The 72,089-nt window shown below is 46.0% G+C and overlaps 4 protein-coding genes across 5 annotated transcripts; 1 reads left to right on the top strand and 3 right to left on the bottom strand.

Annotated features, from left to right (window-relative positions):
• Positions 1–466: 466 nt before the first annotated feature.
• Positions 467–933, top strand: LOC138653665 (histone H3). The gene has a single exon (XM_069743269.1). The coding sequence runs from the start codon at positions 474–476 to the stop codon at positions 882–884; it is 411 nt and encodes a 136-aa protein (XP_069599370.1). The 5' UTR covers positions 467–473; the 3' UTR covers positions 885–933.
• A 19,341-nt stretch (positions 934–20,274) lies between these two features.
• Positions 20,275–20,667, bottom strand: LOC138653719 (histone H2A type 1). Its single transcript, XM_069743335.1, has one exon. It carries the CDS (start codon positions 20,665–20,667, stop codon positions 20,275–20,277), a length of 393 nt encoding a protein of 130 aa, XP_069599436.1.
• Positions 20,668–24,027: 3,360 nt separating this feature from the next.
• LOC138653705 (histone H2B 1.1-like) lies at positions 24,028–24,408 on the bottom strand. Its single transcript, XM_069743314.1, has one exon. It carries the CDS (start codon positions 24,406–24,408, stop codon positions 24,028–24,030), a length of 381 nt encoding a protein of 126 aa, XP_069599415.1.
• Positions 24,409–30,955: 6,547 nt separating this feature from the next.
• On the bottom strand, positions 30,956–51,844 carry LOC138653711 (lysine-specific demethylase 8-like). 2 transcript variants are annotated; one of them, XM_069743321.1, is made up of 10 exons: positions 51,734–51,844; positions 50,748–50,840; positions 49,408–49,937; positions 43,106–43,188; positions 42,713–42,873; positions 38,272–38,404; positions 36,733–36,780; positions 31,557–31,706; positions 31,334–31,426; positions 30,956–31,241 (listed from the first exon to the last, which is right to left on the bottom strand). In XM_069743321.1, exons 3-10 carry the CDS (start codon positions 49,844–49,846, stop codon positions 31,077–31,079), a joined length of 1,272 nt encoding a protein of 423 aa, XP_069599422.1. In that variant the 5' UTR covers positions 49,847–49,937; positions 50,748–50,840; positions 51,734–51,844; the 3' UTR covers positions 30,956–31,076. The 2 variants fall into 2 exon arrangements, with proteins under 2 accessions (XP_069599422.1, XP_069599420.1); XM_069743319.1 differs by lacking the exon at positions 50,748–50,840 and having other exon boundaries at positions 51,734–51,837.
• Between the last annotated feature and the right edge of the window lie 20,245 nt (positions 51,845–72,089).

The raw sequence follows: 72,089 nt of genomic DNA, 5'->3' as shown, positions 1-72,089 counted from the left end.
CACCTTCTCCCCCGCAGAGCTGTATGATCAGTGCCACCACCTCCTCCCCGCAGAGCTGTATGATCGGTTTTCCTACTTGTAATGTTTTTAATATAACTGATGCTGGGCGCAGTCTCAGGATGGGGGGTTTGTGTGATCTGACGATAATGTGGGAGCTGCACTGTACAGCGCTATACACGGGGACATTTCAACGCAGATACATCAGCTGCTCCAGCAGCGGCAAATGAGTGATCTGAGGACAGACGCATCACGAAAGAGGCGGGGACTTCAGGGGGCGGGGATACTGGGCGGGAATAATAACAATGACTGGTCAAACAAATCAACCCTTATTGGCCTCTTTTTTTCATGAAAGAACCAGTGGAGCGCAGGGGGCGTGTTTCCCGGAGACCAATGAGGACGCGCACCGGAGCATAAATACCCTGCTCCCGCCGCTCCTCTTATCACATCTGTGCCCGCCACGTCTATACGGAGCCATGGCCAGAACTAAGCAGACCGCTCGTAAATCCACCGGAGGGAAAGCTCCCCGCAAGCAGCTGGCCACAAAGGCCGCCAGGAAGAGCGCTCCCGCCACTGGTGGAGTGAAGAAGCCGCATCGTTACCGGCCAGGAACAGTCGCTCTCCGTGAGATCCGCCGCTATCAGAAATCCACCGAGCTGCTGATCCGTAAGCTTCCCTTCCAGCGCCTGGTGAGGGAGATCGCCCAGGACTTCAAGACCGATCTGCGTTTCCAGAGTTCGGCCGTCATGGCCCTGCAGGAGGCCAGCGAGGCTTATCTGGTGGGGTTGTTCGAGGACACCAACCTGTGCGCCATCCACGCCAAGAGGGTCACCATCATGCCCAAAGACATCCAGCTGGCCCGCCGGATCCGTGGGGAGAGAGCTTAGATCTGCCCCGGCTGCGACCACAACACAAAGGCTCTTTTCAGAGCCACCAAATCCTCCCACAAATGAGCCGAGTCCTGAACGGTCTCTCTTCTGCGCGTATTCTCCATATACGGAGCGCGGTCAGGAAAGGTAATAGCCGGCTGCTGTGTCCGATATTGTAGGTGATCCGCGATATTCCAGTTACCGCTCCGCGCATCCTTTATTCTCACCAAGTCCAAAAGTGCGACATCAATTACATGACTGACGTTTTATAAGGACAGGGTAAAGTGTGCGCTGTGCACAGCCCGGGTCTTTGGTGGTGGAGGCGCGGTTTCTGTACAGCGCAGACGTAAATGGGGTCCTAGTGCCGCCTCTGCAGTCTTGCGGCTTTAGGTTGTAATTATCATATATTTGAGTTTTCTCATCTTATCTGTGGCTGGTGCCGCCGGGGGTCTGGTTACATACAGCTCCCTGCTCTGCAGTGACCGGTAATGGCCACCAGTCGGGCACCACGTGTAATGATGAGTGACTGCCGGGGATCAGATGAGTTATCTGTAGATCAGTGTCCTTAAAATGTATTTTTTATTCTACTTTATAACAAGCTGGAAAATAACAACCGGAACTACAATGGAAGTAAAAATCTAAATAACCAACAGATCTAAGCGACGCTGAGATGAGAAGAATAGAGAAGCGGGAAAAGAAGAGCACAATAAGTGGAAAATTCAAAATCTCCAACCGTTCTGTGCTCAACCAATCAGACGAAAGGGACGAGCTAGGAGCTAATTGCTAAATTATTACTAGCAAGCTCGCCCCGGGTACGCGTCGGAACAGGTGAATATGCATGGCTCACCCTCCCCCGTCATACTCACCCTCCTGGCAGCGTCTCTGCAAGTCCCTGCTTCTCCGATGGTCTCTGGTGCCGGCAACTTGTTCCTGTGTTCATCATGGTACCGCTCATTAAAGTAATGAATATGCGCTCCACGCCTGTGGGAGTGGAGCCACGTATGTATTCATTACTTTGTTTAGTGGTCACGTGGTACCACTCATTACAGGAAGAGATGCAGGCGCCAGAGACTATCTGAGAAGCAGAGACCGCGCCAGTATGAGGTGAGTATGATGTGCCAGCCGCCGACCCCCTGGTACAATGACTCCAGTATAAGACGAGAGGGGCACTTTCAGCCTAAAAAAAATGGCTGCAAATCTCAGATTATACTCGAATGTATAAGGTAAATGCCTCTGGCACTATAGAGGGCGATGTAGTAAGGATTATTTTTCAGTTACACTGGTGTTTAACCCTCTTGCTGCCTGTACAGTTTTTACATTAAAGCAAAGAATTAAAAAAAAAACACCAACAAACTAATTTGTACTTTACAATTATGAGCAGGTTCCTGTAATTTTGCATTAAAGCATGATATTTTATATAAAAAAAAAATGCATAAAAATGTCTTTCTGGGTTGTAATTGGTACATGAGGTAACGGCATAAATGAAGTACCATCATCTGGTGATTAAATGATGGGAAATCTCTTCTAATTTCACTTGCTTCTTTCGTCCTTCCAAATTTCCATTTATGGAAGTTCTTCATCAGAAAATGAACAAATGTCTATCATTGCATTACGCTGAGGTTGGGACGCTCTGGGGGTATCACATCCACAGGAAGGATATAATGGAACTAGAGAGAGTACAAAGGAGGCCAACAAAATTAATAAAGGGAATGGGAGAACTACAATACCCAGATAGGTTAGCGAAATTAGGATTATTTAGTCTAGAAAAAAGACGGGGCGATCTAATAACCATGTATAAGTATATAAGGGGACAATACAAATATCTCGCTGAGGATCTGTTTATACCAAGGAAGGTGACGGGCACAAGGGGGCATTCTTTGGGTCTGGAAGAGAGAAGGTTTTTCCACCAACATAGAAGAGGATTCTTTACTGTTAGGGCAGTGAGAATCTGGAATTGCTTGCCTGAGGAGGTGGTGATGGCGAACTCAGTCGAGGGGTTCAAGAGAGGCCTGGATGTCTTCCTGGAGCAGAACAATATTGTATCCTACAATTATTAGGTTCTGTAGAAGGACGTAGATCTGGGGATTTAATTTATGATGGAATATAGGCTGAACTGGAAGGACAAATGTATTTTTTCGGCCTTACTAACTATGTTACTATGTTACATTGTATAGGGGATAACTGTGGGTGCATCAAAGTGTGTGTGTGTGTGTGTGTGGGGGGGACTTAGGGCATCATACTGTTTTGGGAGTTACTGGGGGTATTATACCCCCACACAGTAACTGTGGGGACATCCTGCTGTGTGGGTATCTTACTGTGTAGGAGGCATCATACTGTGTGGAGGGTAACTGGGGGCATCATCTGTTGTGGAGGATATGATCCACCATGATCTGGAACAGTAATGACAATATTTAGGATACCCTCAATCATAAGGGAAGGAAATTAGACATACTAGAAGCTGGAAAGATAATTGCAGAAACTGAGCAATGAGCTGGAAAATCAAACTTCCCTACCGTTTAGTATTTAGCCAAACAGCAGAGAAAGGGAGGAGCTAATGATTCTGTAAGCCCCGCCCCGGATAGCGTCATCTCTGCAGTTCTCTCTCTGGTCCATTCTTCCTCCATATAAAGGTGCAGTCCCTGAGGCTCAGGAATCAGTTTTTGCTCATTAACTGCAGAAAATGTCTGGTCGCGGCAAAGGAGGAAAAGGTCTCGGGAAGGGCGGCGCCAAGCGGCACAGGAAGGTGCTCCGTGATAACATCCAGGGCATCACCAAGCCTGCCATCCGCCCTCTAGCTCGCAGAGTAGTGATGGGAAATCTAGTTCGTTTTGGTGATTAGTTCACCATGAACTAGTTCACTGAAAAGATTAGTTCAAAAGATTAGTTCATTTAGTTCAGTATTTCTCTGGATTCTGCTGAGAAGAGATGGATCAGTTCTAGTTCGTTACACAGACGCTGTGGCTCCTAGGATGAGTTATAGTTTTGTTAAAATGATCAGAAATAGTTAATACATCTGATCATTACATAACAAACTCTTGTTAAAGGGGTACTCAGTCTGGAGAAAAAAAAATCAAAAGTTATTTATTCAAGTTAATAATTTCTTTTTTTTCTTTGTGAAATATTTATTATTATTAATATTATTTAAATGGCGTGACAGATTACCCACAGAACCGCAAGCTACACTTATCACCTTTGAGCAGTAGGAACATTTTGCTTTCTTCTCCACTAAGGCTATGTGCACACGTTCAGGATTTCTCGCAGAAAATTCCTGAGAAAAACCGGACATTTTCTGCAAGAAATCCACAAAAAACCGCACGCGTTTTGCCGCGGTTTTGACACGTTTTTGCTGCGTTTTTTTCCGGACACTTCCCAATGCATTTTGTAGTGGGAAATCCGCAAAAAAAAAGCAAAATTAATGAACATGCTGCGTTTTTTACCACAATCCCTTTTTTTTAGCGGAAAAAAACGCATCATGTGCACAAAACACATGCATTTTTTTGGTGGTTTTATAGCGTTTTTATCGTGAGAAAAAAACGCAATGTGTGCACACAGCCTAGGTGTGAAATGATTCCATTCCTGGCTTCTTTCTCTTCAGTGCATTATCTGCACACATTACGGTCACTTGCAGTCTCTGGTATTGAGCACTGAGCATTCAGACAGGATTCATTTCCTGTCCTGGGAGGAGTTGATAGGGAATGCATCATGTCATGTGACATGTGAACTAAATGAACTAGATGAACTGCTGAACTAGATGTTCTGTATTGAGGCTGATCCTCTGCAGGAGGCGGATCTTATCACAAAGACTGGTGAGGGGCATGAACCACCACAGAAACACTCTCTCTCACACTCACATGAGCTGTGTCTGTCTACTGTACAATTTCAGTTTGTATTATTACTATTATATTTGTGTTTCCTATTTGATGTGTGGTATAGTGTTTTACTAACTTCTTTTCCAGCATCAGGAGCTATAAAGAGCAAGTGTGAGACCAGGGATCTTCAGTGTGAGGAGCTGTGTGAGGGATCACTCTTTGTCTCCTCCCACTTGCTGTTTAGTTCACAATGAACTAATCTCTGTCAGGATGGTGAACTAGATGAACTAGTTCACTCTGAAGATTAGTTCATTTTGAACTACTCACTCACGAACTACCCATCACTATCGCAGAGGAGGCGTCAAGCGCATCTCCGGCCTAATCTATGAGGAGACTCGTGGTGTCCTGAAAGTCTTCCTGGAGAACGTGATCCGTGACGCCGTCACCTACACCGAGCACGCCAAGAGGAAGACCGTCACCGCCATGGACGTGGTGTACGCGCTCAAGCGCCAGGGCCGCACTCTCTACGGCTTTGGAGGTTAATTGTGTTCTCTTCTGTCCTCACAACTAGAGTTGAGCGACCTTGACCTTTTTAGAGTCGAGCCGGGTTTCGCGAAACCCGACTATCTCAAAAGTCGGGTCGAGTGAAATCGGCCGATTATGACGTAAAGTCGGGATCGACCGAAACACGAAACCCAATGCAAGTCAATGGGGCAGCATAGTCGGCAGTGAGTGGGGGCCAGGAAAACACCTAGAGTGCCCATTTTAATGTCAAAACCATCCATTCTTCTTAATGAAGCTTGTCAAGCGTAATTTACCTTATAATAATTGGAAGGCATTTGAAATTGGGGTTCATTTGGCTAAAGTTGTGGTGTGTAGGGCTGGTTCAAGTATTTAGTGGGCCCAGGAAATCTGGACCACGTCACGGCAGTGGAGCAGGGAGAGGTAAGTATTTCAACTTTGCAAGTGCTGTGAACCTGAGCAAGCAGGGGGGGCCCACTCGTTGGCACTGGCACAGGGCCACTCAAAGTACAGCGGTGTGTTTGCACGGCGGGGCGCCTCCCACCGGCAGCAACACTTTTGCGTACTATGAGAGGCCCTGTGCCAGTGACGTCGCCAACTAGTATTCCTCCCCCCACCTGATGAAGGAACCTGCACTTTCATCTGCACCTTCCTGTTTGTCCCCGTGTAAGGTGGTATGGTATGCGGGAAGGGGGACCTGACTTTCAGCAGGGTCACAATCTTGCAGTGTAGCGTGCACGGGAAATGTTGCGTTATGGGTCAATGTACCAGCAGACTCATCTATCACTGGCTGGGCAATGGGCAGGATGAGGAGGAAACACAGATATAGGCCCAAAGAATAAAGTGGGCTAAATGCAGTTCAAAATTGGTAACACAGGACTAATCAGGGGGCATTGCAGTGGAGGACAACTGGAATGAGAGGCTGACACAGAGAGTAGGCCCAAATCAGTAAGTAGTCGAAATGCAGTTCAAAATTGGCAACAGTAGTAAACAGGCGGCACAGCTTTGTTCAGTGGAGGAGAACAGCAAGGAGTGGCAGACACCGATAGTAGGCCCCAACCCAACTAGTAGGCCAAATGCAGTCTAACATTAACAACTACTTAACGAGCGCCTGAAAACGGAATTTCAGGACAGGAAACCAGCAGAACAGCAAGGAGTGGCAGACACCGATAGTAGGCCCCAAACCAACTAGTACGCCAAATGCAGTTGTTCCGTTTAACCACAATTTAATGAGAGCCTGAAGATAGAAGTTCAGGAAAGGCAACCTGGAGAACACCTTGGAGTGGAACACACCATCTCTCTACACCCCATACCCAATTTGTAGGTCTAATGCAGCGTAGTTTCCAACAACTACTAAACGAGAGCATAATGATCGAAGCATTGGCGAGGAAACCTGGGGAACACCTTGGAGTGGAACACACCCTCTCTCTACACCCCATACCCAATTTGTAGGCCTAATGCAGCGTAGTTTCCAACAACTACTAAACGAGAGCCAGAAGATCGAAGCTCAGGAAAGGCAACCTGGAGAACACCTTGGAGTGGAACACACCATCTCTCTACACCCCATACCCAATTTGTAGGCCTAATGCAGTGTACTTTCCAAGAACTACTAAACGAGAGCCGGAAGATCGAAGCTCATGAAAGGCAACTTGGAGAACACCTTGGAGTGGAACACACCATCTCTCTACAACCCATACCCAATTTGTAGGCCCAATGCAGCGTAGTTTCCAACAACTACTAAACGAGAGCATGATGATCGAAGCATTGGCGAGGAAATCTGGGGAACACCTTGGAGTGGAACACACCATCTCTCTACACCCCATACCCAATTTGTAGGCATAATGCAGCGTAGTTTCCAACAACTACTAAACGAGAGCCGGAAGATCGAAGCTCAGGAAAGGCAACCTGGAGAACACCTTGGAGTGGAACACACCATCTCTCTACACCCCATACCCAATTTGTAGGCCTAATGCAGTGTAGTTTCCAAGAACTACTAAACGAGAGCCGGAAGATCGAAGTTCAGGAAAGGCAACCTGGAGAACACCTTGGAGTGGAACACACCATCTCTCTACACCCCATACCCAATTTGTAGGCCTAATGCAGCGTAGTTTCCAACAACTACTAAACGAGAGCCGGAAGATCGAAGCTCAGTAAAGGCAACCTGGAGAACACCTTGGAGTGGAACACACATCTCTCTACACCCCATACCCAATTTGTAGGCCTAATGCAGCGTAGTTTCCAACAACTACTAAACGAGAGCATGATGATCGAAGCATTGGCGAGGAAACCTGGGGAACACCTTGGAGTGGAACACACCATCTCTCTACACCCCATACCCAATTTGTAGGCCTAATGCAGCGTAGTTTCCAACAACTACTAAACGAGAGCATGATGATCGAAGCATTGGCGAGGAAACCTGGGGAACACCTTGGAGTGGAACACACCATCTCTCTACACCCCATACCCAATTTGTAGGCCTAATGCAGCGTAGTTTCCAACAACTACTAAACGAGAGCCGGAAGATCGAAGCTCAGGAAAGGTAACCTGGAGAACACCTTGGAGTGGAACACACCATCTCTCTACACCCCATACCCAATTTGTAGGCCTAATGCAGTGTAGTTTCCAAGAACTACTAAACGAGAGCCGGAAGATCGAAGCTCAGTAAAGGCAACCTGGAGAACACCTTGGAGTGGAACACACATCTCTCTACACCCCATACCCAATTTGTAGGCCTAATGCAGCGTAGTTTCCAACAACTACTAAACGAGAGCATGATGATCGAAGCATTGGCGAGGAAACCTGGGGAACACCTTGGAGTGGAACACACCATCTCTCTACACCCCATACCCAATTTGTAGGCCTAATGCAGCGTAGTTTCCAACAACTACTAAACGAGAGCATGATGATCGAAGCATTGGCGAGGAAACCTGGGGAACACCTTGGAGTGGAACACACCATCTCTCTACACCCCATACCCAATTTGTAGGCCTAATGCAGCGTAGTTTCCAGCAACTACTAAACGAGAGCATGATGATCGAAGCATTGGCGAGGAAACCTGGGGAACACCTTGGAGTGGAACACACCATCTCTCTACACCCCATACCCAATTTGTAGGCCTAATGCAGTGTAGTTTCCAACAACTACTAAACGAGAGCCGGAAGATCGAAGCTCAGGAAAGGCAACCTGGAGAACACCTTGGAGTGGAACACACCATCTCTCTACACCCCATACCCAATTTGTAGGCCTAATGCAGTGTAGTTTCCAAGAACTACTAAACGAGAGCCGGAAGATCGAAGCTCAGGAAAGGCAACCTGGAGAACACCTTGGAGTGGAACACACCATCTCTCTACACCCCATACCCAATTTGTAGGCCTAATGCAGCGTAGTTTCCAACAACTACTAAACGAGAGCATGATGATCGAAGCATTGGCGAGGAAACCTGGGGAACACCTTGGAGTGGAACACACCATCTCTCTACACCCCATACCCAATTTGTAGGCCTAATGCAGCGTAGTTTCCAACAACTACTAAACGAGAGCATGATGATCGAAGCATTGGCGAGGAAACCTGGGGAACACCTTGGAGTGGAACACACCATCTCTCTACACCCCATACCCAATTTGTAGGCCTAATGCAGCGTAGTTTCCAACAACTACTAAACGAGAGCCGGAAGATCGAAGCTCAGGAAAGGTAACCTGGAGAACACCTTGGAGTGGAACACACCATCTCTCTACACCCCATACCCAATTTGTAGGCCTAATGCAGCGTAGTTTCCAGCAACTACTAAACGAGAGCATGATGATCGAAGCATTGGCGAGGAAACCTGGGGAACACCTTGGAGTGGAACACACCATCTCTCTACACCCCATACCCAATTTGTAGGCCTAATGCAGTGTAGTTTCCAACAACTACTAAACGAGAGCCGGAAGATCGAAGCTCAGGAAAGGCAACCTGGAGAACACCTTGGAGTGGAACACACCATCTCTCTACACCCCATACCCAATTTGTAGGCCTAATGCAGTGTAGTTTCCAAGAACTACTAAACGAGAGCCGGAAGATCGAAGCTCAGGAAAGGCAACCTGGAGAACACCTTGGAGTGGAACACACCATCTCTCTACACCCCATACCCAATTTGTAGGCCTAATGCAGCGTAGTTTCCAACAACTACTAAACGAGAGCATGATGATCGAAGCATTGGCGAGGAAACCTGGGGAACACCTTGGAGTGGAACACACCATCTCTCTACACCCCATACCCAATTTGTAGGCCTAATGCAGCGTAGTTTCCAACAACTACTAAACGAGAGCATGATGATCGAAGCATTGGCGAGGAAACCTGGGGAACACCTTGGAGTGGAACACACCATCTCTCTACACCCCATACCCAATTTGTAGGCCTAATGCAGCGTAGTTTCCAACAACTACTAAACGAGAGCCGGAAGATCGAAGCTCAGGAAAGGTAACCTGGAGAACACCTTGGAGTGGAACACACCATCTCTCTACACCCCATACCCAATTTGTAGGCCTAATGCAGTGTAGTTTCCAAGAACTACTAAACGAGAGCCGGAAGATCGAAGCTCAGGAAAGGCAACCTGGAGAACACCTTGGAGTGGAACACACCATCTCTCTACACCCCATACCCAATTTGTAGGCCTAATGCAGCGTAGTTTCCAACAACTACTAAACGAGAGCATGATGATCGAAGCATTGGCGAGGAAACCTGGGGAACACCTTGGAGTGGAACACACCATCTCTCTACACCCCATACCCAATTTGTAGGCCTAATGCAGCGTAGTTTCCAGCAACTACTAAACGAGAGCATGATGATCGAAGCATTGGCGAGGAAACCTGGGGAACACCTTGGAGTGGAACACACCATCTCTCTACACCCCATACCCAATTTGTAGGCCTAATGCAGTGTAGTTTCCAACAACTACTAAACGAGAGCCGGAAGATCGAAGCTCAGGAAAGGCAACCTGGAGAACACCTTGGAGTGGAACACACCATCTCTCTACACCCCATACCCAATTTGTAGGCCTAATGCAGTGTAGTTTCCAAGAACTACTAAACGAGAGCCGGAAGATCGAAGCTCAGGAAAGGCAACCTGGAGAACACCTTGGAGTGGAACACACCATCTCTCTACACCCCATACCCAATTTGTAGGCCTAATGCAGCGTAGTTTCCAACTACTAAACGAGAGCATGATGATCGAAGCATTGGCAAGGAAACCTGGGGAACACCTTGGAGTGGAACACACCATCTCTCTACAGTGGAACACACCATCTCTCTACACCCCATACCCAATTTGTAGGCCTAATGCAGCATAGTTTCCAACAACTACTAAACGAGAGCCGGAAGATCGAAGCTCAGGAAAGGCAACCTGGAGAACACCTTGGAGTGGAACACACCATCTCTCTACACCCCATACCCAATATGTAGGCCTAATGCAGCGTAGTTTCCAACAACTACTAAACGAGAGCATGATGATCGAAGCATTGGCGAGGAAACCTGGGGAACACCTTGGAGTGGAACACACCATCTCTCTACACCCCATACCCAATTTGTAGGCCTAATGCAGCGTAGTTTCCAACAACTACTAAACGAGAGCATGATGATCGAAGCATTGGCAAGGAAACCTTGGGAACACCTTGGAGTGGAACACACCATCTCTCTACAGTGGAACACACCATCTCTCTACACCCCATACCCAATTTGTAGGCCTAATGCAGCGTAGTTTCCAACAACTACTAAACGAGAGTCGGAAGATCGAAGCTCAGGAAAGGCAACCTGGAGAACACCTTGGAGTGGAAGACACCATCTCTCTACACCCCATACCCAATTTGTAGGCCTAATGCAGTGTAGTTTCCAACAACTACTAAACGAGAGCATGATGATCGAAGCATTGGCGAGGAAACCTGGGGAACACCTTGGAGTGGAACACACCATCTCTCTACACCCCATACCCAATTTGTAGGCCTAATGCAGCATAGTTTCCAACAACTACTAAACGAGAGCATGATGATCGAAGCATTGGCGAGGAAACCTGGGGAACACCTTGGAGTGGAACACACTATCTTTCTACGCCCCATACCCAATTTGTAGGCCTAATGCAGCGTAGTTTCCAACAACTACTAAACGAGAGCCGGAAGATCGAAGCTCAGGAAAGGCAACCTGGAGAACACCTTGGAGTGGAACACACCATCTCTCTACACCCCATACCCAATTTGTAGGCCTAATGCAGTGTAGTTTCCAAGAACTACTAAACGAGAGCCGGAAGATCGAAGCTCAGGAAAGGCAACCTGGAGAACACCTTGGAGTGGAACACACCATCTCTCTACACCCCATACCCAATTTGTAGGCCTAATGCAGCGTAGTTTCCAACAACTACTAAACGAGAGCATGATGATCGAAGCATTGGCGAGGAAACCTGGGGAACACCTTGGAGTGGAACACACCATCTCTCTACACCCCATACCCAATTTGTAGGCCTAATGCAGCATAGTTTCCAACAACTACTAAACGAGAGCATGATGATCGAAGCATTGGCGAGGAAACCTGGGGAACACCTTGGAGTGGAACACACCATCTCTCTACACCCCATACCCAATTTGTAGGCCTAATGCAGCGTAGTTTCCAACAACTACTAAACGAGGCGGAAGATCGAAGCTCAGGAAAGGCAACCTGGAGAACACCTTGGAGTGGAACACACCATCTCTCTACACCCCATACCCAATTTGTAGGCCTAATGCAGTGTAGTTTCCAAGAACTACTAAACGAGAGTCGGAAGATCGAAGCTCAGGAAAGGCAACCTGGAGAACACCTTGGAGTGGAACACACCATCTCTCTACACCCCATACCCAATTTGTAGGCCTAATGCAGCGTAGTTTCCAACAACTACTAAACGAGAGCATGATGATCGAAGCATTGGCAAGGAAACCTGGGGAACACCTTGGAGTGGAACACACCATCTCTCTACAGTGGAACACACCATCTCTCTACACCCCATACCCAATTTGTAGGCCTAATGCAGCGTAGTTTCCAACAACTACTAAACGAGAGCTGGAAGATCGAAGCTCAGGAAAGGCAACCTGGAGAACACCTTGGAGTGGAACACACCATCTCTCTACACCCCATACCCAATTTGTAGGCCTAATGCAGCGTAGTTTCCAACAACTACTAAACGAGAGCATGATGATCGAAGCATTGGCGAGGAAACCTGGGGAACACCTTGGAGTGGAACACACCATCTCTCTACAGTGGAACACACCATCTCTCTACACCCCATACCCAATTTGTAGGCCTAATGCAGCGTAGTTTCCAACAACTACTAAACGAGAGCCGGAAGATCGAAGCTCAGGAAAGGCAACCTGGAGAACACCTTGGAGTGGAACACACCATCTCTCTACACCCCATACCCAATTTGTAGGCCTAATGCAGCATAGTTTCCAACAACTACTAAACGAGAGCCGGAAGATCGAAGCTCAGGAAAGGCAACCTGGGGAACACCTTGGAGTGTAACAAACCCTCTCTCTACACCACGGAAGGGCTGATTCTTAGGAAGGAAGGCTGTCGGAAAGAAGCAGGGCGCGTCCGAGGGTGATTATATTCTTATTAGGTATATACTCACCCTCGGACGCACCCTGCTTCTTTATTTGTAATGAATGTTTATTTGCAATGTGGTTTTGACTTACTCTATTTTTTTGGTAAATAATGATTTTATTATTTTCATTGTTTTGCATCTTCTTGGCAATAATATAAAGAAGACGCGACAGGACAACACTCGGTGGATGCCATATCTGTGTTTAAAATTGAAAAAACCTTTCAGTTAACTACTTGCAGGAGAAAGTTATTGTAGCTGGTGGCCATTTTTAGTACTGTACCAGATTTTTGTTGTATGTGTTTGTTTTTAATGTTAAAATGTCTGCATTTGATATCTCTCCAGTATTTTCTTTTTTATAAGCAAAATACTTATTTTTATATTTTCTGATGTTGGTTCCAGGGGTACACGGGCAGCAGTGGTGTGGTCAGTGGAGGCCTAGTGGAAGGAGTGACCGCAGACAGGCATCGAAGGCCTAAAATAATGACACATGGCTGTAGGCAATTTTAAATTGGTTACAGGGGTACACGGGCAGCAGTGGTGTGGTCAGTGGAGGCCTAGTGGAAGGAGTGACCGCAGACAGGCATCGAAGGCCTAAAATAATAACACATGGCTGTAGGCAAATTTAAATTGGTTCCAGGGGTACACGGGCAGCAGTGGTGTGGTCAGTGGAGGCCTAGTGGAAGGAGTAACCGCAGACAGGCATCGAAGGCCTAAAATAATAACACATGGCTGTAGGCAATTTTAAATTGGTTCCAGGGGTACACGGGCAGCAGTAGACAGGTCAGTGGAGGCCTAGTGGAAGGAGTGACCATAGACAGGAATCGAAGGCCTAACATAACAAAAATGTCAATACAATGGTATTGTCAGTGGCAGGCATTGAAGGATGTCAGCGCATAGACTAAACATTGGTGGAGCTGTGAGATAATTTTGCAAGTGGTAGAGCACTGTTTGAGCTGGGGGGGGAACTGTCTTGTGGCCGGCGGTACAGGCCCAGGGCCCCTCATATTACAACGGTGTGTCTGACGTTGGGTGCGCACCACCACCACCAGAGACACTTTATTGTACTAGGAGGGACCCAGTGGCAGTGCCGTCGACCAAAAGCGGGCACACCCACCTCTTCAGACAAACTGCACTCTCACGGGTGCTGTCGCCAAGTGTCGATACCACGGCCCCGTGTGGGGAGTTTGGCCATTTAGTGAGGTGTAAACATGTCGTATGCTGGACAATGAGGTGCAGAAAATTACGAGATTGGAAAAGGCATTCAGAATAGTCCACAGGCAAGACCTTTTCATAGGAAAGCTAGGTGTCAGCCGGGCAAGGTGGGGCAAAAGATTTCGAAATCCAGTTGTGGTTCATTTTAATGAAGGTTAGATCATCTACATTTTGGGTAGCCAGACGAGTCCTTTTTTCTGTTAGTATTGAACCTGCAGCACTGAATACTCTTTCTGATAGGACACTAGCTGCCGGGCAAGCAAGCTCCTGCAAAGCATATTCTGCCAATTCTGGCCAGGTGTCTAATTTTGATGCCCAGTAATCAAATAGGAATGACGCTTGAGGGAGAACATCGATAAGGGATGAAAAATAGTTTGTAACCATACTGGACAAATGTTGTCTCCTGTCACTTTGAATTGATGCTGCAGTACCTGTCCTGTCTGCGGTCATAGCAAAATCACTCCACAACCTGGTCAGAAAACCCCTCTGGCCAACGCCACTTCTGATTTCTGCCCCTCTAACTCCTCTGGTCTGCTGGCCCCTGCAGCTCGTGTGAGAACGATCACGGGCGCTGTGTGCAGGGAATGCCAGAAGAAAACGGTCAACAAGAGTTGATTGTTTGGTTGCTAATATTAGTTCCAAGTTCTCATGTGGCATTATATTTTGCAATTTGCCTTGATAGCGAGGATCAAGGAGGCAGGCCAACCAGTAATCGTCATCGTTCATCATTTTAGTTATGCGTGTGTCCCTTTTGAGGATACGTAAGGCATAATCCGCCATGTGGGCCAAAGTTCCAGTTCTCAAATCTGCGGTTGTGCTTGGTTGAGGGGCAGTTCCAGGCAAATCCACGTCACTTGTGTCCCTCCAAAAACCAGAACCCGGCCTTGCCGCGCCACCAATTTCCAGTGGCCCCGGAAAAGCTTCCTCATTAAAAATATAATCATCCCCATCATCCTCCTCGTCCTCCTCCTCCTCTTCGCCCGCTAACTCGTCCTGTACACTGCCCTGGCCAGACAATGGCTGACTGTCATCAAGGCTTTCCTCTTCCTCAGCTGCAGACGCCTGATCCTTTATGTGCATCAAACTTTGCATCAGCAGACGCATTAGGGGGATGCTCATGCTTATTATGGCGCTGTCTGCACTAACCAGCCATGTGCATTCCTCAAAACACTGAAGGACTTGACACATGTCTTGAATCTTCGACCACTGCACACCTGACAACTCCATGTCTGCCATCCTACTGCCTGCCCGTGTATGTGTATCCTCCCACAAAAACATAACAGCCCGCCTCTGTTCACACAGTCTCTGAAGCATGTGCAGTGTTGAGTTCCACCTTGTTGCAACGTCTATGATTAGGCGATGCTGGGGAAGGTTCAAAGAACGCTGATAGGTCTGCATACGGCTGGAGTGTACGGGCGAACGGCGGATATGTGAGCAAAGTCCACGCACTTTGAGGAGCAGGTCGGATAACCCCGGATAACTTTTCAGGAAGCACTGCACCACCAGGTTTAAGGTGTGAGCCAGGCAAGGAATGTGTTTCAGTTGGGAAAGGGAGATGGCAGCCATGAAATTCCTTCCGTTATCACTCACTACCTTGCCTGCCTCAAGATCTACAGTGCCCAGCCACGACTGCGTTTCTTTCTGCAAGAACTCGGACAGAACTTCCGCGGTGTGTCTGTTGTCGCCCAAACACTTCATAGCCAATACAGCCTGCTGACGTTTGCCAGTAGCTGCCCCATAATGGGAGACCTGTTGTGCAACAGTGGCAGCTGCGGATGGAGTGGTTGTGCAATTGCGGTCTGTGGACGAGCTCTCGCTTCTGCAGGAGGACGAAGAGGAGGAGGAGGGGGTGCGAACGGCTACAGCCAATTGTTTCCTAGACCGTGGGCTAGGCAGAACTGTCCCAAACTTGCTGTCCCCTGTGGACCCTGCATCCACCACATTTACCCAGTGTGCCGTGATGGACACGTAACGTCCCTGGCCATGCCTACTGGTCCATGCATCTGTTGTCAGGTGCACCTTTGTGCTCACAGATTGCCTGAGTGCATGGACGATGCGCTCTTTAACATGCTGGTGGAGGGCTGGGATGGCTTTTCTTGAAAAAAAGTGTCGACTGGGTAGCTCGTAGCGTGGTACAGCGTAGTCCATCAGGGCTTTGAAAGCTTCGCTTTCAACTAACCGATAGGGCATCATCTCTAACGAGATTAGTCTAGCTATGTGTGCGTTCAAACCCTGTGTACGCAGATGCGAGGCTAAGTACTTCCTTTTTCTAACCATAGTCTCATGTAGGGTGAGCTGGACTGGAGAGCTGGAGATCGTGGAACTAGCAGGGGTGCCGGTGGACATGGCAGACTGAGAGACGGTGGGAGATGGTATTGTTGCCGCCGGTGCCCTAGATGCAGTGGTTCCTACTACGAAACTGGTGATTCCCTGACCCTGACTGCTTTGGCCTGGCAAAGAAACCTGCACAGATACTGCAGGTGGTGCGGAAAATGGTGGCCCTACACTGCCGGAAGGGATGTTGCGTTGCTGACTAGCTTCATTGGCCGAGGGTGCTACAACCTTAAGGGACGTTTGGTAGTTAGTCCAGGCTTGCAAATGCATGGTGGTTAAATGTCTATGCATGCAACTTGTATTGAGACTTTTCAGATTCTGTCCTCTGCTTAAGGTAGTTGAACATTTTTGACAGATGACTTTGCGCTGATCAATTGGATGTTGTTTAAAAAAATGCCAGACTGCACTCTTTCTAGCATCGGATACCTTTTCAGGCATTGCAGACTGAGCTTTAACCGGATGGCCACGCTGTCCTCCAACAGGTTTTAGCTTTGCCACGCGTTTTGGGCAAGATACGGGCCCGGCAGATGGAACCTGTTGTGATGTTGATGCCTGCTGCGGCCCCTCCTCCTCCGCTTCAGAACTGCTGCCGCCTGCACCCTGTTCCCCCAATGGCTGCCAATCGGGGTCAAGAACTGGGTCATCTATTACCTCTTCTTGTAGCTCGTGTGCAACTTCGTCTGTGTCACCGTGTCGGTCGGTGGTATAGCGTTCGTGATGGGGCAACATAGTCTCATCAGGGTCTGATTCTTGATCATTACCCTGCGAGGGCAATGTTGTGGTCTGAGTCAAAGGACCAACATAGTAGTCTGGCTGTGGCTGTGCATCAGTGCACTCCATGTCAGATTCAACTTGTAATGGGCATGGACTGTTAACTGCTTCACTTTCTAAGCCAGGGACGGTATGTGTAAAGAGCTCCATGGAGTAACCCGTTGTGTCGCCTGCTGCATTCTTCTCTGTTGTTGTTTTTGCTGAAAAGGACAAGGAAGCGACTTGTCCCTGACCATGAACATCCACTAACGACGCGCTGCTTTGACATTTACCAGTTTCACGAGAGGAGGCAAAAGAGCTAGAGGCTGAGTCAGCAAGATAAGCCAAAACTTGCTCTTGCTGCTCCGGCTTTAAAAGCGGTTTTCCTACTCCCAGAAAAGGGAGCGTTTGAGGTCTTGTGTAGCCTGACGACAAACCTGGCTCCACAGCTCCAGACTTAGGTGCAATATTTTTTTTCCCACGACCAGCTGATGCTCCACCACTACCACTACCCTCATTACCAGCTGACAATGAACGCCCCCGGCCACGACCTCTTCCACCATACTTCCTCATTGTTTTAAAAACGTAAACAAACTAACGGTATTTGTTGCTGTCACACAACTTACACGGTGAGCTATAACTTCAGTATGATTTAGCTACCCCTTTACAGGTGAGTGAGACCACAACGAAAATCAGGCACAATGTTACACACTCTGTTGTTGGTGGCAACAAATGAGAGAGATGCCACACACGCAGGACTGTCACTGAAGCACAAATGTAAATATTAATCTCCCACTGATTTGATTTTTTTTTTTTTTCAGGGAGACTTTAGGAAAAAAAAAATAATAGAATAAAATGATTTTTTCAGGAAGAATTTAGAAACCAAATAAAATAAAATGATTTTTTCAGGGAGAATTTAGAAAACAAATAAAACAAAAAAAGGCTTTCTATGGCCCACTGAGTGAGAGATGACACACACAGGAGTCAGGAGTGGCACACAAGCCCAGAGGCCAATATTTATCTCCCACTTTTTTTTTTTGTTCCAGGGAAAATTTATAAACCCAATAAAAAAAATAATAAATAAGCTTTCTATGGCCCACTATCTGAGAGAGAGAGAGATGGCACGCTCAAGACTGGCACACAAGCCCAAAGGCCAATATTAATCTCCCACTGATTGATTTATTGATTTTTTCAGGTAGAATTTAGAACCCAAATAAAGCAAAAAAAAAAAAAAAAAAAAAAAAAGGGCTTTCTATGGCCCACTGAGTGAGTGATGATGCACACAGGAGTCAGGAGTGGCACACAAGCCCTGAGGCCAATATTTTTCTCCCACTGATTGATGTAGTGATTTTTTCAGGTAGATTTTATAACCCAAATCAAGCAAAAAAATAAATAGGCTTTCTATGGCCCACTGAGTGAGAGATGACACAGACAGGGATGGCACTCTAGCAGAAATGTCAATCTTAATCTCCCACAAAAAAAAAAAAAAAACAGGGAGTGTCCTTCAATTACTATCTCCCTGCAGTAATCTCAGCCAGGTATGGCAGGCAGCAATAAGGAGTGGACTGATGCACAAATTAAATAAAAAGTGTGGACAAACAAACAAGATAGCTGTGCAGAAAGGAAGGAACAAGAGGATTTGTGCTTTGAAAAAAGCAGTTGGTTTGCACAGCGGCGTACACACAGCAATGCAGCTATCAGGGAGCCTTCTAGGGCAGCCCAATGAGCTACAGCGCTGAGGAAAAAAAAAAAAAAAAGTAGCTTCCACTGTCCCTGCACACCGAAGGTGGTGTTGGGCAGTGGAAATCGCTACAGCACAAGCGGTTTGGTGGTTAATGGACCCTGCCTAACGCTATCCCTGCTTCTGACGAAGCGGCAGCAACCTCTCCCTAAGCTCAGATCAGCAGCAGTAACATGGCGGTCGGCGGGAACGCCCCTTTATAGCCCCTGTGACGTCGCAGACAGCAAGCCAATCACTGCAATGCCCTTCTCTAAGATGGTGGGGACCAGGACCTATGTCATCACGCTGCCCACACTCTGCGTTTACCTTCATTGGCTGAGAAATGGCGCTTTTCGCGTCATTGAAACGCGACTTTGGCGCGAAAGTCGCGTACCGCATGGCCGACCCCGCACAGGGGTCGGATCGGGTTTCATGAAACCCGACTTTGCCAAAAGTCGGCGACTTTTGAAAATGAACGACCCGTTTCGCTCAACCCTACTCACAACCCAAAGGCTCTTATCAGAGCCACCCACATCTTCTAAGTGAGAGGCTGCACCTGACTGCTAGGATCTGATTTCTCTGCTTTGGTGATGTCGCTGTAATGTTGGTAGAACACTCATCGGTGCCGATTTTACGCTCCGAATACTGAATAGTCCGAATGATATCTTGAAGTGGAAAGACTAAACGGCTTATTCGAAGCAGATCCCTCTACAGCTCTAATCGGGGGTGTTCCGGGCGGTTTCCAAATGTAGGTTAATATTCTGTCTAGACATTTAAGATCCGGTTCTTATTGGGCGCTGATTAGTAGATTTATGGGGGATATATATCCGCACTGGGCCGCAGTGATAATTTCCTGATCAGATCCTTGTACAGGGAATGTGGCTGTAGGAGGCAGCTGGATAGATGGACGCCCTGTGTGTCATCACATAGGGTACGGAGACTCCTGTGTGATGACCACGTCCTGGACACTAATGTTTCGGATGGATGGCGCCCCTGAAGACTATTATAACCTCTTCAGAATAATAATGGGCTGTTTGAGGTCCGACAGCTGCGGTGGTGTGTTTCAATGTCTGACAGCCGGGCAGATGTGTTTCGAGGTCCGGCAGCCACGGCGGCGTGTTTTGAGGTCCTGCCATGCATATATATATATATATATATATATATATATATATATATATATATGTGCAGTGTAGACCTCACCGCGGAGTATCAGACACTAAGGAGGGGACATTTCCTGCGAGCTTGGCAGACGACACTCCACCTGAGGGTCTGAGACTTCATGTGGGATTGACCCATTCATCTCCTGTTATTCTGTGGATATGTGCACCAACAATGGCGGCAATGGTGTATGAACTATCAGCCTCATGCGAGGACCCCCGAGATAGGCGGCGCCGGCTCTTGTGGTGACGGTGTGGGTGGCTCTTAGAAGAGCCTTTGGTTTTGTAGAGATTGGCGGCAGCGCTCACTTGCTCTTGCTCGCCTTGCTGCTCTCGGTCTTCTTGGGCAGCAGCACGGCCTGGATGTTGGGCAGGACGCCCCCCTGGGCAATGGTCACCCCACCCAGCAGCCTGTTCAGCTCCTCGTCATTGCGCACCGCCAGCTGCAGGTGACGGGGGATGATGCGGGTCTTCTTGTTGTCCCGGGCAGCATTGCCGGCCAATTCCAGGATCTCAGCGGTCAGATACTCCAGCACAGCGGCCAGATAGACCGGAGCGCCGGCGCCGACTCTCTCAGCGTAGTTGCCCTTGCGGAGAAGCCTGTGCACACGGCCGACTGGGAACTGCAGTCCTGCCCGGGATGAGCGGGTCTTGGCCTTAGCACGGACCTTTCCTCCTTGTTTGCCGCGTCCAGACATGATGGCTATACCGTCAGAGACAGAAAATCGTGTAGAGAAGAGTCTGTGCTATGTCGCCTTATATAGTCCGTTGCTCCGCCCTCCTCTCCTGTCATTGGACGGATCTGAAGCTGAAAATGGAGAAGAGTCTTGTAGATCCACCAATGAGCTCCAGAGGGCGGAGCTTATTACCGCGGCTTGCTCAAATGAGTTTCTCACCCAATAGAAAACGTTCGCTTTGGACAGAATAGATAAGGGGTGAAAACAGATATCTGTCCTGGAGCAGAAGGAAATGCAGAAATATTCTGTTGACTTGTTGTTTGCACTTGTTGGACTTGTGTCTTCTATCAGCCATATATTGCACTGACAGTCTGGCGGGCGAGGGGTTAATTCCTGTCAGGAGGAGGCTCCTCACTCACCCGCTTATTATCCTGTGCAAATCCCGTGTGGTGTCCGCGCTTATACTATCACAGCCTGACTGAGACAAGTCTCCTATGTTCTGCCCGGAGCCTGATGTGACGCTGCCGGGTCTCGGGTGGGGGAAGTCGCCGCTTCTGTAAAGCGAGTGTGTAGTGGGGGGTCAGCACACACGGACACTGAGGAGTTAAATGGAGGCGGATATTCCTGTATCTGGGATTGGTCGGCGCCTGCGGATGTCTCTCGCTCATTGGCTGATTACAGATCCGTTGCTGGTTTTGAATTCCCCGCTCAGTTTCTGCTCTTTGTGCGTCGGGTTTATTACCGGCCCCTCTGCTGGAGCGGCGATCGCTGATAATACCGGGTCCTGTCATCCCAGCTGTCTGCCCCCAAACACCTCCGTGTCCTTGACCTGAGTGCACACCATTATCCTTGTTCATGCCCCCAAACACGGGCGGGGATCGGTCGCCATTATTACTCTGGGGAGGTTATAATAACCTTCATAGGCGCCATCCATCCGAAACATTAGTGTCCGGGACGTGGTCATCACATAGGAGTCTCCGTACCCGGTACACAGGGCGTCCATCTATCCAGCTGCCTCAGACAGCCACATTCCCTGTGAATATTCGCTGCCCTATTCACCCCACACGGATCTGATCAGGAGAATATTACTGTACAGCCCATTTCCCTGTAAATCCGTGTTCTATTTATTTTATAGATCAATATGAAGAAACCGCATTTGTGCTGTGATGGGAGTCACCAGTACTTGGGGCATCTTACAGTCAGACTTGTGATCGGATCTCTCTGCACTGCAGTGGTTTTATCTCACGTCATATTAACCCTATGAGATCTATGGCATTCGTTTTACATTATTACATCTAGTGCTAGAGGATCCTATCCTGCAATTGTATTGGGATATTTCTCCCATGATTCGTTGTTCCCCTCCACATTCTCGGAACTTCTACATGTGGGCAAAACAGAATTCATTGTCTTTCCCACATCACACGCAACCCCCCAACGAACCTATCCATTACAGGAAACGGCTGCCCACTCTCCTCAGTCCAAGTTCGCTGCCTCGGGGTAATCCTTGACACTCATCTCTCCTTCAAACCTCATATCCAAGCCCTTTCCACTTCCTGCCGCCTTCAACTCAAAATATTTCAAGGATCTGTAGATTTCTAAACCAAGAATCTGCAAAAACCCTAGTCTATGCCCTCATCATCTCCCGCCTGGACTACTGTAACCTCCTGCTCTGTGGCCTCCCCTCTAACACTCTCGCACCCCTCCTATCTATTCTAAACTCTCCTGCCCGACTAACCAACCTGTCCCCCGCTATTCCCCGGCCTCTCCCCTCTGTCAATCCCTTCACTGGCTCCCCATTACCCAGAGACTCCAGTACAAAAGCCTAACCATGACATACAAAGCCATCCACAAAATGTCTCCTTTATACATCTGTGACCTCCTCTCCCGGTACTTTCCTGCAACCTCCGATCCTCACAAGATCTCCTTCTCTACTCCCCTCTTATCTCCTCTTCCCACAATCGCATACAAGATTTCTCTTGCGCATCACCCCTACTCTGGAACCCTCTACCACAACACATCAGACTCTCACCTACCATGGAAACCTTCAAAAAGAGCCTAAAGACCCACCTCTTCCGACAAGCCTACAACCTGCAGTAACCACCACTGATCGACCAGCTCTACCTTCACCTACTGTATCCTCATCCATCCATTGTAGATTGCGAGCCCTCGTGGGCAGGGTCCTCTCTCCTCCTGTACCAGTTATGACTTGTATTGTTCAAGATCATTGTACCTGTTATTATGTATACCCCTCCTCACATGTAAAGCGCCATGGAATAAATGGCGCTATAATAATAATAAATAATAATATTGCCCGAGAGCCGCCAGTCCTGACACTGGATGAAGCGGGGGAGGAAAAGTGATAGAACAGAAGGACGATCAGTAACTGAGCAGGGATCCTGTGAGGAGGATGTGACGGCCGATAATGTAACTGCCTGACCTGTGAGATCCTGACACCACAGGGTAATGTTCTGAGCAGGGACACTCCGCAATCTTCTACACATGATCCTACATTTCCCATCACAGACCTCCTGCCTGCAGCCGTAGGACTGATCTGTAATGGGGAGACATGGTGGGATCTGCTGGGAAGGGCAGAATTGGTCTTCCCTGAAATGTCTCTTGTAGGATATGTCCCTGACCAGTATATCGTCTCCACAATACGGATTGTGACGGGAAAGGGACGATCTGATCGTCTCCAGGTCAGACACACGGGAACATCACAGCATGTGGAGAACACGAATCATTCTCTATATCCATGAGAGGAAACCGGAGCGGATACAGCGCCGCTAACCTGGAAATCTGCAGATTCCTGTGTGGGATGTAAGAGACCAATGATCGCTCAACACAAGCAGATTTCCCGATATCGGTCCTGGTACCAGGTGTTATATGAAGACAAAAGACGGAAAAAAGCGGGAACCGTAAACGTGTTACCATTGGAAACATTAGCTCCTCCCTCTGCTGATTGGCTGAACACAGGACGGTTGGGGGTTTGAATTTCCCGCCGCTTCTAAATGTAATGACGTCACTTACACTGTAAAAAGAATCCAGATTAGGCTCTAGATCAACTCCACCACAAATGGCTCCTGTTACCTGAGAAACGAGAGTAATGAACTAATAAACGAGACCCCAGAATGCCGAGATCTGTGCAGCAAGGAGTTAAATAAGAAGTCCCTGAATACACATCAACTCGCTGAGCAATGCCCAGATTATTCCTGAGATTTTCTCACCATCTCCCTCGTCACCAGGCGCAGAGCCCCGGGCGGAGCGAGCAGACACCTCGGGGAGACGGGAGAGGACACCGGAGCAGTGTGGGTGGCTCTTATAGTGAGGGTGTGGGTGGCTCTTAGAAGAGCCTTTGGGGTGAGGAGCGGAGCACGGAGCCGATCACTTGGCGCTGGTGTACTTGGTGACGGCCTTGGTGCCCTCGGACACGGCGTGCTTGGCCAGCTCTCCGGGCAGCAGCAGGCGCACGGCGGTCTGGATCTCCCGGGAGGTGATGGTGGAGCGCTTGTTGTAGTGAGCCAGGAGGGAGGCTTCCCCTGCGATGCGCTCGAAGATGTCGTTGACGAAGGAGTTCATGATGCCCATGGCCTTGGAGGAGATGCCGGTGTCGGGGTGGACCTGCTTCAGCACCTTGTACACGTAGATGGCGTAGCTCTCCTTCCTGCTCTTCCTCCGCTTCTTGCCGTCTCTCTTCTGAGTCTTAGTCACGGCTTTCTTGGAGCCCTTCTTGGGCGCAGGCGCAGACTTGGCGGGATCAGGCATGATAACAACAAACCGATCTCAGCACAAGTGAGAAGAATAATGATCCTGCGCCTCCAAGAGCGGCGGAATTTATAGCCCGGCCATGCAGATGAGCGCTGCTGTCAGACCGCCGTGCTATTGGGTGATGAAGTCATGTGACCAACGGTAACGTCAGACGCTCCGCCCACTGCAGCTGATTGGTGGTTTCCCAAATCATTGCTTCTTCTTTGCAGCATCCACCATATAGCGCTGTAAAACCCTGTATAATGCTCTATACATCTAGATAGTGCTGTGAAGCGCCATATACCGCAGTGCACCCTCATATTGCGCTCTGTGTTCATGTTGTTTACCCTTCATGTGCTGCAGTATACTCCAATATAGTGCTGTTATTCATCTGAATAGTGCAGAGTGCCCCCATATACTGCAACTTACTGACAAATGATTGTGCCACATTATGCAGTTACAGTACAGCGCCCGACATGTTAGACTCCATATAGCGCAGTCATATCTCCAGATGGTGCTGGAAACCCCGTGTAATTCTGTATACCTCCATATAACAGTGCAGTGCACATCTGTATACCGCTCTATGCCCCCTGTAATGCAGAAATCCCCACATACCTCTATATAGCAATGTATCTTTCTGAACAGTTCTTTGTACCCCCCATATAGTGCTGCATACTGTGATACAGCGGTTTGCGGTATAGTGCAGTAAGTGCCCAGTGCTGAAATATTAATGCATATAGCGCTGTGGATATTCCAACCCATGATCTTCCAGTTTAGCCGCCGATGGCGCATATTACAGCAAATGTCCGCATCACACAGCGGAGATCATAGCTTTTCTTTATAAATGTGGGTGGCTCTGAAAAGAGCCTTTGGGTTGTGAAGACAGAAGAGAACACAATTAACCTCCGAAGCCGTAGAGAGTGCGGCCCTGGCGCTTGAGCGCGTACACCACGTCCATGGCGGTGACGGTCTTCCTCTTGGCGTGCTCGGTGTAGGTGACGGCGTCACGGATCACGTTCTCCAGGAAGACTTTCAGGACACCGCGAGTCTCCTCATAGATGAGGCCGGAGATGCGCTTGACGCCTCCTCTGCGAGCTAGACGGCGGATGGCAGGCTTGGTGATGCCCTGGATGTTATCACGGAGCACCTTCCTGTGCCGCTTGGCGCCGCCCTTCCCGAGACCTTTTCCTCCTTTGCCGCGACCAGACATCTCCTGCAGTCAATAAAAACTGATTCGTGAGCCGCACGGACTGCTCCTTTATATGGAGGAAGAATGGACCAGAGAGAGAACTGCAGTGATGACGCACTTCCGGGGTGGGGCTTACAGAATCTACATTAGCTCCTCCCTTCCTCTGCTGATTGGCTGAACACAGAACTGTTGGGAAGTTTGAATTTCCTGCTCATTGTTCAGTTTCTACACAATTTAATTTACAGCTTCTACTGTATGCAATTTATTTTTTTGCTTAGAGAAATAAGTTGAATATTTTAATCACCTTTCCCGATCATAGTGTAATCACGGTGGAGTAATCTAATCAATTAAATTTATTGTTAACATAAATTATATAATAATCATACATTTAAGTGACTTATATAGTATCAGTAATTCCACATCACCTTACATACATTATAATTGCTGTCCTCATCGGGGCTCACAATTACAGATGGGCGGACATCTGGATGCTCTCAGAAGAGTAGGGTATGTGCACACGTTGCGGATTTGCCTGCAGATCCACAATGGATTGGACGCTGCGGATTTGAAGCAGTTTTCCATCCCGTTACAGTACCATGTAAGGCCATGTGCACGCGTTGTGGTTTTTACTGTGGATCCGCGGCGCTTTTGACGCTACGGATCTGCAGCAATTTCCCATGCTGTCTACAGTACCATGTAAACCTATGGAAAACCAAATCCGCAGTGCACATGCTGTGGAAGACTGTGCGGAAACGCTGCATTGTATTTTCTGCAGCATGTCAATTATTTGTGCGCATTCCGCAGCATTTTAGGCTATGTGCACACGTTGCGGATTTTCCTTAAGAATTTCTGCGTCAGATTCTTCCCTCTCGTCAGAAAACACAGGTGCGGTATTGTCGTGTTTTTGCTGCATTTTTTGCTGCATTTTTTCCATGCAGATTTGTATGCGTTTTTGAAAGCTAAATTAAGATCTATTATTGACACACAAAAAAAAAAGATTTGTGATGTCATTTTTTGTCCAATCTCCTCTTTTACATTTGACCAACCCACACTCCAAGACAGACAGACAGAATGAATGAGGCCGGCATCACACTAGAGTGTGGAGTTCCACCACTCCTCTTGGGCTATCTGCACAAAAGCTGTTCTACCCTGTATGCACACATGGATTCTTCCTCTCTGAACCCTGTTCACACAGGTTATATACAGATGATCAGGTTTTTAAATACATCAGATAGGGATTGCATACATTAGTTAGGACTGCTCTGATAAGGGTATACCGTGAAGATTGGTAGAGCAGCTTAGTATACATTTTTTGCAAAAAACGTATCAACCAAATACCCTGTTTTTTACATCTTTTACTAGCACTTGCGGATTACTGCAACATTTTTTCAAACTGAGTGTTTTTGGTTTTACTATTCTCTTTTGTGTCTTCAGGTTTCTTGGTGGTGTGTGAACATGATCATACAGACTTGTTCACTGTGCAAGTAGCCCATGTGTTCCTGTTTCCATAATTGTTCTCTTGTGTCTACAAGACTGGGGAGTTTCACCACTCCTCTTGGGCTATCTGCACAAAAGCTGTTCTACCCTGTATGCACACATGGATTCTTCCTCTCTGAACCCTGTTCACACAGGTTATATACAGATGATCAGGTTTTTAAATACATCAGATAGGGATTGCATACATTAGTTAGGACTGCTCTGATAAGGGTATACCGTGAAGATTGGTAGAGCAGCTTAGTATACATTTTTTGCAAAAAACGTATCAACCAAATACCCTGTTTTTTACATCTTTTACTAGCACTTGCGGATTACTGCAACATTTTTTCAAACTGAGTGTTTTTGGTTTTACTATTCTCTTTTGTGTCTTCTGCCTCCATCTGAAGCGCAGATCTGGTGGCCGGAACACCGAGGGAGTAATAGACTCTACGCTTTACTTTAGAGACCGGCAGGGCAGTCGATTCCAAGTTGGCTGTCCGACCTAAACACCCAAGCAGACACGGTGGCAATTGTGGAGGAGAGGCGACACTTGGGTCCCTATAAAATAGCCTCAGGCCATCACTGTCATACGGGTTTGTCCTATCCATCTGGGGGACAGAGAGAGAGCGAGAGAGAAGTAACAACAGTGAGGACCTTATGGTAGCTTATGCAAGTAGGGACCTACTACGTTACTGTGCGCAAGGGGAAGGCTACTGTTTTCCACCTGGATAAGGGGACTCTGGAATTGCCATCAGACCGGCCAGACTCTGCCTACCCTGTCATCCGGCACTCTAGACTGTGGAAGCTGAAGACTTCAGTAAAGGTAAAGAGACTGCACCCATTGTGTCCTCGTTATTCGCCGCGCCTTACATCATCCACCATCATCATCTACACTTCTGGGAAGCCCTGGGGATATACTTCACCTGTGGGAAGGTATACCATCTAGCTGCCATAACATAACCCCAGCGGACCCCTGAGCAGCGTCGGTCACTCTGACCGAATACCACAGGTGGCATCACGAACATTACCGTTATCTACGAACTCTGCCTTTTATTGGACGCCCCTCATAGGGCCACGGTCCGGGTCGGGCCACAGTGCCATCCTTGCTGAGGGAGCTGAAGGACCCGGTACCGAGTACCCCATTGCCCTTACGTGGGGGCGATCCAACTTTTTGGCGTCACAAACAGGATGGACTTAAGCCTGAAAAATCGGGTCATGCGCGCCTAAGAACTGTGAATTGTTTAAAGACTGTGTATTGCTGGTTACCGCCAAAATTCCCGCCAAAACCGCCGCCATTGCAGCACCATGTGGCGTGCTGGAGGAGTGGGGCGTGTGATAGTGGGCGTAGCATGGAAGAACGGTGCGAAAGTAAAGCTAGCCCCTCACAGGTACTACTATGTCCGGGAAATATGCCCATCAACAAAAAAAGGCCGCCTCCCGGTCTGGGATGGTGGAGGACGAAGAAGGAACCGCCCTCCGGAGGAGCAAGAACCGCTGGACGCCATTCGGCAGAACCAGGTTGGCATCATGGTGAGCGGAGGCAGTCTGGTAGAGGGGGAGAATACCCGTCGCTGCTCAGCCAATGGGAGCCAAGTGGAACCCCGCCAGGATGCGCAAACCAGGAGGTTCTGGGAGCGGAAGTCGACGAGCTGTGTCGGCAGCTCCGGAACCTTTGCCAACGTGCAACCGCCGGCCCTGAGAAGCAACCATGCAGCCAACCGTCCGAGCCTGAGGCAGAGGAGATCGGCACCAGAGATGCCACAGAGGCAGGTAACAACACCGACCCTGCCCCGGTAGCCGAGGGATCCCTGCTAGTGGACGTAGATTCACCCCCACCACCTCCACCCCGCCGGGTGTGTAGTCGCTTAAGAGTGGGAGAGGCCATGGGAGACTATGAGGACCTCAGACGTTCCGCTGCAGCCCATCAGGCAGAAAGTGGACATCCAGGGAGAGTGGGTGACCTTTAAGTGGACCCGTGCCACCACCAACCTGATCGGGTTCCCTGGGGAGGACCAGCCAGAGGGGGAGAGTATTGCGGTAATCGCCCATGAAGCATACCGCCGGCAGCTGCGTCAGCAGGAGTGGGCTAGGAGGAAGGAGCTCCAACGTCAGGCTGACCGTGAGAGGGACCTGCAGGCCAAAGCAAAGGCTAGGCAGATGGCCGAGGACTGGGGCCCACAGCATTATGGGACCATCGTAACCTTCCGCCTGCAGGGAGGTTGGGGCTTTATAAAGGAGCCTGGCCTCGCCATCGAAGTGTTTGTCAATCGGCGCGATGTGGAGGCGCACCTCATCGAAGGACACCCAGGCCGGGATCTGTACTCGAGTGATCGTGTCAGGTACACGCGGCATTGGGGTGACAAGGGGTGGTATGCCCTGCACGTCCGCAAGTACAAACCCGACATCACCGTCTCATCGTACTACTGCTCTTCACCCGAACAGGTGACCCAGAGTCCTGGTCGTTGCAGTAATGTCGTTCTTCCACTAGGGGATGGCTGATGTTATGTCTGATGGCACCAAAGGAGTTCACCTTGCCAGGTATCACAGCCACACACCCACTTCACACTCCAGTCCACCAGGGGGAGCTAAGGGTTCTACCTACTAGGCCACTCCTCACATAGGGTAAAACTGGTGGGTTGGTTAGGAAGTTAGTGAGTTCAAATCAGTTGGAGGAGAGTTCCTGGCTGGGGACCGACGAGGAAAGGTCTCCATGTCGAGCTGGCAGGGGTGATCCATGGTCAGATCCAGACTGAAGTCTGAGGAGGAAAGAAAGAAGGACACGGAGCTGCGCCTGCAACCCATGCGGCAGCATCCTGAGAAAGGACACAAAAGGAAGTGTGCCGTAGTGAGTGAGAAAAGAAGTCATAGCAACAGGAGTCAAACATCAGTGGGAGACCAGCTAGAAGCAGGCTGCCTCCATCTGAAGCGCAGATCTGGTGGCTGGAACACTGAGGGAGTAATAGACTCTATGCTTTACTTCAGAGATCGGCAGGGCAGTCAATTCCAAGTTGGCTGTCCGACCTAAACACCTAAGCAGACAAGGTGGCAACTCGGAGGAGGGGGCGACACTAGGGTCCCTATAAAATAGCCTCAGGCCACCACCGTCATACGGGTTGGTCCTCTCCATCTGGGGGACAGAGAGAGAGAAGTAACAACAGTGAGGACCTTATGGGAGCTAATGCAAGTAGGGACCTACTATGCTACTGTGCGCAAGGGGAAGGCTACCGATTTCCACCTGGATAAGGGGACTCTGGAATTGCCATCAGACCGGCCGGACTCTGCCTACCCTGTCATCCGGCACTCTGGACTGTGGATGCTGAAGCCTTCAGTAAAGGTAAAGAGACTACACCCTTTGTGTCCTCGTTATTCGCAGTGCCTTGCACCACCCACCATCAACATCTACACTTTTGGGAAGCCCTGCGGAAATACTTCACCTGTGGGAAGGTATACCATCTAGCTGCCATAACATCACCCCAGTGGACCCCTAAGCAGCGTCGGTCACTCTGACCAAATACTACAGGTGGCGTCACGAACACTACCGTTATCTACAAACGTTGCCCTTTATTTGGTGCCCCTCAAAGGGCCACGGTCCGGGTCGGGCCACCGTGACATCCCCGCTGAGGGAACTGAAGGACCCAGTACCGAGTACCTCATTGCCCTTACGTAGGGGCGATCAAACTTTAATACTTAAAAAGCAGCAATATGAGCCGGCTGCCTGCACCTGACCTCTATGCAGCAGGCTCGCCCCCCGAGTCAGCTCTATACACCCAGACATATTTGCAGGTCACAAATAGTTAATGGGTGAAATCTGAATTTCTGCTGTAGATCCTCTTGTTTGTCATAGGTAAGTCTGTGGTGTATAAACATTAGGCCTCATTCAGGCAGGAGTATTGTACCCGGTTCTTACACGCCTGGTTTTATTCAGCTCCCTGTGCCCATATGAGCCCGAATGTTACAGTGCATAGGAAAAGGACACATTAGCACAAGATGACAGTAAATGCCCAAATAGGAAAGTTCATGGTCAAGACCACCAAAAACTGACAGAAAAACTGATATCCAGAGCCTTCACATAATGCCACCATTTCACCGGAATGAACAGGATCTGCCCCGGGCACAGGATACACTCTTGATAAGCTGCCTGGGCAAAGGCAGGGAACTGGTCTGTGTCCGGGTTGTCTATGTCCACCTGAGATTGAGAAAAGGCCGTGATCAGAGCTGTAACAGAAAACTAGAACGTTATAGGTGGAGGCAGAGGAGGAAGTGGAGGAGAACACCTACCTGGCTGGTGTTGTGAAGAAGAGAGCTATCAAATGGGTACAGGCGCTCCGTCTCACTCACCGGGTATAAGCGGAGATACTTCCTGCCTACGATCTGCAGCACAGAAAAAAATATATAGCTACAGAAACCTGGCATCTTCCTCCCAATTGAAAAATTAAATAATAATAATAATGGGAAGAAAAAAAAATATATATATATTATATAAAATATTATATACACCCACCTGTGCCAGGAAGTTTTGCTGAGGGTCCTGGTGAAGAGGAGACACTGTCCCTGCCGGCCCAAACCAAGCATTGATGGTGATCTCATCTTCATCTCCTTCCCCGAGGCAGCAATAATCCGGAATACTAATATCCTCCTTAAGTTCACGTATCTGTTCACAAGACACAAGAAAAAGCCATAACAATATGTTGCAACTTTCCCTCTGCAGTCTCCGAGCAGTGTCAATGGGGTTTGATCTCTCCATAGGAGATCTGGTCCTTCTGGATCCAATGTCAGACTGATCTTCTCTCATGTGTCTGGGCCAGATTTCATCTTTTAAGAGGTTTCCGTGAAAAGGTTGTTCCCATCTTCACAGATCGTGCATAAAAACAAACAAGCACATTTACAATTCAGTAACATTTTCAGTCGTTCTTGAGATATATTTTTCTTTATAGGTCGTTTCTAGGGAAACTGACCACCACTGATGTCTATCTCATTAAACACGGTGCAGAAGCTTGCCAGGATTCGGAGGTAACAGCCCGCTCCCGTGATCACAGCAACATTTAAAGCAGTGCTTAAAAGTTCTGCTAGCAGTGGTGGTCGGTCAGCAAGGCAACCCGCTGTAAACAAAATTAAAAAAAAAAAAAATGTGATTATCAATAACGGCTGAAGACTTTACAAGCACTATCAATTTACTGATTGTTAATTAGTATCTGACAATAGCCATTAATGAAGACGGGAAGAACTCTTTGGCCAAGTTTAGTATTTTACCTCAGTATTTGTAAGCCAAAACCAGGAGTGGAACAATCAGAGCAAAAGTCTAAGGCTACTTTCACACTAGCGTCGGAATCTCCCCGTCGCAATGCGTCGGGGAGAGATTCCGACGCTAGCATTTGCTGCATTGCACAATGGAGGCAGCAGATGCATTTTTCTGGCGCATCCGCTGCCCCATTGTGAGGTGCGGGGAGGTGGGGGCGGAGTTCCGGCCGCACATGCGCGGTCGGAAAAAGCAGTCCGTCGGGAGAAAAAAACGTTACATGTAGGGTTTTTTTCTCCCGACGGTCCGCCAAAGCACGACGCATCCGTCGCAAGACGGATGCGAAGTGTGCCAATCCGTCGCAAATGCGTCGTCAATAGAAGTCTATGGGGAAAAAACGCATCCTGCAAGCACTTTTGCAGGATGCGTTTTTTCTGCAAAACGACGCATTGTGACGGATTTTAAAAAAACGCTAGTGTGAAAGTAGCCTTAGAGAAACACGTCTCCACTTCTGTATTTTTCTCCCACTCCTGGTTTTGCCATACAAATACTGATGTAAAATACTGACCAAATAATGAACTTGGTGGTATTAAAGTGGTAAAAAAAAAAATTCCAAAGTTTGCTTAAGAAAAAAAAACAAAAAAAACCTGCCATTTTCCGATACCCGTAGCATCTCCATTTTTCGAAACCTGGGGTTGCACAAGGGCTTATTTTTTGCGTGCCCAGCTGACATTTTTAATTATACCATTTTGGTGTAGATACGTTCTTTTGATCGCCCGATATTGTATTTTAATGCAATGTCGCAGCAACTAGAAAAAAAACGTAATTCTGGCGTTTTAATTTTTTTTTTCCTCGCTATGTCGTTTTACGATCAAGTTAATCCTCTTATTTAATGAAAGATCGGGCGATTCTGAAAGCGGTGATACCAAATATGTGTATGTTTGTTTTTTTTATTGTTTTATTTTGAATGGGGCGAAGGGGGGGCAATTTATTTTTTTGTTTTTTTATATTTTTAAAACTATTTTTCATTAAGTTTTGGCATGCTTCAATAGTCTCTATGGGAGTCTAGAAGCTGGCACAACTTGATTGGCTCTGCTACATAGAGGCAATGTTCAGATCGCCTTTATGTAGCTGAATTGCTGAGTCGCTATGAGCGCCAACCACAGGGTGGTGCTCACAGCAATCCGGCATCAACAACCATAGAGGTCTCAAGGTGACCTCTGGTTGTTATGCCGACGCACCGATGACCCCCGATCACGTGACGGGGGTCAGCGTTGCGCATAGTTCCAGCCCGATGTCCAAAAGAGCGCGTTAAATGACGCTGTCAGAGTTTGACAGCGGCATTTAACTAACGCTACTTATGTTGGGCCCTACTTTTTGGAGAATTTCAGTAAGGGTGTTGTCTGACAAAAGAAATTGCTCCTGGTTCCGACTCTCCACTTCTGCATTTGTTTCGCCATAGGCAGATCTCCCTCAAGCCCTCTGTCAGTGGCATGTATGGAGGGGGCTGGCTGTCCGGCTCCATTCAATAGCTGAGCCAAAGCCACCCTCCTCTCTATCATGGCTGATGCAGACAAGGGAAGGAGAAGTCACAGCTAATAACTGAAGTCCACAACCAGCCGCCTTCATACATGTCACACAGAGGGCGCTCTGTCTGTACAGAGTGAATGTGGCGGTGAAGAGTCAACACCAAGAGAAAGGGGTCTGATATCGTTTATCAAATCTGTGCCGATCGTCCTTTATCAGTTCATTGTGTTATACATTAATAGTTTTTTTTCCAGTCAGAGAACCCAGTCAAGACTATAAAAGTCACAAAATTAAGAGACTTCAGTTGCCAAAATCTGCCATCTACTTACCAACTATGTAGAGAAGAATCAAAGCTAGCACTCAATCAGTACAGTCTACGGTGCTAGTGAACGGGATGTTTAATCCCATATGTCATAAAGTCAGCAAAAATCACTGCACTCGTATGATTTTCAGATGCATAAATTCAAAAGTTTATTTAAATTGGGAAAGGGGGAGATGTCAGGCGAATTGACGTTTCGGCCAGCCCGTGGCCTTGTTCACAAAACCGCTGTAACAAGCAAGAAAACAAAACAACACTATAAGCGGGTCAATATATACATATATACAAATATACAAAGAGGACAAAGAATCCATATCAAAGTCGATAAGCTGCCAATGGACATATGATGTAACGATCAAGACATATTGTACAGAGCTGGAATGTACAAAAAGGTGGGATATACAAAAAGGGGAGAGAGAACATTATAATGGATTTGCAAAACCGGTACTGGAGGAAGAAGAAACATACCCTGTTGGAACTCTGTTGCATGTAAAGAAGAATCCTTTAAATTATGTTGAGTCATATATAATGGTATGGCGATATACCTAAAGAGAACAATATAGCATGAAAACGCAGCTAGGGTCCTACATACCCAGGTAGAGGGCTAACAAGGAGCGGGCATCCCCTTAATAGTGACTAAACGTTAATTAAGTACCCTGTATAGTGCCCCAGTATAGTATATTACAAGTGTAAACCAACATACTGACCCAGCTGGAACGCTAGACAACATATGCCCATGCATAAAAATCGTATCTGCGGCCGGAACCAATCTTGTGGCTGAAACATACGTATATATGAGGATGAGGCATAAAATCTGTATACTAACGGGATGGTAAACCATGAAGACATAGAACTACCTGTCTTGTGGATACAGTGGGCAAAATTATATGCCAGGTACTGGTCGTCCCGTAAATTCTGATATGTCCTCAAGATCACATAGAAATATAGAGCTGTGGACAGAACAGACAAACCTTGTGGCCGAAACATATATGTATATATGAGGATAAGGCATAAAATCTGTACACTAACGCCGGGCACCATGCGCTTTACTGAGCGGTCCATTGCCTAGACACAGGATTGTGTCGGCCTCCTCCACTACGCCACCAACGCCTATGCCCTGCCTGCACCACGGAAACGTGAGACTTCAGCACCACCAGCAGATAAGTGTCTCATTAACTATGAGAGGTTTCTATAGCATGGATTTTTCTCTTCCTAGCAGGGACGACATCTTTTCACCTACTGGCAGCATACCATATCCTCAAGGGGGGTCATTTCTATGAATACACTGGGTCCCTTGCATACCTACTTAGCACAGGTATTTAAGTGATGCCACAAACTTTACTACTATACTGACTATTCCCTATACAAGGCTTGATCCAACATATATTCTCCACTCTGTTCTGCCTATAGCGCTATATGTCTATGTGACCTTGAGGACATATCAGAACATACGGGACGACCAGTACCTGATACATAATCTTACCCACTATATCCACAAGCCAGGTACTATTATGTCTTCATGTTTTACTATCCCGTTAGTGTACAGATTTTATGCCTCATCCTCATATATACGTATGTTTCAGCCACAAGATTGGTTCCGGCCGCAGATACGATTTTTATGCATGGGCATATGTTGTCTAGCGTTCCAGCTGGGTCAGTATGTTGGTTTACACTTGTAATATACTATACTGGGGCACTATACAGGGTACTTAATTAACGTTTAGTCACTATTAAGGGGATGCCCGCTCCTTGTTAGCCCTCTACCTGGGTATGTAGGACCCTAGCTGCGTTTTCATGCTATATTGTTCTCTTTAGGTATATCGCCATACCATTATATATGACTCAACATAATTTAAAGGATTCTTCTTTACATGCAACAGAGTTCCAACAGGGTATGTTTCTTCTTCCTCCAGTACCGGTTTTGCAAATCCATTATAATGTTCTCTCTCCCCTTTTTGTATATCCCACCTTTTTGTACATTCCAGCTCTGTACAATATGTCTTGATCGTTACATCATATGTCCATTGGCAGCTTATCGACTTTGATATGGATTCTTTGTCCTCTTTGTATATTTGTATATATGTATATATTGACCCGCTTATAGTGTTGTGTTGTTTTCTTGCTTGTTACAGCGGTTTTGTGAACAAGGCCACGGGCTGGCCGAAACGTCAATTCGCCTGACATCTCCCCCTTTCCCAATTTAAATAAACTTTTGAATTTATGCATCTGAAAATCATACGAGTGCAGTGATTTTTGCTGACTTTACTTACCAACTATGTAGAGATCATTATGCAAGAGGATAAAAGTTGTCCAGTATTAGAAAAGCATGGTCAACTTCTGTCAAATAAAAAAAAAAACAGCGCCACCTATGTCCTACAGGTTGTGTGTGGTATTGCAGCTCTGCATCATTTATAGATTTGGGCTGTAGATGGGTGGCGCTGGTTTGGTCAGAAGGAAACATGTTTTTCTAATCCTTAACAACCCATTTAACTGTGAATCAGCGATTGTTCCCTGCCCAGCCATCATGTGGTCCTGTCTTCCCGGGAATTGGACATCTTCCATATTAGGATATTAAATACAATTAAATCCAATTACCTGTTCAAACAGTTGATGCTGAGCGAGGTATCCCCTGCGGGCCGGCTCCTGGGAGCAGACAGCAATGAGTCAGAGCAATTACAGCACAGAACAGTCACACATTTATTATTGCATTTGGTCCGGGGTTTGTCTTGGAGGTTTTTTAATAGAAATAAAGCTTAATAGGGATTGTCCATCACTACGAAAACCCCTTCTTTATCTAAATGTTTGGCCCCGATAAAATATAAAAGCTTATACTCGCCTCCTGTGCCAGCGCTGTTCCAGCGGTGTCAGCACTCGCGGTCCTGGAGCTCCCGTCCGGCTGTTGTGACACGTGGTGTCCGGCGAACAATCAGCGCTGGCGTCACTTTCTCCACCTTTGCGCAGATTGAACATGAAGTCAGATCAGCTGCAGCCCGTTCTTCCGCTTCATGCTCAATTCGATAGAAGGCGAGGACAGTGACGCCAGCGCTGATTGGCCGTCGGACACCACGTGTCACAACAGCGGGACATTCGCTCCGGGAGCGCGAGTGCAGAAACCGCTGGAACGGCGCTGGCACAGGAGGCGAGTATAAGTGTTTTTATTTTCTCAGGGCCAAACATTTACATCAAGAAGGAGTTGTTCTAGTAATGGACAAACCAATTAAGGCTACATTCCCATGATGAGCCTTTTGGTGAGTTTTTGATGTTGCATTATTCCTGCACCCATTAAGCAATATAGGTTAGTGGGAACGTAGTCTCACCCCTTCGTAACCAGGCAATATTTACGTATTTGGTATTTTTTCCTCCCCTTCTTCTAAGAGTTTATTTTTTCTGTCAACAAGGGACAGGTTGTTTTGCAGGAAGAGATATAGTTTTGTTCACTATACAATAAACAAGAAAAAACAAATCAAAATGCAGCAAAACAGTGCAAAAAAAAAAATTAAAAAATGGGGGAAAAAAAAAAACACCAGGTTTTGCTGCGTTTTTAGTGCAAAAACCAAAGGAAGTTGCATCATATTTTTGGGGGATGCAGTACACTTTGTCAGCATAGACAGGAGATGAAAAAAAGCAGCCAAACTTGCTTTTTTTAAGCTGACTCTAGTCTGCCAAGAATGCAGGTTTTGCCTGCAGGAAAAAATGCAACATGTGAACATAGCCGGAGATGGGAACAGCTGCAGCTGACTGCTATAGATGCAGGTTGAGCCTGGTAGTAGCACATCTATACCTCTAGGACACTGTTTGTCTGTATATGTAGGACACATCCTGCACCTACGGTTCTGCACTATGGTGCACCTTGCATTCTCCTTTTCTAGTGAGAATTAATGAAATAATGAAGATTGTAGATTTGAAACTTAATAAAACTGCATTAACGAAAGGTTAACACTAAACTCTTTTTCAGGAGCGGTAAATGGATAACGATGTCCTATCCTCAGGATAGACCAGCAAGAGCAAAGGCCAAGAAAAGTCAAGGCTTTAACCAGAGCTTTACCAGCAGCCCTACATGTCCTTCTGGTGATGGATCAGGGCCAGTAGCCCGTCAGTATATGATGGATCACACTTATACGCACTGTTACCTACCTGATCCAGAATATAGTTATCGATGAATTCATTGACAGTCATCAGGCTCTGCGACCATTCTGCGTCAGTGTATCTGGATCCCAGCTCCACAGGAACAGTCCGACAACCAGCCACCTTCTGGATGTACTCTATGCTGTGTGGGTAAAAAAAAAAACACAATAAAAGAGCCAGACTTCTACTGATGCAGCCTATCATTAGGTTTACCATTATTGTATTCAGTATTTTTATGCAAATGCTGCCAGGAAGAAAAAAAAGCCTGCGAGTCCTGCTTTCCCCGCTCACACAGAATGATTGACACTTCTACCCGAACACAGTCAACCAGTGTGGGCAGGGAAAGCAGGACTCACAGGCCCATTTTGTTGTACAATTTTCTGCGACCCATAAGTGTTATTTTTTTTTTGTTTGTTTTTTTTTATATTTTATTTGCGTGGAGAGCAGTAATTATTTACCATATTAACTATCATAATTTAGGACATTTTGATAGCTTTTTACTACATGTTTTTTAACCCCTTCAAGACATGCAAAATACTAGTACCGCACATGTCATGTTTGATGTGGGCTTTGGCGCGGAGCCCACTTCAAAGTATCGACATGTCAGCGGTTTTGTACAGCTGACATGTGCGTGCAATAGCGGTAAGTGGAATCGTGATCCACCCGCTGCTATTAACTACCGTATATACTCGAGTATAAGCCGACCCAAGTATAAGCCGACCCCCCTAACTTTGCCACAAAAAACTGGGAAAACTTATTGACTCGAGTATAAGCCTAGGGTAGAAAATGCAGCAGCTACCGGTGAATTTCAAAAATAAAAATAGATGCTCCATACCGTTCATTATTGCTCCATATACAACTGTGCTATATAGAATGCTCTGCACCGTTGATTATGGCCCCATAGATGCTCCTTATAATGCTGTGCCATATATGCTCTGCACCTTTGATTATGGCCCCATAGGTGCTCCTTATAATGTTGTGCCATATATGCTCTGCACCTTTGCTTATGGCCCCATAGGTGCCCCTTAGAATGCTGTGCCATATATGCTATGCACCTTTGATTATGGCCCCATAGATGCTCCTTATAATGCTGTGCCATATATGCTCTGCACCTTTGATTATGGCCCCATAGATGCTCCTTATAATGCTGTGCCATATATGCTCTGCACCTTTGATTATGGCCCCATAGGTGCCCCTTATAATGCTGTGCCATATATGCTCTGCACCTTTGATTATGGCCCCATAGGTGCCCCTTATAATGCTGTGCCATATATGCTCTGCACCTTTGATTATGGCCCCATAGGTGCCCCTTATAATGCTGTGCCATATATGCTCTGCACCTTTGATTATGGCCCCATAGGTGCCCCTTAGAATGCTGTGCCATATATGCTCTGCACCTTTGATTATGGCCCCATAGGTGTTCCTTAGAATGCTGCCCCATATATGCTTTGCACCTTTCATTATGGCCCCATAGGTGCTCCTTAGAATGCTGTGCCCCATATATGCTCTGCACCTTTGATTATGGCCCCATAGGTGCTCCTTAGAATGCTGCTGGTGCTGCCATAAAAAAAAAAAAAAAAATCACATACTCACCTCTCTTCTCAGGACGCCGGCGCTTTCAATATTTACCTGCTCCTCGTGCGGCTCCGTCTCCAGCACTGACGCTCAGCAGAGGGCGCGCACTGACTACGTCACCGCGCCCTCTAACCTGAGCGTCACTGCTAGAGGACGCTGCAGACGGAGCCGTACCGGAGCGAGGAGCAGGTAATTATAGCGCTGCGCTGCGCTCCCCTTACCTGCTCCTGGCGCGGTCCCTGCAGTCCCTAGCTTCCCCGGCGCTGCAGCTTCTTCCTGTAATTGAGCGGTCACAGTTACCGATCATTTACAGCAATGAATATGCGGCTCCTCCCCTGTGGGAGGTGGAGCCGCCTATTCATTTCTGTAATGAGCGGTACCATGTGACCTCTCAGTACAGGAAGAATCTGCAGCGCCGGAGAAGCCAGGGACTGCAGGGACCGCGCCGCAGCAGGTAAGTATAATTACACAGCCCCCGCTCCCCCTCACCTGCTGACACCCGGGTATATGACTCGAGTATAAGCCGAGAGGGGGACTTTCAGCCCAAAAAAATGGGCTGAAAATCTCGGCTTATACTCGAGTATATACGGTAGTTAAATGCAGCTGTCAAACGCCGATAGGAGCATTTAACTAGCGCTTGTGCCCATCGGGCCAGAAATACGTGCATCACTGACCCCCGTCACGTGATCGGGAGTCAGCGATGTGTCGGCATGACAACCAGAGGTCTCCTTGAGACCTCTATGGTTGATGATGCCGGATTGCTGTGAGCGCCACCCTGTTGCCGGCGCTCATGGCAATGCAGTAATTCAGCTACATAGGAGCGATCTGAGCAGCGCCTCTATGTAGCCGAGCGAGTTGTGCCAGCTTATAGCCTCTTATGGAGGCTATTGAAGCATGGCAAAATTACAATAGAAAAGGTTTTAAAAAAATATAAAAAAAAAAAATATAAAAGTTAAGGTCGAAAAATAGATTTTTATTTGAAATAATTTTCTTCTTCAAACTTTGTTTTCGTCACAGAATGCTCCCTTTACAGCAATTCCAGCATTGCAGACCTTTAGCATTCTAGCACTTACTCGGTAATTTGCTGAGAGCATCTGGAGAAATCCCCCCCCCCCCCATTCTTCCAGAAGCCCCTCCCACAAGTTGGTTTGGCTTGATGGGCACATTTTGCGCACCATGCGGTCAAGCTGATCCCACAACAGCTCAATGGGGCTGAGATCTGGTGACTGCGCTGGCCACTCCATTACAGATAGAATACCAGCTGCTGCTTCTTCCCTAAATAGTTGTTGCATAATTTGGAGGTGGTTTTGGGTCATTGTCCTGTTGTAGGATGAAATTGGCTCCAATCAAGCGCTGTCCACAGGTTATGGCATGACGTTGCAAAACGGAGTGATAGCCTTCCTTAATCAAAATCCCTTTTACCTTAAACAAATCTCCCACATTACCAGCAACAAAGCAGCCCCAGACCATCGCATTACCTCCACCATGCTTGACAGATGGTGTCAGGCACTCTTCCAGCATCTTTTCAGTTGTTCTGCATCTCCATAACACTTTTTTCCTCTCTTCCTCTGTACAATGTCTGTGTTCTTTTGCCCATATTAATATTTTCCTTTTATTAGCCAGTCTCAGATATGGCTTTTTCTTTGCCACTCTGCCCTGAAGGCCAGCATCCCGGAGTCGCCTCTTCCCTGTAGACGTTGACACTGGCGTTTTGCATGTACTATTTAATGAAGCTGCCAGTTGAGGACCTGTGAGGCGTTGATTTCTCAAACTACAGACTCTAATGTACTTGTTGCTCAGTTGTGCAGCGCGGCCTCACACTTCTCTTTCTACTCTGGTTAGAGCCTATTTGTGCTCTCCTCTAAAGGTAGTACACACTGTTGCATGAAATCTACAGTTTCTTGGCAATTTCTTGCATGAAATAGCCTTCAGTCCTAAGAAGAATAGACCGTTGAGCTTCACATATTTTTTTTTTGTTTTTTAATGGCCATTTTGAGAGTTTAATGAAACCAACAAATGTAATTCTCCAGATTCTCAGCCAGCTCAAAAGAAGGTCAGGTTTATAGGTTCTCTAATCAGCCAAACTGTTTTCAGCTGTGCTAACATACTTGTACAAGGGTATTCTAACCATCCATTAGCCTTCTTACACAGTTAGCAAACACAAAATACCATAAGAACACTGGAGTGATGGTTGTTGCTAATGGGCTTCTATACACCTATGAACATATTGCATTACAAACCAGACGTTTGCATGCAGAACAGTCATTTACCACATTAACAATGTATAGAGTATTTCTGAATTATTTAATGTTAGCTTCATTGGAAAAAAACTGTGCTTTTCTTCAAAAATAAGGACATTTCTAAGTGACCCTACATTTTTGAATGGTAGCATAGATATAGATTATAGATAGATTTTTTTTTTTAAGTAGTTAACTGTATCGGTTAATTACATTTTCATAGATCACTCTCTGTGATACCCAAAACATAAAATTTATTTAAAACATTTTTTATCTATTCCCTCTTTATTTTTTAGTCCTTTTAAATCTGAAATAATTTGATGGTTTGTACTATATACATTGCAGTACACAGGGAGACTACTGGTCTCCTATGAAACCCTGCTGTAGACAGGGCTTCCTAGGAGGCCGAAGATGGCATTGACAAAGGATTTAAGGGGTGCGGGTAGAGTGAATGGAGGGTATGAGAGTCTGAACTATCACTCCACTCACGCAGATAGAAACCATACGTGGCTTTCAGAAACTAAATGAGCATCTAAATGGTTAACAGCAGCATTTGGAGCAAGCTAGTCGACACCTGTCATGTACAGAGCAGTCTATGCTGCTGAGCCTGCTCCATTCACCCTGATGTAACATCTTACCTCCATTTCTTCATGCATGGCCAGTGATCGATGACTCCATCCAATATTACAGCTTTCTGGGGTATCAGGTAATTGTGCCTGAAGTGTTCTAGCGAGGGGCAGCGGACTGTAGGAATTGTAGTATCGGCACACAGGACCGGGGTGAGCGGACGGGGTATTTTCTGCACAGAGAAATAACTATAAAGTTATTACGCCACCATTTTCTATAGAACACACAATGGGCCTCATTTATTGCACATAGCAACCAGAACTCAGCTTTCATTTTTTTTATTTTTTGAAAAGGTTTAGAAAAATCAAAGCTGATCTGTGATTGGCTGGTAGGAGCAACAAAGACGATTTTAATTAACAAAGTACAAAATCTCACAAAGATGTCTGATCTCTAAGAGAAACTACCTCTGGGATTTGGCCATTTGGTTCAACATCCACCGGATTCTCTTGAGTATCTCTCAGACGCTTTTGTCTTCTGTGGGTCAGGACTGAAAGAGGAAGGAAATATCAGCAATGGCCAAATCACACTAGGTGGCATAGTGCCGTCTATACAAGATCTTCAGCTGCTTGGATAAACTAGATTTTTTTGGCATCCGATTATCAGATGAGGTTTAATGTGGAGTCATGTAAAGTTATACACCTTGGCACTGATAATATGAGTATCACATGATCTGGGGGGAGGGGGGGAGTGAAACTAAGGGATCCACTGGTAGAGAAGGATCTGGGTTAGGGGGGAGTGAAACTAGGAGAGTCACTGGTAGAGAAGGATCTGGGTGTAGGGGGGAGTGAAACTAGGAGAGTCACTGGTAGAGAAGGATCTAGATGTATTTGTGGATCACAGGCTATATAACTTGCAATGTCAGTCAGAAGCATATTCTCATGTATTAACCCCTTCATGACCCAGCCTATTTTGACCTTAAAGACCTTGCCGTTTTTTGCAATTCTGACCAGTGTCCCTTTATGAGGTAATAACTCAGGAACGCTTCAATGGATCCTAGCGGTTCTGAGATTGTTTTTTCGTGACATATTGGGCTTCATGATAGTGGTAAATTTAGGTCAATAAATTCTGTGTTTATTTGTGAAAAAAACGGAAATTTGGCGAAAATTTTGAAAATTTCGCAATTTTCACATTTTGAATTTTTATTCTGTTAAACCAGAGAGGTATGTGACACAAAATAGTTAATAAGTAACATTTCCCACACGTCTACTTTACATCAGCACAATTTTGGAAACAATTTTTTTTTTTGCTAGGAAGTTATAAGGGTTAAAATTTGACCAGCGATTTCTCATTTTTACAACGAAATTTACAAAACCATTTTTTTTAGGGACCACCTCACATTTGAAGTCAGTTTGAGGGGTCTATATGGCTGAAAATACCCAAAAGTGACACCATTCTAAAAACTGCACTCCTCAAGGTGCACAAAACCACATTACAGAAGTTGATTAACCCTTCAGGTGCTTCACAGCAGCAGAAGCAACATGGAAGGAAAAAATGAACATTTAACTTTTTAGTCACAAAAATGATTTTTCAGCAACAATTGTTGTATTTTCCCAATGGTAAAAGGAGAAACTGAACCAAGAAAGTTGTTGTCCAATTTGTCCTGAGTACGCTGATATCTCATATGTGGGGGTAAACCACTGTTTGGGCGCACGGCAGGGCTTGGAAGGGAAGGAGCGCCATTTGACTTTTTGAATGAAAAATTGGCTGCACTCTTTAGCGGACACCATGTCACGTTTGGAGAGCCCCCGTGTGCCTAAAAATTGGAGCTCCCCCACAAGTGACCCCATTTTGGAAACTAGACGCCCCAAGGAACTTATCTAGATGCATAGTGAGCCCTTTAAACCCCCAGCTGCTTCACAAATTGATCCGTAAAAATGAAAAAGTACTATTTTTTCACAAAAAAAATTCTTTTAGCCTCAATTTTTTCATTTTCACATGGACAACAGGATAAAATGGATCCTAAAATTTGTTTGGCAATTTCTCCTGAGCACACTGATACCTCACATGTGGGGGTAAACCACTGTTTGGGCACATGGTAAGGCTCGGAAGGGAAGGAGCGCCATTTGACTTTTTGAATGAAAAATTATCTCCATCGTTAGCGGACACCATGTCGCGTTTGGAGAGACCCTGTGTGCTTAAACATTGAAGCTCCCCCACAAGTGACCCCATTTTGGAAACTGGACCCCCCAAGGAACTTATCTAGATGCCTAGTGAGCACTTTAAACCCTCAGGTGCTTCACAAATTGATCCGTAAAAATGAAAAAGTACTTTTTTTTTTTTTTCACAAAAAATTTCTTTTCGCCTCAATTTTTTCATTTTCACATGGGCAATAGGATAAAATTGATCCTAAAATTTGTTGAGCAATTTCTCCCGAGTACGCCGATACCTCATATGTGGGGGTAAACCACTGTTTGGGCACACGGCAGGGCTCGGAAGGGAAGGCGCGCCTTTTGACTTTTTGAATGGAAAATTAGCTCCATTTGTTAGCGGACACCATGTCGCATTTGGAGAGCCCCTGTGTGCCTATGCATTGGAGCTCCCCCACAAGTGACACCATTTTGGAAACTAGACCCCCCAAGGAACTTATCTAGATGCATACTGAGCACTTTAAACCCCCAGGTGTTTCACAGAAGTTTATAATGCAGAGCCATGAAAATAAAAAAATTATTCTTTTCTCAAAAATGATTTTTTAGCCTGGAATTTCCTATTTTGCCAATGGTAATAGGAGAAATTGGACCACAAATGTTGTTGTCCAGTTTGTCCTGAGTAGGCTGATACCCCATATGTGGGGGTAAACCACTGTTTGGGCGCACAGCAGGGCTCAGAAGGGAAGGCACGCCATTTGGCTTTTTAAATGGAAAATTAGCTCCAATCATTAGCGGACACCATGTCGCGTTTGGAGAGCCCCTGTGTGCCTAAACATTGGAGATCCCCCCACAAATGACCCCATTTTGGAAACTAGACCCCCAAAGGAACTAATCTAGATGTGTGGTGAGCACTTTGAACCCTCAAGTGCTTCACAGAAGTTTATAACGCAGAGCCATGAAAAAAAAAATATATATATTTTCTCAAAAATGATTTTTTAGCCCGCAATTTATTATTTTCCCAAGGGTAACAGGAGATATTTGACCCCAAAGTTTGTTGTCCAGTTTCTCCTGAGCACGCTGATACCCAATATGTGTGGGTAAACCACTGTTTAGGCACATGCTGGGGCTCGGAAGTGAAGTAGTGACGTTTTGAAATGCAGACTTTGATGGAATGCTCTTCGGGCGTCACGTTGCGTTTGCAGAGCCCCTGGTGTGCCTAAACAGTAGAAACCCCCCACAAGTGACCCCATTTTGGAAACTAGACCCCGAAAGGAACTTATCTAGATGTGAGGTGAGCATTTTGAACCCCCAAGTGCTTCACAGAAGTTCATAACACAGAGCAGTGAAAATAATAAATACGTTTTCTTTCCTCAAAAATATTTTTTTAGCCCAGAATTTTTTATTTTCCCAAGGGTTACAGGAGAAATTGGACCACAAATGTTGTTGTCCAGTTTCTCCTGAGTACGCTGATACCCCATGTGTGGGGGTAAACCACTGTTTGGGCACATGCCGGGGCTCAGAAGGGAAGTAGTGACTTTTGAAATGCAGACTTTGATGGAATGGTCTGCGGGCGTCACGTTGCGTTTGCAGAGCCCCTGGTGTGCCTAAACAGTAGAAACCCCCCACAAGTGACCCCATTTTGGAAACTAGACCCCCCAAGGAACTTATCTAGATATGTGGTGAGCACTTTGAACCCCCAAGTGCTTCACAGACGTTTACAACGCAGAGCCGTGAAAATAAAAAATCATTTTTCTTTCCTCAAAAATGATGTTTTAGCAAGCAATTTTTTTTTTTCTCAAGGGTAACAGGAGAAATTGGACCCCAGTAATTGTTGCGCAGTTTATCCTGAGTATGCTGGTACCCCATATGTGGGGGTAAACCACTGTTTGGGCACACGTTGGGGCTCGGAAGTGAGGGAGCACCATTTGACTTTTTGAATACAAGATTGGCTGGAATCAATGGTGGCGCCATGTTGCGTTTGGAGATCCCCTGATGTGCCTAAACAGTGGAAACCCCTCAATTCTAACTCCAACACACCCCTAAACCTTATCCCAACTATAGCCGTAACCCTAATCACAACCCTAACCCCAACACCCCCCTAACCCTAACCACAACCCTAATTCCAACCCAACCCTAAGGCTATGTGCCCACGTTGCGGATTCGTGTGAGATATTTCCGCACCATTTTTGAAAAATCCGCGGGTAAAAGGCACTGTGTTTTACCTGCGGATTTACCGCGGATTTCCAGTGTTTTTTGTCCGGATTTCACCTGCGGATTCCTATTGAGGAACAGGTGTAAAACGCTGCGGAATCCGCACAAAGAATTGACATGCTGCGGAAAATACAACGCAACGTTCCCGCGCGGTATTTTCCGCACCATGGGCACAGCGGATTTGGTTTTCCATATGTTTACATGGTACTGTAAACCTGATGGAACTCTGCTGCGGATCCGCAGCCAAATCCGCACCGTGTGCACATAGCCTAATTCTAAAGGTATGTGCACACGCTGCGGATCCGCAGCAGTTTCCCATGAGCTTACAGTTCAATGCAAACCTATGGGAAACAAAAATCGCTGTACACATGCTGCAGAAAAACTGCACGGAAACGCAGCGGTTTACATTCCGCAGCATGTCACTTCTTTCTGCGGATTCCGCAGCGGTTTTACAACTGCTCAAATAGAAAATTGCTGTTGTAAAACCGCATTGAAATGCGCAGAAAAAACATGGTAAATCCGCCATAAATCCGCAGCGGTTTAGCACTGCAGATTTATCAAATCCGCAGCGGAAAAATCCGCAGAGGACCAGAATACGTGTGCACATGCGCCCGCCATTTTGGAAGATGGCGGCTCCCAGGAAAGAAGACGGACGGTCCCCGGGAGGCCAGGTAAGTATAAGGGGGGGGGGAGATCAGGGCACGGGGGGGGGCGTCGGAGCACGGGGGGGGTGGATCGGAACACGGGGGGGTGGATTGGAGCACGGAGTGGGGGATCGCTGTATGGGCGGGTGGATCGGAGCACGGGGGGGGGGGGGGGATCGCTGTGCGGGGGGGGGGAATCGGAGTGCGGGGGGGTTTGATTGAAGCACGGGGGTTGTGATTGGAGCACGGGGGGAGCGGGCAGGAGGACGGGGGAGCGGAGCACAGGACCGAGGGGAGCGGACCACAGATCGGGGGGCTGGGGGGGCGATCGGAGGAGTGGAGTGGGTGCACATTAGTGTGTCCAGCCATGGCCGATGATATTGCAGCATCGGCCATGGCTGGATTGTAATATTTTACCATTTTTTTAGGTGAAATATTACAAATCGCTCTGATTGGCAGTTTCACTTTCAACAGCCAATCAGAGCGATCGTAGCCACGAGGGGGTGAAGCCACCCCCCCTGGGCTAAACTACCACTCCCCCTGTCCCTGCAGATCGGGTGAAATGGGAGTTAACCCTTTCACCCGATCTGCAGGGACGCGATCATTCCATGACGCATATGCTGCGTCATGGGTCAGAATGGCACCGACTTTCATGACGCAGCGTATGCGTCAAAGGGCGGGAAGGGGTTAAAAAGGGGTATGGACTCGCGGGACAGGATATTACAACTTTACTAGGTGTTAGACTGATCGCATGCTTTTGCTGCACTTTTTCTGCAGGCAAAACATGATCTCTTGGCAGTGAAGAAGCTGCTTACAGAAGGCAGGTTTTGGTACGTTTTTGATCCATTCTTGCTGCATATTACAGTTGTCATTTGTCTACAGTACATATTTAATAAAGTTTGTTTTTGGTAAATAAAACTCATGGTTGTGTCTTTTTTGCACTCCCGCGTTGCTTTCTATGGTGAACGACTTGAGATGCTACAGGTTAAAAAAACAAAGCCACAGCAATTTCCAATGCAGTCAGGACAAAAAAAGGCAAGTATGCCCGTGAGATTTCTGAAATCTAATAGCTTTTGCTAGTACTCTAAAGAGCAGATTTTAATTTCCATTAAAAAAAAAAAAAAAACGCAGCAAAAAAAAAAAAAAAAAAACAATGTAAAAAAGCAATGTGTGAACATAGGCTTAAAGCGAACCTGGCAGCAGGATTTAACTAAGTAAACTACAGGCACTGTCAGGTTGGCGATGTTACACTGATTAAGAGGATAACTTGGGTGAAAAAAAACCATCCTGAGGTTCTTGTGTAACCAGTGTTAGAAGCTTTCAGTTAATGATATCTCGTGTTCCGGGATGGGACTGAAGGCAGAGTCTTCTTCCTGCTCTAAGCCAGAGAAACCAAGGAAAGACCTGTCCACAGGCTGCCCCGAAGCACAAATATGTTCCTCATCATAGAGAGACTGTGCTTCGGGGCGGCCTGTGGACAGGTCTTTCCTTGGTTTCTCTGGCTTGGAGCAGGAAGATAACTCGAGTTGTAAAGGCTCCGACGTAGCTGTGGTCCTCCCTATGGACTACTATGTAATGGGTTTGCCCTCCTCACTGACCCATATGGTAAGAGCGCCGGCTCTGGGACTTGTGTTCTCCAAAGAGAAAAGGGTTTCAGAGACGGGACCCTCGATTATTAGGAATACTTCTTTACAAAGGCTTTACCATCTGAGCAGGTGATGGCATGCCGCTAGGTGCTTCCCACTGACTCCGCAGATCAATTACCTGTTGTAGACTTTGGGGTCCGCACAGAGTCCTTGGTGAGCGGATCCCCCAATATTTGGATTATTTTACTTATCACATTGTCCATGATCTCAGCTCCCAGGAGCAAAGACATGTCACACACACGCAGAACCTTGTCCTTATCCAATACCAGCTCCCCACAATCCCCGACCACCTTAAACAGGCAGCCATAAGAATAGGCAATCCTCCAGTCCCGGGACACATCCCTCCAGTTACGGCCATTCAGCTTCTCCCAGCTATAGTCCATAATCATCTCCCCCAGGTGCCCACATCGGCCCAGATCACACGTATAGACACAGACTGCCGCCTCCTTCACACACACGACAATGGCCCCGTCCACCTCCGGGCCCAGCTGATGCGGAAACTCCTCGAGGCTAGGAGGCAATAGGGACCGGATCTGGGGCCACACTGAGCTCTGCATTTGCTCCTCTAGGTTTATTCTTCAATCCTGAGCAATCTTCATGATCTCATACCGGTTCCACCAGTTACATACTGGGTCCTGCTACATATACCTGTGAATAGAAAAAACAATATTCACCTATACAACATGTATGGCTCGTTACATCAACGCTTCCCTTTGTAAGAAATCACACAGTGGCGTCATAAAACGAATTGGGGGGGGGGGACTGGGTGTATGGAGCGGACTCAGGGGCCGAACCCGCTCCATACATTGTAGGCGCTCCTGGTACAGCAGCGACTGGAGCTGGTTCCGATCACTGCTCTTAAAAAGTAGTACAAGTGAGTAAATGATTGCAAGTATCTAAGAATTGAAGCAAAAAGTAATAAAGTTTGGAGAAAAAAAAAAAAAAAAAAAAAAAAAAAGCACCTCACTCTTCCCCCAGTGACAATAAAAATAAATAAAAACATGTTTGGCATCGCCAAGTTAAGAAAAGTCAGCGCTATCAAAATATAAAAATAATTAACCCAATCAGGAAACAGGGAAAAAAATTCAAGAATGCCGTAACAGGCGATCAAAGTGAACTCTATGCCAAATTGGTACTAATTAAAAACGTGTCACCACGCAAAAAAATAAGTCATCAGATGAAAAATAAAACAAAAATGTTACAGGTATCGGAAAATGGTGACAACTCCATATCTTTATTTTTTTTTTTTTGCAAACATCAGCTTTTTTTTTTTTTTTTTTTTCACCACTAAAATAATAATTTAAAAAAATCATATTTGGTATCTCCGTTATAATATTGATGAGGAGAATCACACTGCATTTTTTTTTTTGTTTGTTTTTTTTTTTAACCACAAAATGTACACCATAAAAACAACTCCCAAAAACAATGTCAGAATGTTTTATATTTTTTTTTCTTTACCATTTCACCGCACTTTTTTACTTTTTGTTCCCCCTCATTTTCGAGTACACTACAAGGTAAAATGGATGGCGGCATTCAAAAGTACAAGTCCTCCTGCAAAAAAAAAAAAAAAAAAAAAACACAATTCTTAGGCTCCTTTCACACTAGAGTCGGAATCTGCCCGTCGCAATGTGTCGGGCAGAGATTCCGACGCTGGCGTTTGACGCACTGCACAACGGGTGCATTTTTCCAGCGCACCCACTGCCCCATTGTGAGGTGCGGGGAGGTGGGGGCGGAGTTCCGGCCACGCATGCGCGGTCGGAAAAAGCGGTCTGTCAGGAGCAAAAAATGTTACATTTAACGTTTTTTGCTCCCGGCGGTCCGCCACAACAAGGCGCATCCGCCGCACGACGGTTGCGACATGTGGCAACGCGTCGCTAATGTTAATCTATGGGGCAAAAACGCATCCTGCAAACAACTATGCAGGATGCGTTTTTTGCCATAAACGACGCATTGCGACGTATTGCAAAAAACGCCAGTGTGAAAGTAGCCTTACATGTCTGTGTGGCCATTAAAATAAGAGTTATGGCTCTGGGCGGAAAAAAAACAGAAAAAACTAAAATGGGCCCCAGAGTTGCAAAGTATGAAACGCGCCCTCTCCTCCCATATATAATATGGATGTGCCTGAATAGCAGCTGCCAGCCCCACAGGAACACTACAACTCTCAGCATGCCAGGGCAGCCTGCAGCTAGAAGGGCATTCTGGGAATTGTAGTTCTTCTAACCCTATGAAGCACAGAAAAGCGCGCTCAGCAGTAATAGTTCTCTAGCATAAATCCAGGCAGGAATGTCTGCTGTGTGCTGACGTCACGCCACACTGTAAAAGTCAGGAAAGATCACTCTGCTCATACCCGCCATCATTATCTGCGCTCCCCCTGGCTGCAGTGTGCAACTACATCTCCCAGCATGCACCTGGCGGGGAGGAACCAGTGTATACAGAGCCATTACCTGCTGCTATAGACAGAACGGTGGTGAGAGCGCTCCGTGCGCGGTAACGCTGCGGCCACACACTGCAGTGCCAGTACCCGCCGCCATTTCCCAGCAGGTAGCGCGTACAGTGACGTCATAACTAGCCACTTCTGCTATTGGTCAGGCGGAGGCGGCATCTCATTGGATACGGCGAGTCAGCTGACATGATGAGCAGTTCCGTGCGGCGGCGGCCAGGCAGCGCTGTTCATTCCTGACAGTGAGGAGGGCGGTTCTGTCACGTTACTGTTCATAGAGCGAAATAACAGGAGAAAGCAAAAATAGTCCATTAGAAAGGCAAAGACGCCCCAACATTCCAATACAACAGCTTTTTCTAACCTTTTATGTCCCTTCCGTTTTTTTCTTAGCTTTTTTTCATATTTTTATGCCTAATAAAACGATTTTTTTGTCTTTGGCACCATCTTCTGAGACCAATAAAGTTTTATTTTGATTTTTTTTTTTTTTTTTTTTTTTTTTTGCGGTGTGAGGGCTTGTTTATTGGTACCATTTTGGGGACAGATACGACTCCTGGGTAGTTATTTTTATTGCGTTTTTGGGGAGATGCAGCAAGTGAAAATTCCCATTTTTTTTTTTTTTTTTTTTTGCAGTTTTTATTTTTTTGCTTTCCAGCAATTAATGGGAATCAGTCATGTGTCACTTACTATTCTGCATTTTGCTCTTTCAATACAATCAGTGTTTTATCAGCAGGAAATTATCGCTAGAGGACTTAGGTGTCTCCTGCCTCCTAGTCCAGCCCCGCCCCTAGTACTGATTAGCAGTTTTCTGCCTATACACAGTGTAAGCAGAAAGCTGTCAATCAGTGGTGTGGGCGGGGTTATACAGGACTCAGCATTCAGAGCGCCGCTAGATCTGCAGCAGAGAAAACTGTGATACTATCAAAATGGCAGCAAGCAGCCCAGCAAGTGATACATCACTGGAATCAGGGTCTCTGCCCCTTCATTATGCTGCTCTCAGATCATATAGAAAAATTATTGTGATATATTCCCTTTAACATGGGGGTTAATTTTACATTTTGGTAGATCATTCCTATGTGGACCTGGAAATACCAAATATGTTTTGTTTGTTTGTTTTTTTTCTTTTATTTGTTTGTATTTGGAAACGTGGGTGAAGGAAAATATTTTTGTTTTAATCATATAATACTTTTTTTTTAAATAAATCTCCTTACTTTCATCCCCATAGGATTTGATCCTGCAAAAGTTTGATTGCTTGTGCAATATACTATTGCAGTATGCAGTGAGAATCACGGTCACCAGTAGCTGGGCTTCACGGGAGTACAAAGATGGCGGTGACAAGAGCTGTCAGCAGGCCTCCAGTCATCATGGCAGCTCCTATTGTGGGAGGGCCAATACTGTAAGTGTCCTAATAGGCGCACCTCCAGGATTGTGACACTGGGAGACATTTTTCACAAGTAAAGGAGGAGAACGTGTAACACTTATAAATGGGCAAGTGCCACAAAATCAGGTCCAGCACACATTTGTTAACCCCTTTCCGACCTTAGACATATAGGTACGTCCAGTGTCGCCTCCCTCCATTTTGATGCAGACTCCGATACTGAGCCCGCAAATTTTTCAGCACGTCAGCTGATTTGATAAATTGACTTAGGATTAAAGATGATCAAATCTTTTGAAATTCAAATAATACAATAGCCAGGTTTGACAAATCTTTCCCAAAAATCGTATTTGCAGAGAATTAATTCAATTGCAATACTGCAAAGCCTCTTATGGCATTTAAAGACGCGTGTAACCCGCTGAGGTCCAGTGGTGCAACTCGAAGCTTGTGGGCCCCAATGTAAACTCCTCAAATATCCCTGGTCTTTAATAGAAGTAGTCTTTTCCTTTAGGGCAAAGAGACCTTTGGGGGTCTCTGCTGAGGTCTCCTTGGACTGTATCCAACCCTTTCAAAACATTTTAACACAAACACAGCATTAGTAATGTCAAACTGACCTCACTATAAAAAAGGGTGCTAGCTCAGTAGTAACCAACAAGTTATTTAATAACACAGAGAGTCTGACCAACTTTTCAGGGTTTTTAAATAAAAAATGATCCCTCTTAGGCCGGCTTCACACTTGCGAGTTTTACGGACGTAAGAGCGCAGAAACTACGTCCGTAAAACTCACAAAACAAACGGCACAATTATTCTCTATGCCCCTGCTCCTATCTGCCGTATTTTACTGATCAGTATTATACGGCTTTCTACGGCCGTAGAAAATCGCAGCATGCTGCGTTTGTCACCGTATTGCGCAAATAAAACGTCAATGAAAGTCTATGGAAGCGTGAAAAATACGGATTACACACGGACCATCAGTGTGACTTGCGAGAAATACGCAGCGGTGTTACAGAGAAAAGCCGGCAATTCAGTGCGGTGTACAGTAAAATCACACTGACAGCTTACAATAGAATAGAATAAATGTGTACACATAGAATAGGTATATATATATATATATATATATATATATATATATATGTCATTGAGACACATATATGTATATATATTATTACTTCATACAGCCGCGATATAGCAGAAAGCTGGTAATGCAATTACCGGCTTTTGCTTTCTCCTTCCTAAACCCGACATGATATGAGACCTGGTTTACATACAGTAAACCATCTCATATCACCATTTTTTTTTGCATATTCCACACTACTAATGTTAGTAGTGTGTCTATGCAAAATTTGGCCGTTCTAGCTAGTAAAATAAGGGGTTAAATGGCGGAAAAAATTGGCGTGGGCTCCCGCACAATTTTCTCCGCCAGAGTAGTAAAGCCAGTGACTGAGGGCAGATATTAATAGCCTGGAGAGGGTCCACGGTTATTGCCCCCCCCCCCCCCCCTGGCTAAAAACATCTGCCCCCAGCCACCCCAGAAAAGGCACATCTGGAAGATGCGCCTATTCTGGCACTTGGCCACTCTCTTCCCATTCCCGTGTAGCGGTGGGATATGGGGTAATGAAGGGTTAATGCCACCTTGCTATTGTAAGGTGACATTACCAGTACGGATGCCATACGGATTACATACGGAGGATGCCATGCGCAAAAACCGCTGAAACACCCTGCCTACGGAGGAGCTACGGATCACTATTTTCGGGACTTTTCAGCGTATTACGGCCGTAATATACGGACTGTATTTTCATACGCTGAGTGTGAGGCCGGCCTTAGTCATTTGTGATCAGAGAGATCCTTCTGTGCCGAACACTGACTCAAACTGATGGTGTCTCTGTCAGAGGTAACATTCTACTGCAGTGACTGAGACTATATGTAACTATCGTATATACTCGAGTACAAGCTGAGATTTCCAGCCCATTTTTTAGGCTGAAAGTGCCCATCTCGGCTTATATCCGAGTCATTGTCCCAGGGGGTCGGCGGGGGAGGGGGAGCGGCAGCTGTCCATCATACTCACCTGCCCCCGTCGCGTCTCTGAATGTCCCTGATTCTCCGGCGCCCGCAGCTTTTCCTGTGTTCAGTGGTCACGTGGTACCGCTCATTAAAGTAATGAATATGGCCGTGACTCCACTCCCATAGGGGTGGAGCCGCATATTAATTACTTTAATGAGCGGTACCAGTGACCGCTGAACACAGGAACAAGCTGCCGGCATCAGAGACCATCGCATCAGAGAAACAGGGACCACGCCGGAAGGATGAGTATAACGGTGGAGGTGGACCATGCGATATTCACCTGTCCCCGTTCCACCGCTGTGCGCCGCTCTGTCTTCCTCATCCTCTGGCTGTGACTGTTCAGGTCAGAGGACTCGATGATGTGTTTAGTGTGCGCGCCGCCCTCTGCCTGAACAGTTACTGCAGAGAGACGGAAGACAGAGCGGCGCGCAGTGCTGGAATGGGGACAGGTGAATATCGCAAGTGCCAGGTGTCCCCGCCTGCTCAGGACAAGGGGTGAGTATGTCATTTATTTATTTTTTTTTTCAAATTGCAGCAGCAGGATATGGGAAAAATATTTCTCTGGAGCATCTTATAGGGCCATAATCTTCATGCAGCATTATATGGGGCAAATGTTTCTATTGAGCATCATATGGGGCCATAACCTTTATACAGCATTATATGGGGCAAATGTCTCTATGGAGCATCTTATGGGGCCATAATCAACCTTTAGGCTATGCGCACACATTGCAGATTATTCGCAGATTTTTTGCATTTTATGTGTGAAAGTAGCCTTATACTCGAGTATATATGGTATATACAGTGGGGCAAAAAAGTATTTAGTCAGTCAGCAATAGTGCAAGTTCCACCACTTAAAAAGATGAGAGGCGTCTGTAATTTACATCATAGGTAGACCTCAACTATGGGAGACAAACTGAGAAAAAAAAATCCAGAAAATCACATTGTCTGTTTTTTTAACAATTTATTTGCATATTATGGTGGAAAATAAGTATTTGGTCAGAAACAAACAATCAAGATTTCTGGCTCTCACAGACCTGTAACTTCTTCTTTAAGAGTCTCCTCTTTCCTCCACTCATTACCTGTAGTAATGGCACCTGTTTAAACTTGTTATCAGCAAAAAAAGACACCTGTGCACACCCTCAAACAGTCTGACTCCAAACTCCACTATGGTGAAGACCAAAGAGCTGTCAAAGGACACCAGAAACAAAATTGTAGCCCTGCACCAGGCTGGGACGACTGAATCTGCAATAGCCAACCAGCTTGGAGTGAAGAAATCAACAGTGGGAGCAATAATTAGAAAATGGAAGACATACAAGACCACTGACAATCTCCCTCGATCTGGGGCTCCACGCAAAATCCCACCCCGTGGGGTCAGAATGATCACAAGAACGGTGAGCAAAAATCCCAGAACCACGCGGGGGGACCTAGTGAATGAACTGCAGAGAGCTGGGACCAATGTAACAAGGCCTACCATAAGCAATACACTACGCCACCATGGACTCAGATCCTGCAGTGCCAGACGTGTCCCACTGCTTAAGCCAGTACATGTCCGGGCCCGTCTGAAGTTTGCTAGAGAGCATTTGGATGATCCAGAGGAGTTTTGGGAGAATGTCCTATGGTCTGATGAAACCAAACTGGAACTGTTTGGTAGAAACACAACTTGTCGTGTTTGGAGGAAAAAGAATACTGAGTTGCATCCATCAAACACCATACCTACTGTAAAGCATGGTGGTGGAAACATCATGCTTTGGGGCTGTTTCTCTGCAAAGGGGCCAGGACGACTGATCCGGGTACATGAAAGAATGAATGGGGCCATGTATCGTGAGATTTTGAGTGCAAACCTCCTTCCATCAGCAAGGGCATTGAAGATGAAACGTGGCTGGGTCTTTCAACATGACAATGATCCAAAGCACACCGCCAGGGCAACGAAGGAGTGGCTTCGTAAGAAGCATTTCAAGGTCCTAGAGTGGCATAGCCAGTCTCCAGATCTCAACCCTATAGAAAACCTTTGGAGGGAGTTGAAAGTCCGTGTTGCCAAGCGAAAAGCCAAAAACATCACTGCTCTAGAGGAGATCTGCATGGAGGAATGGGCCAACATACCAACAACAGTGTGTGGCAACCTTGTGAAGACTTACAGAAAACGTTTGACCTCTGTCATTGCCAACAAAGGATATATTACAAAGTATTGAGATGAAATTTTGTTTCTGACCAAATACTTATTTTCCACCATAATATGCAAATAAATTGTTAAAAAAAACAGACAATGTGATTTTCTGGATTTTTTTTTCTCAGTTTGTCTCCCATAGTTGAGGTCTACCTATGATGTAAATTACAGACGCCTCTCATCTTTTTAAGTGGTGGAACTTGCACTATTGCTGACTGACTAAATACTTTTTTGCCCCACTGTAGGTTCTGGAACCTTCTTTCACTTACTACCGAGCATGCATGACTCTACGTCTCTCCAGTAGATTTCCTGCCAGGAACTGAAATGTTGTCTTTGATAGAGAGGAAAGCAGAGGCTAAGGGATACAGTCATGCTATGCCGGTCTTGCCGGAGTAGAATGTACCAAATTCACTAAGGAGCTCATGCAAATTAATGAATCCAGTGCCTATTCTAAGTGGTGTGCCTCTCTGTGCAGCTGAGCCAGAAATGCTACTTCAGTCAGGGATTGGAGTAGCATTTCTGGCATACAAAAGCCCTCAGTTTTGATGAATTTCATGGATGGGAATGGCCACACTCGTGCCCAGTCCCCATCACAGGTCTGCACCTTTTGACGGAGCGGATTCCAAGTAGCTTGACAGGGAGCACTGAGGCCTCTCTGGAGATGTTGATATAACCCAATACCATGAATTTTTTTGCATTACCATGTTAGCTCTCTTCATTTATTTATTTTAATAAATCATTTCTTAAAGGGAACCATTCAGCAGGATTGTGCACAGTAACCTACAGATGGTGTCTGGTTGGCGTCTTTATACTGAATACAATGATACCTGGTGATGAAATCCGTCTTGTGGTTGTGTAATCTTTATTTTCAGTTTTCAGTTAATGATATGCTCGTGCTCAGGGGCGGCCTGTGGGGGTCTTCATGTGGTGCTCTCATTAGCTATTCATCAGTATGGCTTCTGGCAGTCACTGATCCCTCACTGAATTGCCCCCTAGTTTACATAATGAATATCTATATATATAATTGTCTAAGGGTTTTTCCGTCTGTCTGTCTGTCTGTCTGTCTGTCTGTCCTGGAAATCCTGGCTCTCTGATTGGTCGAGGCCGCCAGGCCTCGACCAATCAGAGACCGGCACAGCATCGACGTAGAAATCCCGCGTCTCTGATTGGTCGAGGCCGCACAGTGACGATGATGTCATAAAGGACGTAGATATCCCGCGTCTCTGATTGGTCGAGGCCGCCAGGCCTCGACCAATCAGCAACGGGCACAATGACGATGATGTCATAATGGTTGCCATGGCGACGATGATGTCATAAAGGTCGCCTCGACCAATCAGCGACGGGCACAATCTGCCGCGAATTCTGGAATCATCATTGTCCATATACTACTGGGACATGCATATTCTAGAATACCCGATGCGTTAGAATCGGGCCACAATCTAGTAATATATATGTGCGGTATATCTTTAAAAAAAAACTACTGACACTGTCTGTAGGTTACTGTGCATAATCCTGCTGACAGGTTCCCTTTAAATTGTTGACACTTGCACATATGTTTATCTATAATCTTGTGGCTTCATCTCGTTACATATGTCCAGGTCACAAAGTTCACTTAAAGTGTCAAAAGTTGTATCTTGCAATTAACCACAATCACATGCAATGTTAGATAACAGAGAATCTCATATTTGTGTAAACAAGTTGCTGATAGAATATGTTTCACAATTACTATACAAAAGTGTCCAGAAGGATTAAAGCAAGTAACTTCTTATATTAGTAAAACATGATAAAGCTGGAATACAAATAGTCAGATCGTGTCTGTAAAATAGGATAATAGGATATTTATTATCCTATTATCCTATTTTACAGACACGACTGTTCATGAGTTAAACAGGTTAAGTGTCAAACCAGGGCAGGAAGATGCTACACAAAGTGGGTGGTGAGGGAGCTGGTTATGGGAACACTGGTGATAGGGAGAGGGAGAATTTGGAGACCCCTCAACACTCACCTTATGCTGACACCTGCGCTCCCTATCGCCCTAGACGGGTCCTTCCCCACGTGCGCCATCACATGCCTAAGCCATGGCTGACCCTGGATCTCAGCCCTAGATAGTGAGCTGGTTAGCAAGACACTTGTCCTACTACTGCAATAAGACAACAGCGGGAAAGGTACAGACCGGGGAAATACACAAGCAAATGAAAATTCACATGGCAACACAAGGCTCATTCATACAAAATAAAGACACAACAAACTATTGTGGAATAAAAAATAAAATTGACCGTGATGTTTATTATAGGGTAACTTTATAATAAAAACAGCATAAAACCAAGTGAACGATTATTATAAATGTCCAAACAATCCATAACTCCATTAAACAATCCACCCAGGGACTGGGTGATTTTCCCACAATATAAACATCACAACAAGGAAAATAATAGCTCAAGGGAGGGAGGGTGGGATCTTCTTTCTTCAGCACTCCACCTCAGAATGACTGAAATTAGCCAGAAACTGGCTTAACCCCTTCATGACCGGGGGATTTTTCGTTTTTCCGTGTTCGTTTTTCGCTCCCCTCCTTCCCAGAGCCATAACTTTTTTATTTTTCCGTCAATTTGGCCATGTGAGGGCTTATTTTTTGCGGGACGAGTTGTACTTTTGAACGACATCATTGGTTTTAGCATGTCGTGTACTAGAAAACGGGAAAAAAATTCCAAGTGCGGTGAAATTGCAAAAAAAGTGCAATCCCACATTGGTTTTTTGTTTGGCTTTTTTGCTAGGTTCACTAAATGCTAAAAATGACCTGCCATTATGATTCTCCAGGTCATTACGAGTGCATAGACACCAAACATGACTAGGTTATTTTTTATCTAAGTGGTGAAAAAAAATTCCAAACTTTGCTAAAAAAAAAATAAAAAATTGCGCCATTTTCCGATACTCGTAGCGTCTCCATTTTTCGTGATCTGGGGTCGGTTGAGGGCTTATTTTTTGCGTGCCGAGATGACGTTTTTAATGATAGCATTTTGGTGCAGATACGTTCTTTTGATCGCCCGTTATTGCATTTTAATGCAATGTCGCGGCGACCAAAAAAACATAATTCTGGTGTTTCGAGTTTTTTTCCCGCTACGCTGTTTAGCGATCAGGTTAATAGTTTTTTTTATTTGATAGATCGGGCAATTCTGAGCGCGGCGATACCAAATATGCGTAGATTTGATATTTTTTTTATTGATTTATTTTGATTGGGGCGAAAGGGGGGTGATTTAAACTTTTATGTTTTTTTTATTTTTTTCACATTTTTTTAAACTTTTTTTTTTAACTTTTGCCATGCTTCAATAGCCTCCATGGGAGGCTAGAAGCAGGCACAGCACGATCGGCTCTGCTACATAGCAGCGATCTGCTGATCGCTGCTATGTAGCAGAATTGCACGTGTGCTGTGAGCGCCGACCACAGGGTGGCGCTCACAGCGACGGGCAATCAGTAACCATAGAGGTCTCAAGGACCTCTATGGCTACAATGGAGACGCATCGCCGACCCCCGGACATGTGACGGGGGTCGGCGATGACGTCATTACCGGTCGCCCGGCCGGAAGCGGTAGTTAAATGCCGCTGTCTGCGTTTGACAGCGGCATTTAACTAGTTAATAGGTGCGGGCAGATCGCGATTCTGCCCGCGCCTATTACGGGCACATGTCAGCTGTTCAAAACAGCTGACATGTCCCGGCTTTGGTGCGGGCTCACCGCGGAGCCCTGCATCAAAGCAGGGGAGCCGGCATCGGACGGTATAGTACGTCCGATGCCGGTAAGGGGTTAAATAATATAGTAATGGCCCAGCAATGCACTGTCCATCAATGAACAGCCATTAAAAAGAGCACCAAACAAACTGGTCTAAGCCAGAATATCCCAAAATAGCGCAAAATTAGCCCTTAACTGAAACTCTAGCAACCATATTATTCATAGCCTGTGTGGCCATGTGACCCCGCCTTTATTCCCTAATTCTTATTGGGAACTTCACAGCTTCTAAAGGGGCTCCACAGCTTCACCAGAAACTCCACAGCTTCTCCAGGAAGTCTACAGTTTCTCCATTAAGACACAAAGAGCACAGTGAGGTCAAAAATAATCTGTTGTAGAAAAAAAATTCACAGTAATAAGCAAGTGCTAGTCAAAAGATGGAAAAAACAGGGTATTTAGTTGATACTTTTTTTGCAAAAAAATCTATACTAAGCTGCTCCACCAATCGTCAAGGTATACCCATATAGAGCAGTCCTATCTATGTATATAATCCCTATCTGATATATCTAATGCAGTACCCCCATAGACAGACCCTTTTATATGATACAGTAGCCCATAGACAGACCCTTTTATATAATGTATTACCCCCATAGGCAGACCCTTTTATATAATGCATTACCCTCATAGGCAGACCCTTTTATATAATACAGTACCCCCATAGGCAGACCCTTTTATATAATACAGTAGCCCCATAGGCAGACCCTTTTATATAATACAGTATCCCCATAGGCAGACCCTTTTATATAATACATTACCTCCATAGACAGACCCTTTTATATAATGCATTACCTCCATAGGCAGACCCTTTTATATAATACAGTACCCCCATAGACAGACCCTTTTATATAATGCAGTACCCCCATAGACAGACCCTTTTATATAATGCATTACCTCCATAGACAGACCCTTTTATATAATGCATTACCTCCATAGGCAGACCCTTTTATATAATACAGTACCCCCATAGACAGACCCTTTTATATAATGCAGTACCCCCATAGACAGACCCTTTTATATAATGCATTACCTCCATAGACAGACCCTTTTATATAATGCATTACCTCCATAGGCAGACCCTTTTATATAATACAGTACCCCCATAGACAGACCTTTTTATATAATGCAGTACCCCCATAGACAGACCCTTTTATATGATACAGTAACCCATAGGCAGACCCTTTTACATAATGTAGTACCCCCATAGGCAGACCCTTTTATATAATGCATTACCTCCATAGGCGTACCCTGTAGTTTAAAGCAGCCCCAATTTAAAAAAAACACAACACTCACCTTTCTTCCTCCTGCTTCCTGCGCTGAGATGAGCTCCCGCTCATCTCCAACACTGACAGCGGGCACGTTGATGTCACTGCCCGGCACCCGCTGTCAGTGTCGGCGATGCCAGTAGGCCAGACGCTGACAGAGGGATGATGGGAGAAAGAGTGCAGCCCTCCTCCCATCAATGCAGTGAGCTATATCGGCTAGTTGCCGACACAGCTCACCTTGCGATGACAGGCGAGGGGCCCACTGCTGGCACCGGGCCCCCCGCCTGCTCAGGGACCCCATAGCAGCAGAGCAGTTACAGTAGCGTAGCTCCGTGTGGGCCCCCTCTGAGCTCTGGGCCCGGGGCGCCCGCACCCTCTTCCCCCTCCCGGTAGCTACGCTACTGTTAGTAAAGAAAGAATGCCAAATAAAGCAGTTTTTGCTGAGTGCTTGCCACTAGGGTTGAGCGACTTTTCTTTTTATAGGATCGGGTCGGGTTTCACGAAACCCGACTTTTTCAAAAGTCGGGTTGAGTGAAATTGGCCGATCCTATAGAAAAGTCGGGGTCGGCCGAAACACGAAACCCAATGCAGTGCATTGGGTTTCTAATGGTTCCCAGGGTCTGAAGGAGAGGCCCTGAGATCCATATTTAAGTGTAAAATTAAGAATAAAAATAAAAAATATTGCTATACTCACCCTCGGACGCGCCCTGGTTCTCACCGGCAGCCTTCCTTCCTAAGAATGAGCGCCTGAAGGACCTTCAATGACGTCGCGGCTTGTGATTGGTCGCGTGAGCGGTCACATGGGCATCACGTGACCAATCACAAGCCGCGACGTCATCTAAGGTCCTTCAGGCGCTCATTGTTAGGAAGGAAGGCTGCCGGTGAGAACCAGGGCGCGTCCGAGGGTGAGTATATCAATATTTTTTATTTTTATTCTTTATTTACACTTAAATATGAATTCCGATACCGATTCCCCTATATCTTAAACATATCGGAACTCGGTATCAGAATTCCGATTCCAGATCAGAAGATCGCCGACCTCATGGCCGACCCCACACAGGGGTCGGGTCGGGTTTCAAGAAACCCGACTTTGCCAAAAGTCGGCGACTTCTGAATCTGGCCGACCCGTTTCGCTCAACCCTACTTGCCACCTTTTTTGCTGCATTCTTACCTCATTTTTGGTGCTTTTTTTCACTGTATTTTTGTCAGGGTACATCTGTCTCTTGTGCATGCTGATGAAGTTTAGTGGATAAAAAAATAATCTGATTCTACTTCATCAGGTTTTGGCACCAACCTGCGGTTTTTGCACCATTTTTTGCATCACTCATGGGTAAAAAATGCTGAAAGAAATGACATGCTATGTTTTGCAAAAACACAGATCTTTGACAAAACAGAAAAAAAAAACACTAAGCTGTTTGCATAAGATTTCTGAAATCTCATAGATTTTGCTGGTACTGTGAAATGCAGCTGAAAATTTGCAGAAAAAAAAACGCATAAAAAAAGTTGCAAAAACACGTGAACATAGTCTTGCGGTTTCTCGAGGTATGGAAGGGGATAATTACCCCCCTTTTATTATTTAAACCTGCTTATGGCTTTCGTTCATGCCAGCTATAGAATTGCTACCCTGTGACTGACTACTCTGAAGAATGTGGTCTTGGAGTAACTGTTGTGCTCCTTTGAGGCTTGTAGGTTTCCATTTGTGAGTGACTCTAACATGCCATCAATTTTTTAATCAAGACAAATAAAAGTAAAATTTTATTCAATTTTTAGAGAAGGGGTTAAAGGCTTTAACTTATAGGTCTCCTGGTTATTAATGTCTTCTTCCCATTCCATCTCCATTAGTGTACAGTGGGGGGAAATAAGTATTTGATCCCTTGCTGATTTTGTAAGTTTGCCCACTGACAAAGACATGAACAGTTTATAATTTTAACCCCTTCCCGACCTTTGACGCATACGCTGCGTCATGAAAGTCGGTGCCATTCCGACCCATGACGCAGCATATGCGTCATGGAAAGATTGCGTCCCTGCAGATCGGGTGAAAGGGTTAACTCCCATTTCACCCGATCTGCAGGGACAGGGGGAGTGGTAGTTTAGCCCAGGGGGGGTGGCTTCACCCCCTCGTGGCTACGATCACTCTGATTGGCTGTTGAAAGTGAAACTGCCAATCAGAGCGATTTGTAATATTTCACCTAAAAAAATGGTGAAATATTACAATCCAGCCATGGCCGATGCTGCAATATCATCGGCCATGGCTGGACACACTAATGTGCACCCACCCCACTCCTCCGATCGCCCCCCCAGCCCCCCGATCTGTGGTCTGCTCCCCTCGGTCCTGTGCTCCGCTCCCCCGTCCTCCTGCCCGCTCCCCCCGTGCTCTAATCACACCCCCCGTGCTCCAATCAAACCCCCCCGCACTCCGATCCCCCCCCGCACAGCGATCCCCCCCGCACAGCGATTCCCCCCCGTGCTCCGATCCACCCGCCCGCACAGTGATCCCCCACTCCGTGCTCCAATCCACCCCCCCGTGTTCCGATCCACCCCCCGTGCTCCGACGCCCCCCCCCGTGCCCTGATCTCCCCCCCCCTTATACTTACCTGGCCTCCCGGGGACCGTCCGTCTTCTTTCCTGGGCGCCGCCATCTTCCAAAATGGCGGGCGCATGTGCAGTGCGCCCGCCGAATCTGCCGGCCGGCAGATTCGTTCCAGAGTGAATTTTGATCACTGAGATATAACCTATCTCAGTGATCAAAATAAAAAAAAAAAGTAAATGACCCCCCCCTTTGTCACCCCCATAGGTAGGGACAATAAAAAAAATATATATATTTTTTTTCCACTAAGGTTGGGGTAAGAACTAGGGTTAGGGGTAGGGTTAGGGTTAGGGGTAGGGTTAGGGTTAGGGGTAGGGTTAGGGGTAGGGTAGGGTTAGGGTTAGGGGTAGGGTTAGGGGTAGGGTTAGGGTTTCGGTATGTGCACACGTATTCTGGTCCTCTGCGGATTTTTCCGCTGCGGATTTGATAAATCCGCAGTGCTAAACCGCTGCGGATTTATGGCGGATTTACCATGTTTTTTCACTGCGGTTTTACAATTGCGATTTTCTATTTGAGCAGTTGTAAAACTGCTGCGGAATCCGCAGAAAGAAGTGACATGCTGCGGAATGTAAACCGCTGCGTTTCCGTGCAGTTTTTCTGCAGCATGTGTACAGCGATTTTTGTTTTCCATAGGTTTGCATTGAACTGTAAACTCATGGGAAACTGCTGCGGATCTGCAGCGTTTTCCGCAGCGTGTGCACATACCTTTAGAATTAGGCTATGTGCACACGGTGCGGATTGGCCGCTGTGGATCCGCAGCAGAGTTCCATCAGGTTTACAGTACCATGTAAACATATGGAAAGCCAAATCCGCTGTGCCCATGGTGCGAAAAATACCGCGCGGGAACGCTGCGTTGTATTTTCCGCAGCATGTCAATTCTTTGTGCGGATTCCGCAGCGTTTTACACCTGTTCCTCAATAGGAATCCGCAGGTGAAATCCGGACAAAAAACACTGGAAATCCGCAGTAAATCCGCAGGTAAAACGCAGTGCCTTTTACCCGCGGATTTTTCAAAAATGGTGCTGAAAAATCTCATACGAATCCGCAATGTTGGCACATAGCCTTAGGGCTAGGGTCGGGTTGGAATTAGGGTTGTGGTTAGGGTTAGGGGTGTGTTGGGGTTACGGGTGTGTTGGGGTTAGGGTTGTGATTAGGGTTGCGGCTACAGTTGGGATAAGGGTTAGGGGTGTGTTGGAGGTAGAATTGAGGGGTTTCCACTGTTTAGGCACATCAGGGGGTCTCCAAACGAAACATGGCGCCACCATTGATTCCAGCCAATCTTGTATTCAAAAAGTCAAATGGTGCTCCCTCACTTCCGAGCCCCGACGTGCACCCAAACAGTGGTTTACCGCCACATATGGGGTACCAGCATACTCAGGACAAACTGCGCAACAATTACTGGGGTCCAATTTCTCCTGTTACCCTTGAGAAAATAAAGAAATGCTTGCTAAAACATCATTTTTGAAGAAAGAAAAATGATTTTTTATTTTCATGGCTCTGCGTTGTAAATGTCTGTGAAGCACTTGGGGGTTCAAAGTGCTCACAATATATCTAGATAAGTTCCTTGGGGGGTCTAGTTTCTAAAATGGGGTCACTTGTGGGGGGTTTCTACTGTTTAGGCACACCAGGGGCTCTGCAAACGCAATGTGACGCCCGCAGACCATTCCATAAAAGTCTGCATTTCAAAAGTCACTACTTCCCTTCTGAGCCCCGACGTGTGCCCAAACAGTGGTTTACCCCCACACATGGGGTATCAGCGTACTCAGGAGAAACTGGACAACAACTTTTAGGGTCCAATTTCTCCTGTAACCCTTGGGAAAATAAAAAATTCTGGGCTAAATAATTATTTTTGAGGAAAGAAAACGTATTTATTATTTTCACGGCTCTGCATTATAAACTTCTATGAAGCACTTGGGGGTTCAAAGTGCTCACCACATATCTAGATAAGTTCCTTTCAGGGTCTAGTTTCCAAAATGGGGTCACTTGTGGGGGGTTTCTACTGTTTAGGCACATCAGGGGCTCTGCAAACGCAACGTGACGCCCGCAGAGCATTCCATCAAAGTCTGCATTTCAAAACGTCACTACTTCAATTCCGAGCCCCGGCATGTGCCCAAACAGTAGTTTACCCCCACATATGGGGTATCAGCGTACTCAGGAGAAACTGGACAACAACTTTTGGGATCCAATTTCTCCTGTTACCCTTGGGAAAATAAAAAATTCTGGGCTAAATAATTATTTTTGAGGAAAGAAAACGTATTTATTATTTTCACGGCTCTGCATTATAAACTTCTATGAAGCACTTGGGGGTTCAAAGTGCTCACCACACATCTAGATAAGTTCCTTTCGGGGTCTAGTTTCCAAAATGGGGTCACTTGTGGGGGGTTTCTACTGTTAAGCCACACCAGGGGCTCTGCAAACGCAACGTGACGCCCACAGAGCATTCCATCAAAGTCTGCATTTCAAAATGTCACTACTTCACTTCCGAGCCCCGGCATGTGCCCAAACAGTGGTTTACTCCCACATATGGGGTATCAGCGTACTCAGGAGAAACTGGACAACAAAATTTGGGGTCAAATTTCTCCTGTTACCCTTTGTAAAATAAAAAATTGCAGGCTAAAAGATCATTTTTGAGAAAATATTTTTTTTTTTTTATTTTCATGGCTCTGCGTTATAAACTTCTGTGAAGCACCTGGGGGTTCAAAGTCCTCACCACACATCTAGATTAGTTCCTTTGGGGGTCTAGTTTCCAAAATGGGGTCATTTCTGGGGAATCTCCAATGTTTAATGTCCGCTAATGATTGGAGCTAATTTTCCATTTAAAAAGCAAAATGGCGTGCCATCCCTTCCGAGCCCTGCCGTGCGCCCAAACAGTGGTTTACCCCCACATATGGGGTATCAGCGTACTCAGAACAAACTGGACAACAATATTTGGGGTCCAATTTCTCCTATTATCCTTGGAAAAATAGGAAATTCCAGGCTAAAAAATCATTTTTGAGGAAAGAAAAATTATTTTTTATTTTCATGGCTCTGCGTTATAAACTTCTGTGAAGCACCTGGGGGTTTAAAGTGCTCAATATGCATCTAGATAAGTTCCTTGGGGGGTCTAGTTTCCAAAATGGGGTCACTTGTGGGGGAGTTCCAATGCATAGGCACACAGGGGCTCTCCAAACGCGACATGGTGTCCGCTAACAATTGGAGCTAATTTTCCATTCAAAAAGTCAAATGGCGCGCCTTCCCTACCGAGCCCTGCCGTGTGCCCAAACAGTGGTTTACCCCCACATATGAGGTATCGGCGTACTCGGGAGAAATTGCCCAACACATTTTATGATCCATTTTATCCTACTGCCCATGTGTAAATGAAAAAATTGAGGCGAAAAGAATTTTTTTGTGAAAAAAAAGTACTTTTTCATTTTTACAGATCAATTTGTGAAGCACCTGAGGGTTTAAAGTGCTCACTAGGCATCTAAATAAGTTCCTTGGGGGGTCTAGTTTCCAAAATGGGGTCACTTGTGGGGGAGTGCCAATGTTTAGGCACACAGGAGCTCTCAAAATGCGACATGGTGTCCGCTAACGATAGAAATAATTTTTCATTCAAAAAGTCAAATGGCGCTCCTTCCCTTCCGAGCCTTACCATGTGCCCAAACAGTGGTTTACCCCCACATATGAGTTATCGGCGTACTCAGGAGAAATTGCCCAACACATTGTAGGATCCATTTTATCCTGTTGCCCATGTGAAAATGAAAAAATTGAGGCTAAAAGAATTTTTTTGTGAAAAAAAAGTACTTTTTCATTTTTACGGATCAATTTGTGAAGCACCTGGGGGTTCAAAGTGCTCACTATGCATCTAGATAAGTTCCTTGGGGCGTCTAGTTTCCAAAATGGGGTCACTTGTGGGGGAGCTCCAATTTTTAGGCACACGGGGGATCTCCAAACGTGACATGGTGTCCGCTAAAGAGTGGAGCCAATTTTTGATTCAAAAAGTCAAATGGCGCTCCTTCCCTTCCAAGCCCTGCCGTGCACCCAAACAGTGGTTTACCCCCATATATGAGGTATCAGCGTACTCAGGACAAATTGGACAACAACTTTCGTGGTTCAGTTTCTCCTTTTACCATTGGGAAAATAAAAAAAATTGTTGCTGAAAGATAATTTTTGTGACTAAAAAGTTAAATGTTCATTTTTTCCTTCCATGTTGCTTCTGCTGCTGTGAAGCACCTGAAGGGTTAATAAACTTCTTGAATGTGGTTTTGAGTACCTTGAGGGGTGCAGTTTTTAGAATGGTGTCACTTTTGGGTATTTTCAGCCATATAGACCCCTCAAACTGACTTCAGATGTGAGGTGGTCCCTAAAAAAAATGGTTTTGTAAATTTCGTTGTAAAAATGACAAATCGCTGGTCAAATTTTAACCCTTATAACTTCCTAGCAAAAAAAAATTTTGTTTCCAAAATTGTGCTGATGTAAAGTAAACATGTGGGAAATGTTATTTATTAACTATTTTGTGTCACATATCTCTCTGGTTTAACAGAATAAAAATTCAAAATGTGAAAATTGCGAAATTTTCAAAATTTTCGCCAAATTTCCGTTTTTATCACAAATAAACGCAGAATTTATTGACCTAAATTTACCACTAACATGAAGCCCAATATGTCACGAAAAAACAATCTCAGAACCGCTAGGATCCGTTGAAGCGTTCCTGAGCTATTACCTCATAAAGGGACACTGGTCAGAATTGCAAAAAACGGCAAGGTCTTTAAGGTCAAAATAGGCTGGGTCATGAAGGGGTTAAAGGTAGGTTATTTTTGATATTCTATCTCTCAATGTTAAAATTACCCTACCCTTAAAATGATAGACTGTTCATGTCTTTGTCAGTGGGCAAACTTACAAAATCAGCAAGGGATCAAATACTTATTTCCTCCACTGTATATACAAAAACAAAAAAGAATTTGAGAACAAAATATTTTTCTTTTTGCTGGTATGTTAGTGTCAAAAAAGGTATTTTGGCATTTTATAGACCAAACACCACTGACGACTACAGGAAAATGCTGTGAAGAAACACAAAAAAAAAAAATTGGGAAAGCCTCATCGTGTGGTAAATGTAGCATTGCTCCCTATTGACACAGCTTGGATCCAATACCGCTGACCACTGGAGAAAATTGCCAAAAAAAGGAAGAAAAGGATCCACGTGGGCGTATGAATAAAAAATATGTAACTTTATTTCACATGGTTAAAAAAAAGTTGTCCAGATTTAATTGTCTCCATAATCATTAATAAAAACTTAAATTGGTGGAGGATGTGGGCAATTGTCTTATGAAAAAATGCTTGTGTTGAAATGTGTTGGGTTTTTCATTGTCAATGTGAAAACGACTTGTGAATGAGCATTGAGACATATTTATCATGATTCATGACTGAGTTCTAGTTCTGGTGCAATTTACAGAAAAAAAACATCTTTTTTTTTACTTGAATTATATTTATCATGTATTTTAGACACATTCTGCTCTTTGGCCAAAAGTGACCTAAATAAAAAGGCCTGGCTTATTGGGAAAAAGGTGTAGTTTAACAGGACACATAGCAGTATCTGAGGCTCACATTACTGGCATAAAGTAAGCATGTTAAAATGTGGTGTCAACGAAAGCTTCCACTCCCCCCAATACCCACGAGGTGGCGGATGGCCGAACAATGGTTCAACCGATTACTTCCAGCACTCGATTGAATGAATCTGACACAGAAGGGGCTTGTATCAAGACCAATCAGTCATGTCGACTCAATACTGAATCTAGCTTTGGGCTAAATTAGGCTAAATTAGGGAGTGAAATCAGAAGGGTTATTAGTAGTGATGGGTATCGGCCGATATTTGCGGTATCGGAATTCCGATACCGAGTTCCGATATTTTTGCGATATTGGGAATCAGTATCGGGATCCATATTCATGTGTAAAATAAAGAATAAAAATAAAAAATATTGATATACTTACCCTCGGACGCGCCCTGGTTGCAACCGCTGCAATCGGCAGTCTCCCTTCCTAAGAATGAGCGAGTGAAGGACCTGCGATGATGTCGCGGCTTGTGATTGGTCGCCTGAGCGGTCACATGAGCGGTCACGCGACCAATCACAAGCCACGACGTCATCGAAGGTCCTTCACCCTGCATTCCTAGGAACAGAGGCTGCCGGTTTCACCGCTTATAGCCAGGGGCCGTCGGAGGGGTGAGTATATCCATATTTTTTTTTTTTTATTCTTTATTTTTTACATGAATATGGATCCCAGGGCCTGAAGGAGAGTCTCCTCTCCTTCAGACCCTGGGAACCATTACAGGATACCTTCCGATGTTTGTGTCCCATTGACTTGTATTGGTATCGGATATCGGTATCGGCGATATCCGATATTTTTCGGATATCGGCCGATACAATCCGATACCGATACTTTCAAATATCGGAAGGTATCGCTCAACACTAGTGATGAGCTAACGTGCTGGGATATGTCATTATCTGAACATGCTTGTGTTCAAACCGAGTGTCTTCGGCGTGCTCGAAAAATATGTTCGAGTCTCTGCGGCTGCATGTCTCATAGCTATTAGACATCTACAACATATGCACTAATTGCATGTTTGATAGGGTCAGTAAGAGTAGAAGCAGGAGGAAATTGACCTCAGAATATGGCAGGAATCTAATGTACTCTGTTGGTCAGAGCAAGGGTCGTGGATGAGAATCCCTTCTAAAGTCTAGAACACATGGACATTGGCTGACATCCATGGTGTTTGCCATACACTAGCCTTTTAATAAGTCAGGACACTTAGTCAATGAAAAGGGTGAGCCAGAATTATTCATAGAATCGAGTGCAAGTGACTAATGAATAAGAATTTTTTTTTCTCTTGAAAATTTTGCCTCATTCACGTGCTACAGCCCTCCAAAAATTTGCAGTAGTAACATCTTACTACCACATCAAAGTGCTCAATCTATGGCAAGATATAGAAGATCAGACTGACCCTGTAGAGCAGTGTCTCCCAAATCCTGTCCTCACGGCCCCCCAACATATCAGGTTTCCAGGATTACCTTGGTATTGCACATGTGAGAGAACCTGTGACAACTTCAGTAATTCCATCTCATGTGAAATACTAAGGAAATCCTGAAAATATGATCTGTTGGG

This window comes from Ranitomeya imitator, unplaced genomic scaffold (genome assembly GCF_032444005.1).
Source record: "Ranitomeya imitator isolate aRanImi1 unplaced genomic scaffold, aRanImi1.pri SCAFFOLD_325, whole genome shotgun sequence".
Classification (NCBI taxonomy): Eukaryota; Metazoa; Chordata; class Amphibia; order Anura; family Dendrobatidae; genus Ranitomeya; species Ranitomeya imitator.
Note: the sequence above shows the minus strand (reverse complement) of the source record. Positions and strands in the feature narration are given on the sequence as shown.

What these genes read in the sequence shown, in the direction of transcription:
- LOC138653705 (XM_069743314.1), bottom strand. Translation starts at nt 24,408, where the DNA reads ATGCCTGATCCCGCCAAGTCTGCGCCTGCGCCCAAGAAGGGCTCCAAG.
- LOC138653719 (XM_069743335.1), bottom strand. Translation starts at nt 20,667, where the DNA reads ATGTCTGGACGCGGCAAACAAGGAGGAAAGGTCCGTGCTAAGGCCAAG.
- LOC138653711 (XM_069743321.1), bottom strand. Translation starts at nt 49,846, where the DNA reads ATGCAGAGCTCAGTGTGGCCCCAGATCCGGTCCCTATTGCCTCCTAGC. An exon ending in AGCATCAACTGTTTGAACAG is followed by an intron (nt 31,707 to 36,732) that starts GTAATTGGATTT and finishes TCTTGTGAACAG; the next exon opens with ATACGTGAACTTAAGGAGGA. An exon ending in AGCAAAACTTCCTGGCACAG is followed by an intron (nt 31,427 to 31,556) that starts GTGGGTGTATAT and finishes TCTGTGCTGCAG; the next exon opens with ATCGTAGGCAGGAAGTATCT.
- LOC138653665 (XM_069743269.1), top strand. Translation starts at nt 474, where the DNA reads ATGGCCAGAACTAAGCAGACCGCTCGTAAATCCACCGGAGGGAAAGCT.